At 33.1% G+C, this 72,089-nt stretch overlaps 1 protein-coding gene across 1 annotated transcript in view; it reads left to right on the top strand.

Moving 5' to 3' along the window:
* Window positions 1–70,408: 70,408 nt before the first annotated feature.
* The window catches only part of DMD (dystrophin), a gene marked incomplete at both ends in the record, with an annotated part of 2,101,015 nt that continues 2,099,334 nt past the window's right edge, over window positions 70,409–72,089 (top strand). The window contains one exon of the mRNA XM_080719244.1: window positions 70,409–70,439. Coding sequence (XP_080575370.1) covers window positions 70,409–70,439 — 31 coding nt within the window. The remainder of the gene's footprint in view (window positions 70,440–72,089) is intronic.

Raw genomic sequence — 72,089 nt, 5'->3', positions numbered from 1 at the left:
TATATATTAGAGATAAAATGCCCCAGGGTTTAGTACCTGGCACCAAAGTAAATTTCCAACCAATAATTCTCAAGTGAGTTTTGCATTAAGAGGAATACATTGCTTTGGGAATTATGTGTTTTACACACACACACACACACACACACACACACACACACACACACGTATATGTATATATATAAATGTGTTTTATATATTTAAAATTAATTATATACATTTTAAAATGTTAAATTACAATCTTTTATAGATCTATTTATAATTATTTTATGAAACACAATATTCAGAATAAATCTCTTCCAACATTTCAACATAAATTTTGTCTATAATACCATTTTATTTTCTTTTTCGGTGGTGGTGGTGGTACTGGGGTTCCTGGAAACCCTTCTACCTCTGGGATACACTCCCAGACCTACATTTTATATTTTTATTTGAAAACAGTGTCTCTTAAGCCAGTGTAGCTAGCTTTGAACCTGTGCGATCCTGTCTCTATCTCCCAAGCACGGGAATTACAAGCGTGCGCCACCATGCCCGGCTCTATACTACCATTTTAAAATACTCTTGAAATTCCAACAATTTGGAGGAATCTGCATCTTCTGTTAGTAGTGAATATACTTTAGTTAATTTTGAATCCTTTAAGAAAGAATTTCAAAATGATTCTGAAACTCACTTATTTCAAGGATGATATAGGTACAGAGTAGGAATTGACAACAATCCATAGGTTTGTTGATGAAGGAATTGAAAAAACACAGTGGTCATTATGTTTAAGAATTTCTGAAATAGAAAGTTCTGCACATTGTTAGTGAGAGAATATATAAATTCTTATAAATTTACTGGATACTATATGTGTAATATGGATTAATTTTAAAATATGCATAGGTCTTGAACTTGCATAGCTGTGAAAATAAATTACAACTAAATATGCTCTAATTAAAGTATAATTAATTAAATTATTGCTGATTGAGAAAATAGCAAATAATGTACCCATAGAGATATTGAGGTCAAAGCATTGAAATGTTTATATAAAAGTAAAAAAGCATTTTTGACTTACTAAAATATATAAAGTTAGTTGCAAAGCAATGTATGATATTTAGAGTAAAAGAGATTGATACAAGATTTAGGGAAAATGGAAATAGAGGTACTCACATGCCAGGTTGTCTTTTAAAAATTATCTTCAAATAACTTAGTTTTTGTCTCTGGATATTAACATTATTTTTCTTTTTATTTATACTTAACCTTTTCTAATAAATGATATTTATACTTAATACAAAGATATTTTAATTCAGAATGAAACTATGAATGAATTCACTAAAAGCATCAGTGTGTTTAGAAGGCAGTGTATATAGAAATTAATGGGAGCATAGTTCCTGAGAAAATGTATCAAAAACCTACATTTTTTGAAAAACATCATTTTTATATTTAAAGGAGGTATAATTTGTGCTTGTGAATATGGATTTTCATTTTTTACAGGTGAGGGAAACTTAGTTGTATTTCTAAGCCAAAAGGAAACAAAGTCAACTTTTTTGTAGCTTTATTTTGTAATCATATATACCAAGCAAACAAAAAGTTTTGAACATAGTAAAGTTTGTGATGTAAATGATTTCACCTGAAGATAAAAATTGACCATGAAGTAAAGATATTGGATGCATTTGTCTAGTTTATATTACTTGGGGTATTGTCAAGATGTTTTCTGGCTTATAAAGCATCCATGTATTATCAATCTAAGACATAAAACGGAAAGTATTCTTGAGGAACTAGAGGCAAACATGAATTATATTTGGAAAGATGAATGTATTGAAAGAAGGGGCAAAAGTAGGGACTACCTTACAGAGTATCCTATAGATTTTATTTAGCATTCTGGATACAATTGCATGAGAATCAAGAGGACACTGGTGAGTTTTAATCAAATGGAATGACATGATCATCTTTACTTTTTAAAGAGCCACTATGATTCTCATATAGAAAAAGCACATTGTTCTGGAAAAGAGGGTGCTTTTGTGGAAATTGGAGAATCAAAATGCTGAATACAGATGAAAGGAGACCAGTGTGGAAATCATAATAAATTGTGTCAAATCATGAAATTGTTTTGATTTTGATTTGAAATAAACATTAAAAAAAAACATTTTGGTTGTACAACATACATGTATTGAAGCATGATTACATGAGGATAAGGGAGCCAGAAAGCCTGTCTCCAAGGTTCTGACGAGAATTTTGGTAAATGATGGTTCTACTTACTGAGGTAAAATACACAAGCAGATGAGCAGGTGTGTGGTGGAATGTTTTATTTCTTTTTTAATTTCATCATATTAAGTTTTAGGTGGAATTGTATTGTATTAGAAAATAAATGGCTGGTTGCTATGGAGATCAGCGTGGAGATTCCTTAGAAAACTGGGAATGGGTCACCATACAATCTGGCTCTTCCATGCCTGGTTATCTTTCCAAAGGAGTTGAAATCAGAGAACTACAGTAACATATGCACACCCATGTTCATAGCAGCACAGTTTGCAATAGCCAAAATATAGAGCCAACCTAGGTCTCTATCAATAGATGAATAGATATCAAAATTATGGGAAATACACATGATGGAATTCTACTCAGCTATAAAAATCTAAATCATGTCATTCACAAGAGGATGGAAAAACTTGAAGAACATCATGTTAAGTGAGATCAGCCAAGCACAGAAAGAAAAAGGGACGTATGTTTTATCTAATATGCTTAAGCTAGGAAGTATTAGACATACTAGAAGGACTCCAGATAATGGAGAGGAAACTTCCGCAAAGCCAGAAAGGAAGGGTATGAGAGAAAGAAGGCTGAGGTTGATTATTGGAAAAGCTATATATATTCCAGTAAGTGAATATATGTAAATATAACATTGTTAACCTGGACACTCAGAATTGGGAGGGAGGGAAAAGGGGAAGCGGGGGGAGCACAAAGTAGAGTGTGAATATATGCCATTGTCAACATACTCCACATTGTGATGTGAGACTATGGTGCACCAATTAAATAAATAAATAAAAGAAATATATGGCTGGGGCTCAAAGAGCTCGATTACACATTGTATCCTCAAAAATCACTGTTCATTCTATAGAAAAATGGCACTAACTCTGAAATTTAGCTTTTTTTGTTGTTTTAAGAAATCATTTTTAATATCTTCCACATAGAAAGAAATTAATAAAAGAAATCATTCTTAAAATTATGAGCATTTAAACTACCTCATATCAGGAAACAATTATCTAATGTGAAATGATATTTTGTTAATAACTGTCACGGAGAATTCAGAGAATATCTTTTGACGATAAAAGATAATGCTATCTGGAATTCTATATATAGATACAGTACTTGAATGACTATACTTCAATGAAAAAATCTTTGTTGATATAAAAATATCTTTTGCTATTCATTTTATCATATTCTTATATTTAAATTATGGCCAGGCATGGTGGCACATGCCCATAATCTCAGTACTTGGAAGTCTGAAACAGAAGGATCACAGGTTCAAGGACACCCTCAGCAACTTAGTAAGATCCTGTTTCAAATTAAAATAAAAAATAAAAAGTGCTGTGAGTGTAGGTTGGTGGTAAAATGACCCTAATAGTACAACAAAAAAAAGAAAGATAAATTGTGTACTTCCTTAAAAGATACTTCAGAGAATTTGTCAACCAAATTAAACTATTATTTAAAAAATAAATTAGTATTAAATATGTTATAAAGCATGCATATATGCATCCATATATACATATGGTGGCATTCTTTGGGAGATTTAGAAAAAATGGGTACCTCAAAAATATATTTTTCTGAAATTTCGCTAGCTGGAAGATTACTCAAATCCAATAAAATCCACCCACATCTTTATTGTCACATGACTTATAACTCTTCTTTGAAAAATTATTTGCAAAATACTTTTAAATCATCATATGAAATAACTGTTTTCAAGAAAAAAGTCTAGAGTCGAGAAATATTTGTTTATACTTGTAATACAAAGTTGTTTCCTCCAGCAATTTCAATAATGAAGACTTTTTAATAAAGAATCATAAGTATGTTTTGTTGTTGCAAGATAAAAATAATAAATGTGCTGGTAAAAATTGAGAGAAACAGCCTAAAGCCTTCCTTCTTTGACCTTTGGTCTGCAAACAAGGAAACCTAACTTTCCCATCTTTCTCTCCAGTCTTAAGGTACAATTTTATTTGTAACTAAGGTCACATTTACTTGTGAATGTAATAACTGAGTCCTTACAGGCTTCCAGCATTATACAAGATAGTTGTCATATTCCATGAGAATGAAAGAAAAACCCCAACAAAGTACTGATGTATTTATAATCTTCAATGATCTGATGACCTTTGTGAAAAGCTGATGTTTATGCCTAGATGCTCTGAACTATCAAGGTTAGGGTGGTGATAAGGGCATTTACTGCATAGATATAACATCCACAAAGGCCCTCAGGCTTTAAAGAGTTAAGGTGCTTGGGTAATGAGTAAGGCCATTATCTTTGAAACTTAGCAGCTGATCCAAGTGTCATGGAATGAGGTAGGAGAATTTGACAGGAGATTTGTGAATCTAGAAAAAGTTTTAACTTTGTCCTTAAGATCAAGAGGAAGCTATTGAATTCTCCTACAAAAAATGTAATGATGGGAAGTTCCCTTTAAAGAAGGTCCCTCTAATGCAAGTGCAAAGATGTGATGTGAGACAATGGCATATATTTACACTGTACTTTGTGCCCCCCCTGCTTCCCCTTTTCCCTCCCTCCCAATTCTGAGAGTGCAAAGGCTGAGAAGGTACAAACTTTCAAGTCAGGTTGACTAGAAGAAATCATGGTCCTTATCTATGCAACCATGTAAAAGTTTCTGATTTATTTAAGGATTTTCAAAAGTTGAATGGTCCCATAGACAGGAACAGATAACATATTTAGCAAACTAGATTCCCCTGTCTCATTATATCACCAGTTGGCATGGCTATCCTTGACACCAAAAGTCCAAGATTTGTCTATTTAAAAGAAGTGCAATCCTAGTTATGTGTCTGTCTGTTAAATTTGATCTTACATCACAATTTCACAAGATTGTGAATTAATTATCTATGCACTTTAATGTAAAAATTTATATATGTATTTTCTATCTGGTTCTTAAACTAAACCTAATTACTAAAGCCACATTATAATCAATGGTTCACCCAGCTCTCCTAAAGACTGGAATTCCTACTTCCCTGTAGGAGGCTCTTAAAATTTTTCAGGTAGCTTAGAAAATGACAGTTATAGTTTTAGTAAAAGTATAGCCTCACATGAAGTATAATTTGTAGAAATCACAGGTTTGGCAGACGATTTAGACAGTAGAGATTTTATTGTTGGAAAAAGTAAGAATCATAAAGGATTTCCTGATGGTAGTTGATGGTACCATTTAGCTGATAATTCTATGTCAGAGCATCAATTAATAACTAAGAAGTAACTATGTCCTAAGCATAGAGTTCAGCTTCTGGTTGTAATTGATTGCTTAGTGATCTAAATTTTACTCCCTCCTTTTTTGAATTGTCCCTTACTGTTTCGATCTATATACTATAATGCTTTTCTTTTTATTAATATTGATAAAAATGATATATTTTATTTTAGCAAATATGAGTATTATATTTTAGCTAAAACTGGTTGCAATGATGCTCATTGCAGCAATGTTTCGAAAGTGAAAAATATCAGTACATTTAATTCACGTGTTATATATCTTTGAACAACTAAATGAAATTTAGTAAATCAGTGATTTTCAAGTAGGTATCATTTTAGCAACCTAGGGCATAGTTAGCATATTTTTATTGTAATGACTATGGGAAAATGACAATAATAGTAACTAGTGGGTAGAAGCCAGAGAAGCTGCTAAATATCCTACAATGCAAAGAACAGCCACTCTCCCAACAAAGGATTATCAAGTCCAAAATGTTAATACTGTCATCTTTGAAAACCTTTATTTTAGATCCCAATATAATAATAGTGATAAATAGCAAGTACATGATGTCGAGTGAATAAAAGAACATTGTAGCATGACAGTAAAGTATGTTAGTTATTTTTTGCTAGCTAATATAGCAAACTGAACTCAAAATTTCAGTAGCTTTCCACAGTAGATACTTATAGTTGCCTCATGTCGCAGTGTGTGGCAGTCTATGTTAGCATGTGGCTTCTTTGTATATGGTGATGAAAAGGCCCAAACTTCTGGAATCTTGTTGCTCTTCCATGTTTTTTATCTCAGAATTCTCTGCATTCTGCCATTGAGTGAGGAATAGAAAGTAGAAAATACATATTAGAAACTGGACATTGTGAAAATATATGTTTTCTCTAATATGCTCAAGGTAGGGAGTATTAGGGATGCCAGGGGTCTCCAGATGTTGGAGGGGAAACCTTTACAAAGCTAGAATGTAAGCGTAGGAGAGGAAAAAGGCTGAGATTGATTAATGGAGGAGCTACATCTGAATATATATAAAAGGATGAATATAGCATGTTTAACCTGGACATTTATTGTTGGGAGGAGGAAGGGGATGGAGAGGGGGGAGAGGGCACCAAGCACAGTCTAAAATAAGACTTTTGAACTGAATTGATGAACATCAAATCTATATATGGTGACCATAGGAGAAAAAACTTGGAGGTGAGAAAATCAGTGATGTCACTTGTATTTTCATTACTTTCTTTTATGAACACTAAAACAAGTAATAAGTTTTCATAATACCCTTAAGATGTACTCACAAATATATGTATAATTATTTGAAATTGTCAATTTTACTTTATCTTTTTCAAAAAATGAAGTTGAATAAATTGAATGTAATTTATGTCAACTAATTTATTTTTAAATTGATACCTAAATGAGAAATAACTTGCATATTATTTTCAAATTTCATGTAAAAACTCTATTCATATACAGGATGAGTTTTACAAAAGCTCCTGTTGGTATGAAAGAACATTTTAGAAGAACATTATACAGTGTTCCTTTTTATATGATTCTGTTCAAGGTTACATGCAAAACACAATACTGACATGCTCCCAATCTTCTTGAAATATATTATGTCTACAGTTTGATATGTGGTTGAATATAGTCATATTCCTTGTTTACTTTAGCATTTTGAGTTGTATCATTTTCCCTTTTGAAATATACCTGATTTTAGGCCATCTTGTGAATATTAATAATGTTTCTCTTTTTTAATAATAACATATCAACATTGGTTTATTGTGACAAATGTATCATAAGGAAGAACATTGGTAACAGGGAAAATTGGGGTGGATTATACAGAAGCTCTTTGTATAGTCTGTGCCTTTTTCTAGAAATATACTATTTTATTTTTTTTTTTTTTTTAATTTTATTTTATTGGTGCACTGTATTCATACATCATAGTGGGATACAAACTTTTGTAGACATACATGCACACATCGCCCAGTCAGCCCCCACCCGATCCCCACCCCATTCTCTCCCCATCCCTCCCTCCCATGCTTGGCTTAGTGGTTGACATCTAGTATTATAGCAATTTATCCAAAATTAAAAATTATAATCTCACATAACAGTTTCATTTGTCTGATACCAAGCTTTTGATGACTTAAAGATAACATTTCAATATTTCTTTTTGCTTTCTTTCTTACCAGAGAATATTTTTTTCTTTTTTTTAGGTGAAACTATCATATATTTATTTTTCAGAAAAAAATCTATCCTGATATGGAATATGGACTCTAGATACCCAAAACGATCTCGAAGCAAAAACAAAGCTAGAAGATGTATATTTTCTGATTTCAAACCATATAAAGCTACAATAATTGAAACAGTGTAGTACTGTTCTAAAGGCAGATATATAGACCATTGGAGTTAAATACAAGCCTAGAGCTAACTTCTTCCCTATATTGTCAAGTTATTTTTGACAAGGTTTCCACGAAGATTTGGTGGTGGAAATAATAATCTTTTAACTAAATATTGTTGAAAAATAATAATTACATGGAAAAGAATAAAATTGGACCCTTACCTAATCCCACATACAAGTATTAACTCAAACTAGATAAAAGACCTAAATATAAATCTTAAGACTATAAACTTTTAGGAGAAAATCTGGGTCATAAAACCTCACAACATTGAAATTGGCAGTGATTTCTTGGATATGATTTCAATGGCACAGGCAACAGAAGAATATACAAACTCCCTAAAAAATAAAAGAAAATATTGTATATCCAAAGACAATGTAAACAGAGTTAAAAGTTACTAATAGAATTGGATAAAATATTTCCAAATGCTATATCTGAAGGTATATTAATATTCCAACTAGAAATCCTAAAAATTAACAACAATAAAGGCAAACAATACAATTTAGAGATAGGTAAAAGACTAACATAAATAATGAATCTCCACAGATAACCAATCTTAGTTGTCTGTTGGATGGAAACTCTTGTTTCTCTGGTTCTGGTGAGTGTTACCTATTTCTTCTTTGTAGTTAATCTCTTTGAGTATTTTCTCTAGCGCTGGTTTTGAAGACATAAATTCCTTCAGTTTCTGTTTGTCATGGAAGCTTCTTATTTCTCCATCTAATTTGATAGAAAGTTTTGCTGGATAGGAAATTTTTGGCTGGAAGTTGTTTTCTTTCAGAGTTTGGAATATGTTACTCCAAGCCCTTCTGGCTCTCATGACTTGGTTTGGGAAGTCTGGAGTGATTCTAATTGGTTTGCCTCTGAATGTCACTTGGCCCTTTGTTTTTGTTGCCTTTAAGATTCTCTGCTTGGCTTCCACATTGGTCATTTTGACAATTATATGGCGTGGGGATCCTCTTCTCGGATCCTGTCTAAAGGGAGTTCTATAAGTTTCCTGGATCTGTGTATCAACCTCTTGCTCTATATTTGGAAAATTTTCTGCTATTACTTCCTTGAAGAGATTGTTGATCCCTTTGGTATCACTTTCTTTTCCCTCCTCTATTCCAATTATTCTTAGGTTAGCTCTCTTAAGATGGGCCCATATTTCTTCAATGTCAGATTCCTGTTGTTGGATATCTTTTTCTAGATTAGAAACTATGCATTCATTTTTGGATTGCTCATCTTCTAAGAGCGAGATTCTGTTCTCCATGTGGTCTAATCGGTTGTTTGTGCTTTGAATTGAGGCCTTTACTTCATTAATTGCATCCTTTATCTCTTTTTGGCTCTCTCTGAGTTCTTTTCGAAGCACCTCTATTATTTCTACAGTTATTTTCCTGATTTGATCTTCTAGAAATCTCTGATTTTCTGTTTTATCAGGTTCTGATGTTGTAGGGTTGTGCACATTCATTACTTCAGTGTTATTCCTCTTTCCCATGATTTCGGAGGTTTGTGCCTTCTCTGGGTTCTTCCCTTGGGTCACTATGGCTTCACTTAAGGTGCTCTGGATCTCGAGTCTGTATTATCTCAGACCCTACTACTCCTTTACTGGGTTGTATCACAGAGTCTCCGACCCAGGGAGTCAATAGAGGCTGCTTTAAACTATGGGGGGTGCCAGGTTGCACGCTCTCCTATGGTGTGATATCTCTGCCACCACCACTCCCTCACTGGGTCAGGTCCCAGGAGGTACAATACTGGGATTTCTCCTCTGTGGCCCGCAATTTGACTCACTGTTCTTGAGTACGTAGATGTAGCTGTACTGGACTCGGTGAATTCACTGCTGCTGCTGCCGCCGGTGGCAATATGGCGCCTCTGCCACGCCCTCGGCCATGAGGCTGGCGTATTTTTTCTTCTCTGGTTTTGATTTCCACTCTGAATCCCTGCAGCGTGTCCTGAGCTCAGCCACTGGGAGCTTTAAATGCTGTCTGCGCCGAAAGATCCCGCCTGGCTGTTCCGCAGTGGCTCACCTGGCTTGCTGTAGCCGTCCGCTGAGTTCGCCGCTGCCGCCGGCAGTATGGCGCTGCTGCCGCGTCCTCAGGCGCATGTGTCTCCTCTGTGGCCCTGAGTTCTGTTTTCAGTCCGCTTTCTCTCTGGAGCCTGGTGGTTTTTTTGTTTTTCTGGTGATGGTGTTTTCTGGCTATGAAAGGCGCTCTTTTTGTGGTAATGGAGATTGGTTGTTAGCGGGACTCTTAAGCCCCGCTTTTCTCGGTCGCCATCTTCCCGGAAGTCCTCGAAATATACTATTTTAAAAGAAAAAGTTTATTAGAAAAAAGAATCTAATACATGGCAGGTACCCTGTAGAGTGCTTTTCATTCATTAGCTCATTTAATTCTCACAACAACAAATAAGAATATTGAGTCTCAGTGAAATTAAAATCTTTGCCTAAAGTCACACAGCTAATCTATTGCAGAAGCAGGATACAAACCCAAGAGTACCTTCCTTCAGAATTTGTGCTCATGTGATGGCACTATATTCCAAGTGGAGGACAAGAAGGATTATCCCCGAGGAGGTCAAGGTTTTTCTTTGTTGCAAGACACAATAATCAAAACCAAATACGGTTCAAAATTCAAACTATGTGTGTGTATGTTCTATTTTATCTAATAGTAGAATTCAAAGAAAGTTGAACAAATATGCCATAGGAATGGTGGGACCATGGTTCTCCCCTATAGCTGCATTTGACAACAACTCACTCCATGTCTTTATTTTGGAGTGTATCCTTTGGTCCCAGTTTTACTCAGCACTCAATTTTGGTCCAATAAGCATTGGCCAGGAAACATTACCATACAGTACAAACATGAGACCAGAGACTGCATATGGTTTTGTTGGAGGGGAGGATGGCAGTTTTCAGATAAGGGAGAAAAGCAATGGCCTGGGTCCCAGATCTCTAATTTTTCATGTGCTCTATGTTCCACAGCATTTTGACAGAACAAATTCTGGGTATTATTTGATTCTCTGGTTTGTAATGTGTTTTTCAACAAAAACATGTTTTAATGGATTCACATGTATGTTTCTCCCTATTATGATGTAAATTTAAATTAGAAATGCATCAATATGCAGTGATAAAATGAAATTAATCATTTGTTCTCTTACTATATTATAACACATACAAATCAAGGAGTAATTTAAACTCTGTAAACTGTTATTTTAATAGGGAGATGAGAAAAAATGACTGCTTCATTATATTTTATCATTTAAGGTTTATAAATGGTTCCTTTTAAAAATGCTTCATAAATTTAAAAAAGGCAATTGGCAAAAATACCTATATACATTATAGACATAATACAATTCTATCAGCCTAATAAGAAAAGGCAATATATGTGAATAGCTTAGCCAAGTCTTCTGTTTGAGGTCTTATGCAAACTAAAATCCTCTTGTAATTTATCACTTATTAGAAAACAAAAAGAACCACAGATGTTGCTTTGAAGTGCAGGATGCTATGAAGTACTGTTTTAAAGACCTTATTAAACACTTCAGTAGAATAGGAAGTCATTTCTGTAGAGTTGTTAATACTTCTCACTGAATTTAAACTATGATTCTTGAAGGAAAAGGCAGCTACTATCTCATAATTTTATTGTTACTTTTTTCTTATCAAATACCAGTACATTTAATAGGAATTCATTCATTGGGTATATCTGTATGCTATGCTCTGAATTATGTATTAGGGCAAAAATAGATGATTAAGAAATTTTTTGCTCTTTATTTGTGAGTTGAGATAGAAAATCAAAGTTATAGACACATAAAAGGAACTATAATTGGGAAGAGATGGCTAAAAATCCTATTCCTAAATGGAAATAGGCATTGATAGTAAATAATATATTACACCAAGAATATGAAAGTTTGTCTTAGCTATAATAAAACTTTAAAATAAAATATTTAACATGATAAAAAGTAGAAGTGATTAAGCAAAAATTACTTTGTGCATTTCCAGATACTTTAAAAGTTGCTAAGCATATTTGTTCTATGTTTAATTGGAAGAAATTTGGAAGGTAAAGTAAAAATTCATTAATTATTTACTATGTATCACTATTTGATTTTAAAAATCTAATTGAAAGTAATGGATTACTCTAATGTCTTTATTGTGTGTGGTAATGGAGAATGAATTTAGGAATATTCTACCTCTGAGCTACACCCCCAGCCCTACCTGTAATGTCTTTCATTAGTCAAAGTAAATGTTATTGACACAAGGTTTTGGTTGCAATCCTTGACCTTAACTAACACACTTATATAAACTCTTAGGGAATATTTTAAGTATGTGTTGAACTACCTAACAATTCAAACTTAAGGTGGATATAATGATTGAACATTCATCATAAATATTATATATGTTTGATATATAATATATATGATATACTAGTGAATAATTTCAGGTTGTTGGATCTACATATTAAAGTTTCATACATTTTCACAAATTGAAGTATTGTATCAGCATTGTTATTTTAAGTTAGGTTGCTAAGATGTATACTAAATATATAATAGAAAAACATGCCTAGTAATTTTACTAGGTATGTTTTACTCCTGAGTCATTTTACTCATCAAATGTTATGCTTGGTGCTGTATCTGTCATTAACTTTGAGGGCTAACATCACATGTAATTTGAGCACTTGCCACATATCTTGCACATAGCATGTTATAATTCAGTATGGATTTGGTTCTTATAACATCTTTTTTATGTTGTGTGCATTTTAAAAACTACTGTAATCTGAATCACTGATTAGAAGTTATTAAAACAAGGTAGAGCCAGGCGTGGTGGCGCATGCTTGTAATCCCAGCATTCGGGAGGCTGAGACGGGAGGATCGCAGTTCGCGGATAGCCTCGGCTACTTAGTGAGGCCCTCTGCAACTCAGTGAGACCCAGTTTCAAAATAAAGAATAAAAAACAGGGCAGGGGGTGTAGCTCGGAGGTCGAATGCCCCTGGGTTCCATCTCTAGACCCACACAATATATATATATATATATATATATATATATATATATATATATGCGCAAGGTAGAGCCTTCTAGTTTGAAAAAGTTGGTATAGACTGATTTTTCCATATTCATCACAGCCCTAAGCCACAATAAAACCTGGAACTATACAAGAAGCAATCAAAAGATAACTGTGAATGGCAGACAAGAGATAGCAAACTGCTTTGAGACCCAAGAACTAGAGGAAAGCAAACATCATTGTGTTGTATTATATACCCGTACCCAATAGAGGAAGGTGACCCAGACTTAGTGTTTATCCATCTTCAAACATAGTAATAGAAGGCAGCCCAGGTAGATTTATTTCTCCCTGATTTTACCAGGAATCTTTCTATTTTTATCTTTTTCTTTCTTCTTTCTTTCTTTTTTTTTTGTGGTACTGGGGTTCCTGGATACTAAAGGAACCTAGTAAATCTAGCAAGGGCTGTTGTTGATTGGGACTGTTGTTAAAAATAAGTATCCAAGGAAAGTAGTTCTCTTTCTCCTGAGGACCAAGACTACACTGCTCTACTGAAACTTATGCAGACAACTAATAACTCTAGTTAAAGTCCTCTGCAACATCTTAATTGTGTCTGTAATTATATGAGTGAACATTTGTGGTGAAATTAAATATAGCTGTGTATACACAGGCATAAATAAGTGCATACAGAAATGTTAAAATTTAAATAATATCTATAAATCATTTGACCAGAAATTTAATATCATACTATAGCTTTAAAAATATAATATTGAGTAAGCCTTGTTAAAAGCTACATAGGACCTCTGAATATAATTTTGAAGCTTCTTGTAAACGTATAAGTATATCTGATTAAAATAAAAAATGGGCTTAGAGCCGGGCTTGTTGGCGTACACTTGGAAGGCTTAGACAGGAGGATCACAAGTTTGCAGCCAGCCTTAGCTACTTAATGAGGCCCTCTGCAACTTGGTGAGACTCTGCTTCAAAATAAAGAATACAAAATAGGAATAGGATTGTATCTGCTTGATTTTAAGGAAATTGAGTCATAATTTTATATCCTTTTAATAATATTAATGTTTTATTGTAAAATTACAAGATTGCTTCTCTAAGTACCCAAAGGAAAGTTATATCATTTATCGTGTGTGTGTGTGTGTGTGTGTGTGTGTGTGTGAATACATCACCTCTTATTCATCATCTGTACTGAGAAATAAACGCTATTGAGGAAAAACTCTCACCCCAAGATTGTGAGAAATGAATACTTCATGAACACAAAGTACTCATATATTAGACATTTTAGACAAAAGAAGAAATATAATACATTTCTACTTTCTATTACACTTATAACACTGGTATTTTGGGCTGAATTTCACTGAAGACATCAGTAAAAGATAATTTAGGAAATGTTAGTCTAGCTATCCTTAGTGGTTCAAATTAATGAAGCTTCATTTCATGACCTCTAAATATTGTGATTGAATTAAAAAATTAAAACTACAAACAGATCAGAGATCTACCTTGCATTGGTCTTGTATTAACTAAATAGGGACTCTTACTATTGTAATATAATAAAAATAATACCTTATTAAGCCAGGTGCAGTGGGACAGGACTGTAATCCTAATACTTGGAAGGCTGAAGCAGGAGGATCACAAGTTCAAGTCCAAACTTCTCAATTTAGTGAGACCGTGTTCCAAAATAAAAAATTAAAAGAGCTGGTAGTGTAATTCCGTGGTAGGACACTCCTGAATTCAATACATTATACCACAAAAAGATACCTCATCAGCACAAAGAGTTGGAAGGACTAATCACAAAATAAAAGTGGAATACATTTTTAAAATATCTCATTGTCTTCATGGGTTCTTACTTCACCATGGTGTGATATGAACATTATCATGCAGGAGATCCTGTTTATAAGTGCAGGACTGAGGATCCTTGAATGACCTTGACAAACTAGAAAAATTTAGAAGATATTTTACTAACAGTGGTATATTTGAATAAAATTATTATATTTAAAAGATGTGTTGAATAACAAGTCTGTCATGAATTTCCTCTCTGCTATAGGGAATATTATATATCTAATTTTAAAACACATGTGTACATTGACTTGAAATTTGCAAATAATATATGATTTCAATAAGCTTCAAAGAAAATAATTGTATACTTTAATAATCCCATCACATAAATATGATATGATATTATCAGTAGGGTTTTCTGACTGTGATATATGTTGATATGTCCAGACTTGTATGCATATATGGAAATATATTTATGCAAGTACATGTCATATGCTTTTTCATTAGCACATAAAGAATTCAATACTTTTAAAGTTTTCTAGATGCTACTACTTAGTCTGTCTTGCTCCTTCCTGTTTACTCTTTGTTTTAATTCCCATCAGAATGTTTTTCTTTTAGTTTATGTCTTATTTATCCAAGTTCTACAATCCAGCACAATCCTGCTTTTACTTTGAAACACTTCTTAAATACCAATGTGCCAGCATTAATCTCCTTTCTGGCTTTTCTAGCACTAATTGCATGTACCACAGGTGTTGACACTTAATTATGGTATATCTCAGCTTGTCCCAGAAAAGATTTTTGGTGGTACAAGAACATATACTAAACAGCATTTTCAATTGAGAAATAATTGCTGACATTTAAGAGTCAAATCTGGAATTTTGCCTAGTATTAATTTTGTTATTTGCAACAACTGCACACTTAGTCCATTTTCAGATCAGAAAAGCAAAAGTTCAAAGGACTTTATAGTACTTAAGTAACTCAGCTAGTCAAGAGCAGAGCTGGGTGCTTGGGGGGGCACTGGGGATTGAACCCAGGGAATTCTACCTCTGAGCTATACTCCCATATGTTTTATGTGTGTGTATGTGTGTGTGTGTGTGTATGTGTGTGTGAATATATATTATTTATTTTACTTCGAACCAGTCTCACTAGGTTGCTAAGACTCTTACTGCATTGATGAGGCACTCCTTATATCTGTGATCATCCTGTCTCATCCTTCCAAATATTAGAATTATAGGCATGCACCACCACTTCTGACTTAGTGCTGGAATTTAAACCAAGGCTGTCAGACAGGCATGGTAGTACATGTTTGTAATCCCAGTACTTAGGAGGCTGAGACTAGAGGATCACAGGTTCTCATGGCCAGCAACAGCAATTTAGGAGGCCCTCCACAACTTAGTGAGATCTTATTTCCAAACAAAGAATAAAATAGGGCTGGGGCTGTGGCATAGAGGTAGAATTTCCCTGGGTTATATTTCTAGTACCAGAAAAATAAAAATATAAATAAACCCAGTCTGCCTAATTCCCAAATTTGACTCATCAGTATATGTTTCTAATTGTTGGTATTTCACATGATTCAAGTTTTAAGAAGTGTTTATTGTTTATAATATATATATATATATATATATATATATATATATATATATATATATATAACACTAGGCTGTATTATTGATTGATTTAATATAACCAAGTAACTTGCACAAAGACTTAAGATCCATACAGCCTGGACTTTATATCCAGTACAGGATAGGAGACTACTCATAAAATAAAACACAACAAAAATGAACAACAAAATCTGTTCCAATGCCATCATGTAAGAAAGCATACATTTATGGTGAGTCAGTGCTATGTAGATTATATCCTGTGGCTGATCTAATTCATTGCCATGTCAGGAGCCAGGTCTTACTGTTCAGGTTTCAGGCCCAGTGCTGGCTTTCTTGATGGGAAGGTAATCATATTAAGAGACTTGTTGCTTAAGTTTGAAAATGTTTCCAAAGCCCTGTGATCTTCTTAGAAGAGGCACATGTATAGCATATACCAGGCTGGAAACTCAGTCATGGAATCCTCAATGGCAGATTCCATTAGTGGCATTTGAAACACACAACTTCTGTCTCATAAACCTCAAGTACTGATGCATGCCACTAAAAGATTTTTTAAAGGTTGATTTCACTAGTTGTATAATTATTGTGAAATAATTTATTTTGAAAACATCAATTCCCAGAACCTTATTTTAGCTAAGTTGAATTCATATGTGTTGTTCACTCATTTTGGTCTCCCTAGTGGAGCAGTTTTCTCTACTCTATCTTAGTCTATGAATTAATAACAAATTAATCTTACTAAAATCTATTTTATTACCTCTTCTTTTGCTTATAAATTTCCAATATATTTTACATGCATGTAATCTAGTTCAGATTCAGATTGTCTCAGTTTACAAGCCATGTTGCACTCCTCCTTTTTCAATATTCTCAAGATAAACTTTCTAAAACTTTTCAGTCTGATTCTTTTAAATCTATAAAGTTATTGCTGTTTTGGTGATAGTTAATATTAATATAATATATAAAGTATAATGAAAAGAATGTTTAGTTAAGAACTGTGAACCACAGAGTTTTCTAGGATTTACAACCAAATTATCTGTATGTCCTTGAGATAAATAGGAGAACTCAGAGCATTTAACATATGATTTGATTAATATCTTTGATAAAAAACTTGTTATATGATTGCTTATATGACTTGTGTTTGTTTTATATTCTCTTATGTACACTTGAAAATGTAAATCTATATGCAATCACTGAATTACCATAATAAGATTTATCTTCTGAATCTGTGTTAAGATTGAGAATTTTTGCTATTGATGGACAGAACTGTGGTATCGTGGTGTAATATTTCATATTATATTGCTTTTGCTGAAGTTAGTGAGTAGTGTAATCCTGAAAACAAAATAGAATGTAGAAACAAATTGCCTCTCATATTTACAGAGGGCAGGCACGCATATTACTTCACATTATGCATAACTGAAGTTGTAAAATACTGCTCTAGTGTTTTGATGATTCAACAGTTAGGGTGCATCATCAATCAAAGCACAAATGTTAACAGAGCATGTCACAATACAGCATATGCTAATTGCATGTGGTTTTATATGGCTCTTAAAATATGAAAGGCAAGACTTTTAGGATCTACTGACTCTCAGAAATTCAGAATTCTGGATGGAAAAAAGGGATATAATTTGATATTTGAACTCAAGAACTGGATTAGATTAGTTAGATTTGCAGCAATATTTGCAAGGTCTGCATGACCTTTACATAGTGTGATCTACTGAAACCTGTTTTTTCAAGTGTTTATAGGTATGTGCTTTGACATTTAAACTGAAAAAACAGGGGGTGTAAATTTTCTCATTAAGAAGGGTGTATCTAACTGATTACTATTCTTGAAGCAGTGTTGTCCTTCTTGCATAATAAATGTTTTTTCTTTAAAATCTATTGCTGATTATAAAATGCATCATTCAGAGATTATAACCAAGGTTAGAGATATGATATTTGAACTTTAATTTAGACAAGTTCAAGACATGTTAGAACAAGGTCATTGCCTGATCCTCTGTTACTGTTCAGACCTCTACTGTGTGTTGAGCCTGGACTGAGGAGATGATTCCAAAAGTTACCTTACTGGCTGTATTATATAGGTATTATTTCTGGGTAATGCATAGAGCCCAGAGATGCTAACATACTACAATGTGCAATACTACAGTCATTCAATGAATACTTAAAGTGTCAGATCCAATTCTATATGTTGAGAATATACAAATGAACATGAATATTTTAACCTCATTAAATTAGAAATATTTATTTTTAAAATTTTTCTGGTTTTGCCAATTTTCCAAGGCCCTCAAACAAACAATAGCAAGTCACTAAAATATGTCTTTCTTCTTCCTTTTTGCCTGTTTTTGTATTCCTTTAAGTACCTTTTTTAGTAATGTAAAACATTGACTTTGCCCTTACTATGATTCCTTTAGAATCCAGACCAACCTTAATTATTATCACATATTCCCAAGTATGTCCTAAGACATTTGCAAAACTTCAAATTTATAAATACCACTAAACCCTTAATTCCACTAAAAATACAGTAAAGTATAACTGAACAATTGCAGAGACCCCACTAGAACACTAACAATTGCATTAACTCAAGCCATTTACAATGCTATTAAAGTCTTACACTGGCAAAACACTACATTATATCATGTCTGTATGATTTTTAACCATGAACTCATCTGAAATGATAATAATTGCATTATGATTAACAATGGTAGTTTCTGTGTAATACATGCCTTCAATATCTTCTCTAAAGTAGAATACATTTTGTTTATGCTCATCAAGTTCCTCTTATCTCCTTTTTAGTTGGTATGATGTTTCTTTTAAAGTAAAAATTCTTAAGTGACAATCTAGCCATCTTTCTTGTTACAAAAATAAAAATGCTTCATAATGCTCTTTATTTAACTCATGCTCTGTTATGATTTGTCCCATTGCTGAACCAGCACCTTTCTTACCTGTCACTTGATTAAAATATATACTTAAAACCTTGTTTTTCTTCTAGACTGCAAACATTATGATTCATATTTTTGTTGTCTCTAATTATCTTGTATCAAGTTAAACACCTTTCAACTCTCACTAAACCTCTGACTCATACTTGATGAAGTATTGAACATTGTATTCAAAGAAACAGTTTCATAGCTTGTCTTTTTGGTATGTATTTAGTTTTTGTTTGTTTTTTAGTTTTACTGTAGAGAACGAAGTGGGATTGATTAGCTTTAAAAATTTAAGTCACTGCTGATTTCAATATCACATTTTTAATTAACTCAATCTTCCTTAATGATCCAAGAATCATCTCTCTTGTAGATTCCACTTTCTCTAATTTTTGTTGTTGTTGCCAGCATTATCATCTTTCTTTAGAGTAGCAGAGATTGGAGAGATGGCTCACAGGTGAGTTGTGGTATATTTTTCTCAAAGGATGAAAATTTGCTTTAAATCAGGGAGTTTCTTACCTATATAAGAATAAAGGACAGTCAAAACTGCTTTAAGAAAAATAAAGCTAGGAATCATTATGGTTTTCTCACTAGTATAAATTATTTATGTATGTATCTCAGTAAAAAAAATAACAATATTATTGGTGTAGTAGAGCTTTGATATTTCTCAGGAATAAACAGACACTACAGTATTAAATACATAATGTTATGAATCTTCTTTTTTGGAAAACAAAGCTGACTAACTGATTAAGCTGCTTAGAAAATATTAAGATTTGGTACTAAAATAAAACTTCCTCTATCATGTATATCTGTTTTATATAACTGAAAGCTATGTTCCTAATTAAGATTATACTGAGTTAAGAAATTTTAACTGGGAATTCTATTAATATGAAGTGTTAGGACTTGAAGTTTCAATCTTTCTATCATATTCTAGAAGATATGATAAAAATTCAGGATATATATCTTCACATATTTTGTCAAACCTATGTTGGTATGTTCAGCTAATTTTATATCATAAATGTACATTTGTCAAGAGTGAATCTTGGAATAAGATATTGGTATTTAATATAGCTCTGTTTATAAAGAATCATTTCTTTAACAACTTACTAGACCCTCTAGTGCTCTGGGTTTTTTACTAAGATAAAAAAATGAAGATAAAAGAGATCTTAATATAAGTTCTCAGCAGTTTTATTTATTTATATTTATTTATTTTTGCGATAGGAGGGATGGAACCCAGGTACACTCTACTTCCAAGCTATACCCTCAGCCCTATTTTTTTATTCTTTTATTTTGAAACAGGGTCTCACTGAGGCACAAAGGGCCTCACTAAGTAAATAAGGCTATCCACAACCTGGCTCCTCCTGTTTCAACTTCCCAAATGCTTGGATTACAAGCATGTGGCGATTACAAGCATGTGCCACCTTTAATCTCAGAAATTTTAGTCCTTTTTTGTTTTTGAAACAGGGTCTCACTGAGTTGTGAAGGGTCTTTCTAAGTAGCTGAGGCTGTCTGCGAACCACAATCATCAGGTCTAAGCCTCCCAATGCTGGGATTATAAGCGTGCACCACCAAGCCCACCTAGAAGTTTTATTTAAATGAATCCACAGGGAGCTTAGAGAAAAATTATATATATATATATATATATATATGTTATATTTTTATATTATATATATGTCCTACATATGTTATATATGTTCAATATATATTCTATATGTTCATATATATGTTTAATATATACATATTTTGGTACATTACATATTATATGTGTAATTATATATACATGTATATATTATTTTCAATTGTAACAAAAAGTAATAGCTTGCCAATCACTCTCCTAGAGTGAGATCTTTTGAGTCATGAAGCATTTTTAGAAATCCTCAAGGTTCCCATTAAAAGACCCAGGGAAGACTGAATTTATCGTACCTATGATAGTCAAGAATGAGAAAATATAAAAAAGCAACTGGCATACCAGATATAGACTTGCCTAATATTCTCTGAAAGAAACGGAAAACCCCTAAACTTAGCTAAGGGGTTTTCTAAGCTTCACAGTCAATGATACTTTAAGTGACTAAATAATGTTCACTAGGGTATACTATCCAGGTTATCACACCAAGAAAATGTGCTTACCAAGCATCAATTTACTTCCTATGTTCTTCATAATTTTTTTTATTTCATTATTTCCCTTCTGTCCTAGGACTGCATGGCCACACAAGTCCCTGTGTTTCCATAATTTAGCCATGAAAGTTAACTGAATGTATTATACAGATGGTGTTCATAGTAACCATAATTACTTTTCTGTACTAGAGTAATAAGCCCAGTACCTCTGGGTTTATAGTCTAACACTTCTCTCATGACCTACTAAAACCATACAGAAAATATTACTTGCTCCTCAGTTCCTTCCATGTCAAATTATTTGAAAACCTATAACTTTACAGATGTCCTCCAAACAATTAACAACACACAATGACATTTTCTTATTTTTACTAAAATTTTCATCTTCCTGCTTCACAATGAATGGGGGAATTCTATAGGAAGAGCAGTGGACACTAATCACCTTCTATTCTGATTCCCCTGAGTATATTTTTCTTAAAGATATTTACTCTTTGTTGATTCAACATGCAGAATAAACACGTGTCTGCCTTGTTCCTCAATAACATGTAAAGTTCCAGTTATGGCCTGATGATTTTAAGTAAGATTTTTACTATGGCGAGTAGAAAGTAAGAAAAATAAATAACAGTAAGCTAGATAGTTTTTTGTTGCTGAATTTCCATTTGTTCTTTAGTGACTAACATCCTACCCTGTCTATTTTGTGACCTACTACCCCGCATCTTGTACAACATTTAACACTTAGTCCTTTGAAAGGCATGTGATATTTTATTTCCTGTTAAAATTTTATTTATAATATTTGGTATTTTGTTTTTTGAAACATTCACTTGAAGTGATAGTATTTTATTCCTGAATTCAACAATGCATTTCTATCTAGGAAAGCTTGTGTATTTGGGGATTTATTCTAGAAGAATGAGATTTAAAATACATATTTTGAATCATACTATAATATGTTCATGCTTCCTTCGCATACTGTGGTAAGGATTATGTGGTATCATTCATGTAGTAGAGGACATTCATGTAGTAGAGGAAAAGCACTAGCATAAAAGAATGGCAAGTGTCTTCTGCTAGATTTTTATTTTTGAGATTACACATGAAAGAAAAAATTTAGGGTAAGATTATAAAATTTTCATCTGACATTTGTGTAATTTGTTGAACAAAGGAAAAGTTGGCTACTTTAAATAATTTTTAAAAATTTTTATTGGTATATTATAGTCATATATCTTAATGGGATAAAAGACTTGTGTGTATATGCACACATCATCCAATTAGCCCTTACCCGATCTCCACCCCATTCCCTCCCCATCTCTCTTTCTTATGCCTGGCTTAGTGATTGACTTTGATATGTTTGTTTAAGTACACCATGTGCTTTAGTCTCCTTCTTTCCTCCTCCCATCCCCTCAGTTAGGTCGCCTTATTTGCTCCTCTATAGGATCTCCTTCTTCATCTAGAGTTCCTCCTGTTACCCATTTCTCTCTCCCTTTCACATATTAGGGAAAGCATCTGACTTCTTAATTTTAATTACAAGTTAAGCGGCTTCTATCTGAAATGTTTCAGACCAGAAGGAATTTAGATTTTAGATTTTGGAATAATTGCCCATACATACTAAGATATTTTGGAAATTTAGACCCATGCCTAAATCCAAAATTTATTTCTTTTATAAATAACCATGTACAAAGCACATAGAGCCTGAAGGATATTATATGCAAATTTCTGGAGCATCTGAATTTAGACTGTGACCTGTCACATGAGATCAGGTGTGGAATTTTCCATTTGTGGCATTGTGTTATGGCTTAACAATTTTTTTTGTGTGTGTGTGATACTGGGAGTGGAACTCAGGGGCTTTTCTACCTCCGGGCTATACTCCCAGACCTACTTTATATTTTATTTGGAAACAGGGTCTCACTAGTTTGCTGAGAACCTTACTAAGTAGCTGAGGATGGCTTCAAACCTGCGCAACTTCCTGTCTCAGCCTCCCAAGAGCTGGGATTATATACATGTGCCACTACACCAGGCTGTGTTATGGCTTATGAAGTTTAGAATCGTGGGGTATTTTAGATTTAAGATTTTCAAATGTGGCATGGCTTAACCTGTATAAATGTTTTATGTGTTTTTTTTTTTTTTTTTGAGGTACTGCAGATAAACTCTAGGGACATTCTACCTCCAAGCTACACCCCTAGCCCTATTTTTTATTCTTTATTTTGAAACAGGGTCTCACTGAGTTGCAGAGGGCCTCACTAAGTAGCTGAGGTTGACCACAAACCTGCAATCCTCCTGTCTGAGCCTCCAAAGTACTAGGATTATAAGCATGCACCACCAGACCCAACTTGCTTTACAATTTAATTTCTATTATTTTTAATTTTGTTTCTCTGAAGTATGTAGTAATATAATTCTTATTGCTTTGGGACATAAATTTCACTTTAGTAAACAAATTCTTATCAGATTATATTACTATTTTCTTTATTTTTAGAGAGTTCATGACATTCTATCACTTGGTTTCATATTCATCTTTTTATAGATCTTTGAATAGTAATATGTAATAATAGTATGATGAATAGTCCCCTTAAGTCTGACCATTTCTTTAAAGAAATAAAGAAAAATATATGTGAAAATGTAATTGGCACCAAAGGAAAATAGTAAATTCATAGAAATCAAGGATTTATTAACTCAAAGCAAATTACCTCAAACTTCATAGCTTAGAAAATAAAAGGGAGCAGGTTATTTTTAAAATAAAACAACAATAACAATGACAAAATCACAGCTTTCAAACTCTGGTAAGGTCACATGTGAATCTGAGATGATGATGCATTTTGATAAGGCACTGTAATTGGACATATCTTCAGTGTTGCTTTTAACAAAGAAAATAAGAATATACTAAATACCCAGGAATGAATGTAAAGAATTTTTTAAATGAATGCTGTAAACACATAGTTTGTGTGTTTTTCTGTGTGTGTGTGTGTGTGTGTGTGTGTGTGTGTGTGTATGTATGTTGCTAGGGATTAAATCCAGAGGTATTCTACCTCTGTCTTATGTTAATATTAACATATGCATCTGTATTTCTAGGAATTTTTATCGGTTCTATATTTCATTTGCAAATTTCTGTACCAACAACATATCTCAATTATTGGTTTATAATCAGCCTTGATGCATATGGCAGAGTACCCAAGGGTTTTCTTCTTCAAAAGTTTTTAAGATAGTCCTTTGCCTATCTTCAGTTCTGTGAAATTATCAGCTATTATTTTTAAATTGTCGCTAATTCCATCTGTTTTCTTTAGGGATTCATAGTTGTGCCATATTGTCCAATTTCCAAATATTTTCATTTTTAAAATTTATTTACTTCTCTGTTGTGTTCCAAATGAGCTTATCCATAAGATGCTTGGATTCACTAATTTTATCTTTTTGTTCAGTCTACCTATTTAACTTGTTCATTTGGGGTTTTTTTCTTTTCTTTTCTTTTCTTTTTTTTTTTTTGGTACTAGGGATGGAACCCAGGGGTCTTCTACCTCAGAACTTCACACCCAGCCCTACTTCTTATTCTTTATTTTTAAACAGGCTCTCACTGAGTTCCAGAGGGCCTCACTAAGTAGCTGAGCCTGTCTGCAAACCATAATTCTCCTGTCTCAGCCTTCCAAATGCTGGGATTATTAGCATGCACCACTACACTGGGCTTAATTTTTTCATTTTAAAATTGATTTAAAGCATTTTTCATTTCTAATATTTATTGATTTTTTATTCTCAATATCTTTTTTAAATTTTCTTCTAATTTTATGTAACACCTTGTTCTTTTTTTAAATAGATTTTATCTTTTTACTGTTAGAATATTAAACATATTAAAGTTTTTTTCAGATACATCTGAGATTAATTTTATCTAGACTGAATTTATGGTTGACTCAATACCTGAATTGTTTACCTGTTATTGTTTTTATTATTTTTCTCTTCCTTTCCTTATTCTCCCCTATATACCACTCTACTGTAAATAAATACAGGCCTGAAAAGCAGAAAACCACCACTGGGGTTTGTACATAGGGACTTGATGAGGCTGGCTTCAAACATGAGATACTATTGTCTCAACCTTCCAAATACTAGAATTATAGATATGCTCCACCATGCCAGGCTAAAAATGCAGTCTTGTTCAATTTGGGGGTTTTAGGAGTAGATCAGTGTTTCTTAGAAAATAGGAAAAATATTTATTTAGTAAAGCAACATTATTAATACTTAAAAGCTTTTACCTATAGCACTCCTGTTACAACAACCAAAATTCCAACTGTATAAGAATCACATGTTAGCTGGGATATGGAGCGGAAGGAACTCAAATTCATTGCTGATAAGAATCCAGAAATGGAACATCCACTTTGGAAGAAAGTTTGGCAATTTCATTTCAACATACTACATTATTTATCTAAATGAGTTGAATTCATAGATATCAAAAAGTGCACATATTATTTGCCAATATATGCAAAAATATGGATCCAACCCAGTTGTGCTTCAGTAGGTATAGAGATAAACTAGTCCAACCACTCAGAGAATATTACACAGCACTAAAAAATGAGCTATCAATCCACAAGAAAAAACACACAAACTTAAATGATAATTATGAAATGAAAGAAGTTAATCTGAAAAGACTACATATGTTATTTTTCAACTACATGATATTTTAGAAAATGCAAAACTATGAAGACAGTAAAAGAATTAGTATTTTCAGTGATTGCCAAGCATGAGGGAGTAAAGAAAGATACATTGGCAGAACACAGAAGATTTTTATGTCTGTTAAACTAATCTCTCAGATAATATAATGGTGGATACCTGTCATTATATATTTGTCCAAGCTCAGAATGCACAGCACTAAGTATGAACCCTAAATAGAATCTATGTACTTCACATGATACCATTGTATCAGTGTAGGTAAATTAATTATAATAAACATACCACTGTATATTTTAGTGGTAGATAAAGTTGGGAGTATATGGGATCTGGGAGTTTATGAAAAATCTCTATCTCCCACTCAATTTTGCTGTGAATTTACAAATCTTACAAAAATTATATCTGTTATAAAAAAGTATGCACTTAGGACAGGAGCAGGAGATGTTTTTAAACACAATTTTCAACACATGTTCATGACTAAACAATAAATCTTTTGTTAAATGCTTCTCTGCAAGCATGCATATCTAAATAAGTTCTGGTTGTGTAATACTAAGTATGTCATCAGTCCCTTCTGCATGTATTTAACATAGTAATTAATTCAGTTTGACATTATTCTGACTGTTATCCCAAGCCTCATACATGTTTGTTAATTTGTCACTAGCTCCTTATGTGACATCTTGTTTATTTAATAAGTGGCTACAAAAGTCAAGAGACTCCTGCCCCAGCATGAGTCTTAATTGAATATGTACTACATAAAAGAATTAAATTCAGAACTAACCATGAATGCCGGATGATTTTTTATTTATAAGAAAAGCTCTGGTGTGACTGACAGTGAAAAGATGATAAAATGATGAGAGTAAAGGGCCTTGGAATATCATATAATTATAAAAGTGCTCTAAGGACATCTCAGGCCAAGGTGGAAAGCCATCTCTAGAGCCATATGGTATCATTTATTTGACAGTTATTTCACAATAAATACAATACTTTTAGATAAATGTTTCTCTCATCTTCCTTCAATTTTCAGGAAGTCTTTAAAATTCTGTCTCCAAGAAAAACTGGGAATATAGTAATTATGTTGAGAATTGATTCCAAAATATTGTATGGTTTTCATTTTGTGTGATCAAAACAATTAGTAGTAGTGACCTTTTGTTGGTGTTGTGATAATTAACAATTGCTTTTCCATGGAAGTATTTCTCAGGTGACTATGTGAAAACACTCTTAAACATTTACAGTCTACTTCCAAACTGGAACGCTTTGGTATAGTTATATCTGTGAAATAAATGACATTGTGTAAAACATTATAGCAGATCTTTTAAAGCGAGTTGACAGAATGACAGTACAGTTACTCATAGTTCAGACTACAACAATATAGAATGTAATGAGCCATAATGCTATTATTTTTCACTTTGGAATTTTAATGTTGTATTCTGTACAGTTCTTAAAATATCATGCATAAAACATTGTGCTGAAACAATAGTGAGTTGTATATTCATAATGCCATTAGGAGGCAACAGTTTAATAACTGTGGGCAACAATGGAAATTTTTCCTCTGAGTCTTTTGGAAAGTTGTAACAGAAAGAAATGCTGCATGAAGTATTTCACGTTTGCAAGGCATTCTGACTGCATCCAGAGGCAAAATGATTTGATCCTTTGCACATCTAGGCATCTCTATAAGTGCTACTTCAGTAAGGAGGGCATTTGAGGATATCACATTTTAAATAATGTGGTGATCATTGACTCATCCTCAGTGCCCACCAAAAAACAAATGCATTTCTCTCATAGTGAGTTGGCCCCTGACTAAACGAGAAGGAAAGCAAGAGGCTTGGAAGAATAACAACTGTGTAAAATAAGGTATTGAACTAACCATTTAATAGGAGAAGCTGAACATGGCTCTAATACCTTAGATTTGTTTCTAACATGTATTAAATGTCTTCATCATAAATACTAGCTGGCAAGATGACATATTTTCTTTCCAAATGTAAAAAATCAGTATAAAAATGAATGGGAAGAATGCTATATTGCATTTAATAGCATACATGGGGCACTGAATGAGTTAGGATAAATTAATCTCTAAGAATGAACCACCACTGAAAGAACAGTTGTATCAAGTAATGCCATTTACTCTCCCTATTAACATACAGAGCAATTCTGTTGGATCACTTAGCATGGTGAGCTTATTAGGAAAATCACATTGGTTTCAGCAAAGAACTCATCTGACCTTTCTAAATGAAAATAGCATGATGCTAAAAATAATTGGTGAAAGGGCCATTGCTCTACACAGAATGATCTTTTGCAATAAACAACCATATTAAGAAAAATTTATTTTTTATGTTTGAAATAAAAAGGGTTTTCTTTTTAAATTAAAGAGAACAAAAGTAGAATTTGCATTAAATTCATATAGCCCACTTTTTTATGCAGCGAGTGCTTCTCAGAAACAGATTCCTTTTCCCCTCTCTGTCTCCAGAAACTTCTTGAGCACACCAAAAGAATGAGTATACGTCTTTTAAATAGAATAAAACTAAACATAAGCTATATTTAAAATTTCTAAACTTTTTACATATTATAAAATGAAGACTAAAGATTGTTGAGGATGTGTTATTCATTTATGTATTTATAAAATACATTAAAAAATCTGGATGTGGCTTTTTTTTTTGTGGGTTTGGGGATGGAACCCAGGGACATTCGACCTCCAAGCTACACCCGTGCCCTACTTTTTTTATTTTTTATTGGTGCATTATATTCATACATCAAAAAACTCAATTACATCATTTTCAGGGATATGGATGGAACTGGAGGACATTATGCTAAGTGAGTTTAGTCAGTCACAAAAAAATAAGAAATCAGATGCTTTCCCTAATATGTGAAAGCTAAGGAGAAATGGGTCATAGGAGGAACTCTAGATGAAAAAGGAAATCCTATAGAGGAGAAAATAAGACAACCTAAAGGAAAAAAAGGAGGGGGGAGAAGAAAAATGCCCATTTTTATTCTTTATTTTGAAACCGAGTCTCGTTGAGTTGCAAAGGGCTTCACTAAGTAGCAGTAGCTGTCTGCAAACCGCAATCCTCTGGTCTCAGCCTCCCAAGTGCTGGGATTACAAGTGTGCACCACCACGCCCAGCTTGGATGTGGCATTTTATTAATACTAAAGAAGGAACTAGCTTGTAAGAAGGAACAAGAAAAATGAGGAATGGTCTACATAGTCATAGTATCATAATACTGTATCCTTTATTTTTAAAAATGAAACATTGAGCTTGATAATAAATGTCAAAAGAAATCTAAAATAAATTATTTTTAGTAAATTAAACAACTTTTTCACTCAAATGTATTATGCAGATCATGTGTTAGTAGTTCAAATGAAACAATAAATAAGAAAATTTAGTGATTTTTATACTTTCTGAGATGGCAGAAATACATTCTTGGTTGTTTCTGTTTAAATCAGGATTAATGCGTAGTTTATGGTTGATTTAAAAATAAATATCAAATCTCTTTTCATCCTTGAACAGAATGAAAAGATTTCAAAGGATTTCTGTTAATCAAATAAGCTAGAAGCCATGGTTTTACATGAAAAATGTTTAGAAAAATATAACCATTCTTGAAGTTTGAATAGTGTTATTATTAAACAAAATCATAATTTCCTATTTTTCTGTGGCTATGGAAAACTAACTTTTAAGCATTAGCTGTTTCCCATTATAATATATTATGACTACTCAACATTCTATTCTTAAATTGAATATATTTTTTTCATATTTTAAACTAGCCCAAAATTTGCTAGTGACAAATTTGTTACAAGATATATCATATTGGTTTATGTATGCTAAAAAACTAGACAAGGCTGGAAACATGGTATAATATTTAGTTTAATAATTTAAAGTACAAAAATGTATTTGGTTATAAATATAACTATTTTAAATTTTAAGTGAGCTTGTGAGACAGACATATCGATAAAACCAAAACTCTCACTCAAATATATAAATAAACTATCAATAGTAAATAGAAAAAGAATACAACTTAAGCAGGTTTTCTTTCCTAATAGGTATAATCATTAAAAAATTAGTCATTAGTTAACATTCATTTCTCATGAACAGACATAAGATAATATTCAATTTTATTCTTAATGGAATAGGAGAATATTAATCAGTGAGTGTGTGCTGGAGATTGTCAGAGTTTTTAAGTCTTTTGAGTGATAAGCATAAGTTGACTGAATAGGAAAAGAAAATATTAGAGTTTCTAATGCTGTTCATATTTTACAGAGCTTTTTGCCTCTAGAAACTTTGTACCATGACCCTGTAAGAAGGCAGGAATATATGGGCTAGTTGGTAGAATAAATACAACCGCTTTTGAAAAGCTCAGAAAAAAGGGACATCTTTGTTGTGTTCCTGTTTTTAGGGGGAATTCTTGCAGTTTTTCCCCATTCAACATGATGTTGGCTGTGGGCCTATTAAATACTGTCTTTATAATGCTGAGGTATGTTTCTTCTATTCTGATTCTCTATAGTGCATTTAGCATACATTTTGCTGAATAGCTTTTTCAGCTTTCTAATAAAATGATCATGTGATTTTTGTATTTGATTTTGCTTATGTGATGAATTACATGGATTGATTTTTGTATGTTGAATCAGCCTTGTATCCCTGAGATGAACCCTACTTGTTCATGGTGTATGATTTTCTTGATGTGGTTTTAAATGCATGTTGCTAATATTTTGTTTAGCAGTTTTTCATCTAAGTTAATCAACAATATAGGCCTTTAGTTTTCTTTCCTTGAGCTGTCTTTATTTGATTTTGGTATTAATGTGATGTTGGCTTTGGAGAATGTATTTGGAAGAGTCCTGTTTCTTTCTATTTCATAAAATAGATTAAGGAGTATTGGGATTAGCTCTTCTATAGAGATTTTATAAAATTCACTTGGTTAACCATCTGGTCCTGAGCTTTGGTTTTCTGGTAGGTTCTTTATTGCTATTTCAATCCCTTTGATTGCTAATGGTTGGTTTAAATTTTCTTTATCTTTACTCAGTTTAGTAAAGTTGTATTTATCTATAAAGTTATCATTTTCTTCCAGATTTTCCATTTTGTTGAAGCAATACTACTACTTCTGGGTATCTACCCAAAAAATGAAACCCAAAATGCCAAACTAATGCATGAGTATTTATATGTCCATAGCCTCACTATGGAATCAGACAAGATGTCCATTGACAGAAGAATGGATTGCAGAAATATGGAATATGGACACAATAGATTTTACTCAGCCATAAAGAAAAACAAAATTGCATCATTTGCAGTAAAATGGATGAAACTGGAGAACATTATGCTCAGTGAATTAGTCGGTCACAAAAGTTAGAAATAGGATGTTCTCCCTAATATGAAGATGCTTGAGAGAAAAGTGGTCATAGGAAGAACTCAAGGCAAAAGAGAAGAAACCATAGATGAGCAAATAGGAGGCTTAACTGGGGGTGATGTGTGGGGGGAAGAGGAAAATTCCCTAATGTACATGATGTACATTCACAAAAATATCAATCAGTAAGTCAAACATGAGAAAAAGGAAGGGGAAGAAAATAGGGTGGGAATTGTGAAAGGGCTAAATGTGTGTAAGTATGCCTCTACCATCTCGTATTTTATTAACATGCATGACTACAATGAACCAATAAAAAATTAAGAAAAAGAAAAAATGCTAATAGAGAATAGGATATTTTCTTAAACTGTTCTTTGTTTTATTTTTGTTGTAGCCTTACATAAACACAAGAAAATAAACCAATTGAATATTTAAATTAAATGAAGAAATCCTTAGGGTAAGCCACAGAAAAAAGAATTTTTTTTTAAGTCAGAATTGTTTTGAGAGAATCTAGTCTGGTTACAAATGAAAAAAATAGGGCCAGAAAGGTTAAGTGAAATTGCCTAAGGCTTTCAAGTTATTGGAGCATCAAAACCAGTCATATATCCTGTCTCCTAGATGTTCCTTTCAATGTCTTTGCCTTTTTGATTTTAAGATAATCAGATGATGCTTATTATGCAGTTAAAATTTTAAGAAAGTAATTATATCTTAACCAGTTCTATTATTATAGGAAGTATTTATGGATTATCTTTCCTGTAAAATAGGAGTGGTAATCTTCTTTCTCATAGTTATTCAAGGATAAAATATAATTTCCCATTTATTAGGAATTCAATAGATGTGTTCATTTAATTCAAATGAGATAATAATTCTGTATTGATTTTGTTCTTTATAGCAGTGATATTTATCTGAAATCTTCCCTGGGCATTTATTTAGTTTTGTTAAATATGAGATAATTTGAATTACTTTAGTAATGGTATTTGCCCACTGTTATGTTTTGGTTGACAGGTAGTAAATGCCTGCTCATTTTCAAATGTATCATACCAAGAAGTTGCTTTAAGTATAGTGCCAAAGATACCACTATACAGTCTTTTTGATTACGCATGAAGGCAAAACAGACGTACAAAAACAACAAACTTATCTACATCATGAAATAATTCATACTCACACAGAAAGATAATATGTAAAAATAACATTTTTCTAAGACATATACAAAACTTTGATAACTATCTTTGCATTTGTCTAATCTGTCCTAATTTTCAACATTTTCTCATGAACATTTAAGTATTTCACTTTTTCTTTCATAGCTTTCTAAATTGGTGCATTGTAATTATACATCTTAATGGGGTACAAGATGGTAGAGGCATACATGCACACATCATTCATTTAGCCCTTTCCCAGTTCCCTCCCCATTATCTCCCTCCCTCCTTCTCATGTTTGGCTTACTGATTGACTTTGATTTTTAATTTTCTTACTTTATAATATCTTAATCTTTCAAGATTGTAATTTTATTATAGTTTTAGAACAAATATTTAAAATTGATTTTGAAAGCATCTGAGCCAAAAAAAAATGCACTTCAAACACCTCTGATGAGAACTAATGCAAATACTCATGAAATTAAGTATTGTAAGTACTGCCCAGCTGGGCATGGGGGTACATGGCTGTAATCCCAGTACGTGGGAGGCTGAGACAGGAGAGAGGCACAGGTACAAGGCCAGCCTCAGAAATTTAGTGAAACCTTGTTTCAAACCAAATATAAAGCTTGAATTCAACTCAACAATAAAAAAGACAAATTTCTGTAACTTGCAGTAAAATGGATGGAACTGGAGAACATGGTTATATGTGAGTCATAGCAAGTGGAGGATCTTATGTTTTCTCTCATATGTGGAAGCTAGGGAGTAATTGAGATTTAAGAGGGACTTTAGTTAATGAAAGAGAAACTCTAGTGGAGCAAGGGAAGTAGTCTAGAAGAGAGTGGAGAGAGGAAGAATTAATGAAGGAAATGCTTCCATTGACATTATGTACATATGTGAAAACACTAATGCTAATCAATATCTTATTTTGCAAAGGGAGGAGTGGGGAGGGAGCTGAAGGAAAGCTCACCAAGTGTTGTATGCATATGTGTCCCGTATCACTACAAAATACCTTATGATGTGCAACTCTAACATATCTATAAAGCACATAAAAATATAAAAAGTGCTGGAATATAACTAAGAGGTAGAGGGCCCCGGGTTCAATCCCCAGTACTACACACACACACACACACACACACACACACACACACACTAGTATTATTGAAATCAGATTTATAATGTTGATAAGAATAAGGTACATATGCTGAAATATGCAAAAGCAAAAACTAAAATTATTTTATATTTGATGGTAATTTTTTCTGTTTACCAATTACAAAAGAATTGTACTTATTTGGAAAGGACTATAAGCTATTTTACTGATGGCTACTTTCTTATTAAAAGGAAAATGTTTTTAAAAAAGGAAAATGTTATTAGATCTATAAAGAACTTGGTTTGGATATACGTGGTGACATACACCTGTAATCACAATACTTGGGAGATTGAGAAAGGAGGATCACAGGTTCAAGGCCATCCTCAACAACTTAATAAGACACTCAGCAACCTAGTCAAACCCTGTTTCAAAACCAAAGTAAAAATAAAATAGGGTTGGGGTGTAGCATAGAGGTAGAATATCTCTGGGTTCAATCCCTAACACAACACACACAAAAAAAGAATTTGATCTGAAAATAAGTTTAAATGTTAATCAGAAATTATTGATAATTAATGATGAAATTTTCTGATATTCTTCACAAATAAATTAATATTAAATTAACCAAAAGTAATATGTAAGAATGAGAATTTAAATAGGGTTTAAAATGGCATTAGTATTTTATGGATATTTAGTCTCTCTCACTAGAGAATCACTGGAGATGCTGATACTTTTACTTGTGACCACTACCATAGTGTTTTGGCACATAGCTGACTTTATTTAAAATCCTTCTATTTTTTTCTTATTCTCCTTCTCCTTCTTCCCCTTCCCCATCTCCTTTTTATTCCTTCTCCTCCCTCACCCTTTCTCTTTCTCTATCCCTCTACTTTTCCCTCTCCTTCTTTTTCTTAGTTTGTGGTACTACAGATTGAAGCCAGGGACATTTTGCCTCTGAACTACCTCCCATCCCTATTTTATTTTGAAACAGGGTCTCACTAAGTGGCAGAGGATTTCACTAAGTTTCTGAGACTGGCCATGAAACTGTGATCCTCCTGTCTCAGTCTCCTAAACACAGGATTTACAGAAATGCACCACCATGCCTGGCTTTCTTCCAGCTATTCTTTTACAAAATATACTTGCTCAGTTTTATGGATCAGAAAAAGAGCTAAAGACACATTCTCCAGCTAAATATACAGCATCTCCCTAGTCCTTAATAGTTGGAAAGTCACTCATTGAAATTTTATTTGATTCTGAAATGCCAACTCTATATATTCCAGGTATTTATAATATAGGCAAAGTTTTCATTTATAGTGAATACTTCACTTTCTATATAGCTTGTGTTTAAGTGATTCTCAAAATTTTAAATTATCAGAAGTTGTTCATGTCTTCATTATTGAATAAATATTATCAAGACAATATGTCTAGATATTTTTGTAATGGAAACTTGAAGTTAAATTTTTTAGTCTTGGTTCATATCAGATCTTCCTAATTACTACTAGAAATATGTACTTGATATGTATATACTCAAAGGCATAAAAGTCTTAGTTCTCAATAAGGGATGGATCCTCTCTTTATTTTCAATATTTTTAGTTATAATTTGATTTTATTTTTATCTTGTCCTCATTTCAAACTGACTCATGATCCAGAATTATCCAACTCAATCATAATAAGAAAATTTATTATTGGTTAAATGAATCAGAAAAAAAATAGCATTTTTTCCCTCTAAACACAGATATGCAAGGTGTTTCTTCCACATTTTATACATGGATATAAGTGCTCAATAATAGGTTATATTTCTTATGATGGAATACCTAAATTAACTAAATTAAGTGTTTTTGTCTAATCCTTTTAAGTGGTTGTTTATGCTCGTGCTCATTAATGAAAATTTCAGATGCTTAATTCCCTTTTTTGTTCAGTAACTAAATTGTCGTGTTGAACTTGTGAATATCAAAGTACAATATGATATGGCAACACATATCTCATCTGTAACTCATTCTGAGTGAACTATTGCCTCTCATTCAACCCTAAATTCCCATAATTCTCAAGGAGGCCTTTTCTTCCAATGGCCAACAAGAATGGTCCGTGTTTTACAAGTAAAGATGTCAAACAGTACTTTTTCATGCTAGTCCATTAATGAGATTAGTGAAATGTGCCTTTACAAGAAACAGCTGAACAAGCTCCGGAGCGGGGCACAGAGGCAAAACCACTAGGTGATTTTTAATAAAGGGAGAGAAATAGGCAAATGTGATGGCTAGGGGAAGGCAACTGAAGCAAGAAAGGCAAGTGAGATCAGATCAGATCAAAAGAAGAAAGGAAATACTTGAGAAAAAACTGCCGATATCGCTCTCTAATAGCCACCTTAATTTTTTATTAATCTTGTTTATTTTTTGTCCTTTACTATAAATAATCACAAAATGACCAAATTTCCTCCTTTATTCATTTTATTTTATAAATTGTTTATCTCTACCAGGACTCTGGAATACTAGAAAATGCTGAATTTAGGATCATCATCAAGATAGTTATTATAATTTATAAAAAGAAAGCTGAAACATGTACAATCTACTTCAAAGAGTATATGAACCCGCATTTTAGTAACTCTTTACAAATGTATTAGTAGCTTAAGCACTGATGTTAAAGTATTTTCTATTATAGTTGTATTTACTTGAGTAACTAATACATTCAAACTTTTCTAACTCTAAGAGCAACCCCAGCTAGAAAGTTCATATTCTATACCTTGATGTTTTCTTCTTCACAAATTAAGTTAACTAAATTTTATTTATTTATTTCAGAAATTTCATTAAGCCATGCTTTTTAAAAATCTCTTTAAGTGTAGCCCACAAGTCACTTTTGCAGCCAAACCCAGATTTTCTCAAAATCTCTAGGGGAAAAATTATTTGATAATACTAAAATTATCTACTAATGTGCTGTACTATAAAAAATTGGATTGACCATATATCTAATGTGTATAATATCAATGCCTGGATAGCAAGTGGATGTAAAAAGTTATGTATAATTGGTATAATGCCTATTTAATTTGGTTTTATATTAATGTAATCATACAATGTGGTTACTTATATTTTGTTTAGAAAGTTACTCACTTTAATACAACTTCCTACATATTTACATTAACTAATGACAAGATTATGGAAGTATAAAGAGTAGTAAATGTAATCCTCAGAATTCTATTTTTTTTCCTCGGGTCTGGGGATGGAACCCAGGGGCATTAGACCTCCGAGCTACAGCCCCTGCCCTATTTTTAATTATTTATTTTGAGACAGGGTCTCACTGAGTCGCAGAGGGCCTCACTAAGTAGCTGAGGCTGTCCGTGAATCTCAATCCTCGGGTCTCAGCCTCCCGAATGCTGGGATTACAAGCGTGCACCACCACGCCCAGCTGTAATCCTCAGAATTCTATAATCTCTCCAATCCAAGATTATATTTTGACATTTTAAATTCAATTTATTAGTTGTATGTTTAGTATTGTTTTACCACCAAGTGTTTATCAAACATAAGATTCATTATAATATTGCTTTTTCTTAGGTTATTGGCAATTGTTTATTCTTCCCATGATTCAAGATCAAAATGTTGGTTTCCCAGTTACATTTCTGCAAAATGATTAAAGTATATATAATAAAATTATATATAATTATTCATATTTTTATCATATAATCGGGAATTACTGATGAGTCTTGTCTTTTCATTTTGTGGATATATTTAATTTATAGCAAATTTTTCTGTTCCTTTAATAATTATGCTAAAATTAAAAATGCCTCTAATATTTAGTCCTATAAATAAAGGAAAGGAATTTTCAACAACTACATTCATGTATGAAATTTTCCAATTCTTAAAGTATCTGCTTATAAAAATGTGACATTTTTTCTCATTAAAAATAAAATATGAGGAGCCAGGTGCAGTGGTGGAAACCTACCAGAATTTGGGAGGATGAGACAGAAAGATAACAGGTAGATCCAACCTTAGCAATTTAGCAAGACCCTCAGCAACTTAGTGAGACTTTTAAAATAAAAAATAAAAATGACTGGGGATATATAGCTCAGACTTAGAATGCCCCTGTGTTTAATCCTCAGTACCACACACAAAAATGTGGGAATAAAATATTTGGATAAATACAATAGAGCATACAACATACATTCATAATTTAAATATGTTTTAAACTCAACAGGTGATGAAAATTTTAATATAACTTGTCATATTTGTTCATGTAAATTATTTAGGAATCTATCAAATATATGCAAGTTTTATCAAACTCGTGTTTTATTTATGTTGTGGTACTGGGGATTTGCCCCAAGGGCATTCTACCTTTGAGCTAAAACCTCAGCCCTATTTTATTTTTTATTTTGAAAAAGAGTCTCACTAAGTAGCAGAATACCTCACTAAGTTGTTGAGGCTGGCCACAAACCTGTGATCCTCTTGTCTCAAGACTCCCAAGTACTGGGATTATAAGCTTGCTTCACTATACCTGGCTAAAACCAATCGTAACCAATATAAAAATGTTTTTAGTATTTGCCAGTTTATAAGTACGTTCCATGTGTGTCTAAGCTGTTTTAAAATGACTATTCAGGATGAATCACAAATAGCTTTAAACAAAAGTTTTTAGAATTAAAATCTACAATAAATTTTAACCACACTAAATAGGCTACTTTGGAGTAAATAATAACAATAATAATTTGTTATTTAAATGTTTATAACTGATTTTATAGTAGGAAAATATAAAGATAATTTTAGTATATCGTTCCTCTGAAAATACATGGAAAAGGGGTTCAATATATTTCAAGGATCATACTAATAGAGTATTTCAAGTTTCATCTCAAAAAGGCAAAACTTTTTTTTTTTGGTGGTACTGGGGGAGGAACCCAGGGGCTTTTCTACCTCCTACCTATACTCCCAGACCTATTTTATATTTTATTTGGAAATGGGGTCTCACTAAGTTGCTGAGAGCCTCACTAAGTAGCTGAGGCTGGCTTCAAACCTGTGTGATCCTCCTGTCTCAGCTTCCCAAGCACGGGGATTACAAGTGTGCGCCACCACACCTGGTTGAAAAACGACTTTTTAAAAGCTGAATATAATATACATTTAATAGGCAAGTATAATATGACCAAATATTTTCTACCAAATTCCAAAAATGTAAGAAAATTAACTTACTGTTACCATATAGTACATACATATTTTAAGAGAAAAAGTTTTATGTACTACTACCATACTCAGAATTTTGATTTTTGTGACTCATTGTTTAGTAAATTATTTGGTAGCTTGTGAATCTCTGGTTGTCTTACTTTGTTGGCTTATTCTGAACATAGAAATTTAACTAGATGTAATATAAATCAAATATTGTTCCCAAACTACATTTAATGGGCTAGAGAGAAAACATTTCAAATGAAAATTGATAAAAAAATTCATTATGTATGTGGCATTACTTGATTATTATTCATTGTAAGCAGAGTAGTTTAAGTCATTGTTTATGCATTATGCCATGTTTTAAGATTGGCATAATTTCTCTTTAGTGTCTAAGAGACTATTCTTATGTCTGATTCTTTTAAAGTTCTTTTATTTTTATTGGTGCATTGTAGTCATCCATCTTAATGGAGTACAAAATGGTAGAGGCATACATGCACACATCACTCATTGTGACTGACACTATGATGTTCCATTTAGAACCTACTGCCTGCTTGTTGGGATTTAATGGCCCACAGATATCGTTGCTGCTCTGATGTTTGCAAACCTGTGAAACAGTGTAGAACACTAACCTCTGGCCTCTGTGATCACTGGTTCAAAGTTCAGCAAGGCCAGAAATTGCTATATTCCAAACTTGTTGCCTGGCTGGCTGAGTTTTGGGGGCTCAAGGACACCCATGATCTGCTGGTTGTATCATCACTGGCATGCTTGATTGCTGGGAAATCAAGCAGAGAAAGTGTTGTTTCTGGCAGAGAAAGTGTTGCTTCTCTGCCTTATAGCTGCAATAACATGAACCCCTGCTAGCTCCTGGCCTCTCTTCCTATATGGCCCAAGCTCTTGCAGGAGAGATCATACCATTCTGAGCCTAGGGCTTGTGTAGCTCAGTTATTTGGCCCCAGGACCACCACGACTTCTCTGGGCAGCTGCTATGACATGAGACCTAGTTGGCCTCAGGCCTTGGCACTTGTGGGGCTGCTGAGCATTAGTTTATATCCTTCTGAGCCTTCAGCATGCTTAGGTGAATTATAGCACCACCGCTGCTAGCAGTCCTGTGGTGATTGCTGAAGACCCTGAAGGGACACAGTAAACTGTTAATACTAAATTCTGCCCACCAACTATCCCTAGGTACTGTCTGCTGATTCATGCTTCTTCTGTTGTCCAACTGTAGCCCCTACCCCTAATGCTGGAGAGATAATTTGTAAATTCATACACCCTACAGGTCTTCATCACCATGGAAGTCCCTATAGTGTTGCAGGCTCCTGCTGTGAGATTTTAAAAATTTACTGTCTTGAGGTGAGGAGTGTAGCTCAAGTGGTTGCAAGAAAGGATGAGTTCGAATACAGCCCCAAGAGTTTTCTGGATGGTTTAGCTGATTCGTCTGTAGAGTCACAATGGTCTTGACAAGCTGGATGGCATCCACTGGGGTTCATGCAGTAATGTCTTGTCATTTTTCTGTCCAAGTTCAGCTCTAGTCGTAAGAGTACACTAGGACAATTTGTCTGGGTGGTCTGGTGTGTCGAGTCTTGAAGTAGATGAGCATAAAAAGAAGAATGTAATTGCTTTTCATGGATTTTTACAATCATTGGCTCAACAAGATTCTGTTTCTTTGCTGGAGTTTGTCTTTGAGAGCTGTCGGTTCCAAAGCCACCAGCCACAGCATAGGCTCACCAAGATGTTGCTGCCTCTGCTCTCTGCTCCCCAGATAAGATGCATGTAGCTCTTTTCAGTAGTGATGGGTCCAATTCTACCACATTTCAACTGTATTTGTATTGTTAGATTCTGACTTCTTTCCTTCTCTTGCTAGGAAATAGTGTTCCAGCTGATTGAGTTCCGAGTCTAGAAGCAGATGAAAGGCAGTTTTCCCCTATTCTACCACTTTTAATTCCTAAATATCTATATTTAAACAACGCCACTCCAAAAATATATATTGCAATAAAAGTAAAGTTAGTTTCCTTTTTAAATTTTTTTATGTTAAATCATTACTGGGTAGAAAGGTAACATATCTGAAAAGAGACATAAATAATGTGTTTTTATATGTGGTGTCAGGAAGAATTGGACCAAAATTTGTGTAGCAACATCCATATCTTTTAATTCATGTGAAAAAGTGATTTGACTGATAAGAACACGTGTATATGTTTTTAAAGCATATTTTGCATTGCTTGAAGACACTAGGGCTTGTCAATATAGCTTAATTATGAAGCAAGTTATAAAATGAAGATTCATTTGGATTCTGTCAGGTCATATTAAAGTATACTCAAATGTGATCTATCCTTTCATTTCATTTTATCTCTACAGAATTTGCTAAACTCAGCTGTACTCTAGAAACTGAGCTTCTATAAACAAAATGGATACTAATGTCTTCCCTATTTTAGTTCAGGAAAGAAGTACATTTTGAGATCTGACCTACTCACTAACAGAAAATTTTAACCAAATCAATTTGTGCGGACAATTGTCACAATTAACTCTTTAAGGGAAGAAAACAAGCCAAACTAAAGTATCATTTTAAATCAAATGGACAAAGTTGCAAACTCAAAATAGAACTAGTTTGAACTCAACTCAAAGTCTTAACAAATATTTCCCCTTTTTTTGCTGTAATTACTTTGTGTTTGACCAAACTCACCTGATTCCATGCTTATGTGGTTCTGAGCAAATTGTCATCTATGTCCAAGCACTAATTTCAGATTTTATGATGATAAAATTGCTTTTCATATGCTTAAAATTATACTAGAAGCAGTAAAAATATTTATTTTGCTGAATTTCTTACTCATTCATAAGAAACACCTCATTAATCAGAAGTCAACTATCCATATCAGGTGCTACCATAAGAATAGCAGTTTTCTTAAAACTCAACATTATTTTCAGATAAATACCTTGATTTCAACTCTTGATTTTCTTCTTTCTACTTAGACACTTAGATATTAATCTCATCAGGTATAAGTTATCAGATTATTATAAAGTATTTTCTCAAGCAATAAAGAAATAAATATGAGAGCATTTTCTTTCTTGTTTTCTCTCTCTCTGTGTGTGTGTGTGTGTGTGTGTGTGTGTGTGTGTGTGTTACTAGGTATGAAACTCAGGAACATTCTTTCTCTGAGCTACACCCCCAGCCCTATTTTTTTATTCTTCCTTTTGAAACAGGGCTTCACTGAGTTGCAAAGGGCCTCATTAAGTAGCTGAGGCTGTCCATAAACCATGATTCTCCTGTCTAAGCCTCCCAAATGCTGGGATTACAAGAGCCACCCTGCCAGGCAATGAGGGCATTTTCATACTTTTCATTTCCTTTTGAAAGTGTGAGATTGGATCTCAATTCTCTGTCTCCTTCTACAGCTGAGAATAGTTGTTACACAAGTATTTCTTAAACTTTAACATGAATTCAAATTACATTGTGCCTTTTTATAAATTTCAGATTCCCATGTAGTTGTTATGCCTGAGATTTGCTATCCTTAAAAGATTCCCAGTGATGGTGAAGCTGGTATTCAGCAAGTAGCAATGATGTTTAAAGTTTTCTCAGTATTGAAGGGAGCCTTCATATAACCTAAATAGCATTTAATATTTTGGGTCATTGTTGCCCAACTCTTAGCTTATCTGATTCTTTAAATGTCACATGGTAAACTTCATGAAGCTTATGATAGTAAAATGCATAGTAATTATAGTTGAATATAATAGGATTCCAAAATCTCGATTCTAACTTTGGGGAGGTTACTTATCACATTGAATCTCAGTTTTTTTTAACTAAAAATTGTGAATGAAAGTACAAATATGATATAAGAATAGTAATAATAATTTAGTTAACTACAAGAAGTATGTAAAATACCCTCAAAGTATACCAATGAAAAATCTTTAAAAATAAAATGTCACAAACTACCATGCAAATTTTATTTATTTTTTTCTTATTTTTGCTGATACTCAGAATTGAACCCAGGGACACTCTATCCACAAGATACACCCCCAGCCCTACTTTATTTGTTATTTTGAAACAGGGTTTCACTAAGTTGCTGAGGGTCTTGTTAAGTCATTGAGGCTATCCTTAAACCTACAATCCTTCTGTCTCAGCCTCAGAAGTACTGAGATTACAGGTATGCACCACTGTGCCTGGCCATGAAAATTTTAAAACACCAGATTCCATCTACACATCTTATGATTTGTTTCTCTTTTCACCCATGTATATATGTACATTTACATGTGTGGTAAACTTACACATACTTTATACATATTTGTATGTGGCACACCTACACATAGTTTATACATGTGTGTTGTTTACCTATATTTACTTATAGACATATATGTGTGTGGCATATCTACACATACTTTTATTCTGATCTGGTGCATTATCAATGCTAGAACATGCATATAAACTTTAAAATAGTAAAATATATGGAATAAAATGAGTACAAGTTTTGAAGCAAATTTAGGACCTTTTTATCTTTTTATTTTTTTTTTTTTTTGTGGTACTGGAGATGGAACCCAAGGGCATTCTATCTTCAAGCTATACCTCCAGCCCTGTTTTCTTTCTTTCTTTCTTTCTTTCTTTCTTTCTTTCTTTCTTTCTTTCTTTCTTTCTTTCTTTCTTTGTCTATACTCCCAGACCTATTTCTATTTTATTTGGAAACAAGGTCTCACTAAGTTGCTGAGAGCCTCACTAAGTAGCTGAGGCTGGCTTCAAACCTGTGCGATCCTTCTGTCTCAGCCTCCCGGGCGCAGGGATTACAAGCGTGCACCACCATGTCCAGCTTCCAGCCCTATTTTCTATTCTTTATTTTGAAACAGGGTCTCACTGATTTGCAAAGGGCCTCACTAAGTAGTAGCTGAGGCTGTCCGCGAGCCGCGATCCTCCTGTCTTAGCCTCCCTAATGCTGGTGTCACCACACTCAACTTCAGTACCCCTTTAAATGCTGTATTTTACGTACCTGAGTAGTGCTTTAGAGAAAAATTCTAACTTAGATCCCTTCCAAGTAAAATATCATAGTGCCTTGAAATTTATATACTCAAGAAGATAGGAATTTAGATCAATTCAAGAACTACAACTCCCTTTTGGTTACTATTATATTTAGGTTAAAAGAACTCTGTAGGCTAATTATAGATACCATTATATGCTTGCGTGTGTGTTTGTGTGGTTGTGTTTGTGTGTGTATGCATGTGTTTTTGAGAGATGTACAGAGAGAGAAGTTCATATGTTGTTGGCCTTTTTACTAATTTCTAAGTAGATAAATTAAATCATTTTAATTGAAAATAAAAAGGAGAAAATGTATCAAATAATTTGCATTTTCATTTCATAAAACTCATGACCCATGTCACAAGACACTTGAAAATAAGAACAGTGGAGCTGGGGATGTAGCTCAGTGGTAGAGCACTTGCCTTACATTCTCAATTACCTGGGTTTCATCACCAGCTCCACAAAATAAACTCATACGGTTTTCTTGTTTTGAATGCCTACTTAATATGCCTACTTTATCAAAAACAAAATAGTGCAATCTTTATGTCAATGCAGTACTAAGTTTATTCCTACATTTGGTTCTTATTGACCAGAAATGTAAAAATTCTATTTCAAAAGATCTGTGTAGCAAAAGGAAGAAAACCAATGGCACATTTTATAATATCTGAAAATCATATATTTCACTGTTTCAAAATGCACAAACTCTTTCATGATGTATAACTGTTTCTTTCACAATGCATAACTATTTCTTGTTTAAAAGAATTTTAACAAACTTTATATGGTGTATCCTCACTTTGAAATAGTCTATTATTCTTGTTTGTGTTCACCTGATGCATGAACAAGTTAATTTACATTTGATCACTGCTTCTTGTGTCAGACTTTAGTTTTTCTGTCACGAATTAATGGGAAATGTGTTGACAAAATTTATATATTCATGATGTAATATATACTGAATTGTATCCAAAAAAGTACATTGTTGGAATAGCAACAGCTCCCTTAATCCTATCTTTCCTCTCAGCTTTATTATTCCAGTTTTTTAAAGACAGTAAATTGTACAGAAAGTCTCCTTTCTCAGAAATTACAAGCAATTCTGCCCCAGTATTTGATCATTCTTCCCAAATCAAGAAACCTAAAAAGAGTTCCAGCAGCTCTGTATGCAAAGAGTGATCACTTATGTGTTATGCCCTGAATTTATACCTACTTTTATGCCCTGAATTCTTCACCTGTATACTTCTAGGCAATATCTCAAACAGCAAGAAGAAGCAAAATAGTGGCAATTCATTTTGTTTAAAAGTGCAAGTTGGCCAGCTGGGTAGGTTTTGAAAACTTTGGAAATATTTTTCATCCTCATTACGAGTAAAATTAGATAGTTCTTAGCTGATAAATTGGTGTGCACATGTAATCCAGATTCTTTGGAGGCTGAGACAAGGTGGGTCACAGGTTAAAGGTCAGCATGTGATAATTTAGTAAGACTGTTTAAAAATAAAGTAGATTGGATTATGTGTTTTCTTAGTGGTGAGTTTCTTGAGTTCTCTGTATATTTTAGCTATTAATCCTTGATTGGATGAATAGTTGGCAAAATTTTTTTCCCATTCTGTCAGCTCTCTGTTGAGTTCTTGATAGTTTCTTTTGCTATACAGAAGCTCTTCAGTTTAACACAACTCCACATATTGATTCTCCTTTTAATTTCTTGTGCCTTTGGGGTATTGTTGAGAACATTTTTACCTGTGCCTATGTGTTCAGATGTTGGACCTATACCCTCTTCAAGGAGATGGAACTGGAGAACATTATGTTAAGTGAAATTAGTCCATCTCCCTAATATTTGGAAGCTATGGACAAAAAGGGTCATAGTGAAAACTCTAGATGAAGAAAGAGAAACCATACATGAGCAAATAAGACTACCTAATTTAGAGGGATGGGAGGGGGAAGAGGGCAATTCCATAATATACATGATGTATATCCGTAAACATATCAAAATCAATCACTTAGCCAAACATGAGAAGAAAGCCTGGAAAAGAAATGGGGTGGGAACTGGGGAAGGGCTGTATGAGTGATGTGTGCATGTATGTCTCCCATTTTGTACTCCATTAAGGTGTATAACTATAATGTGCCAATAAAATTTTTAAAAAGGCTGGGCATGGTGGTGCACATTTGTAATCCCAGCATTCGGAAGGCTGAGACTGGAGGATCGCGGTTCGCAGACAGCTTCATCTACTTAGTGAAGCCCTTTGAACATCAGTGAGACCCTGTTTCAAAATGCAGAATAAACATGATTGAAGCCAGTGGTACTCTACCATTGAGCTACATCCTCCTCCCTTATTGTTATTTTTATTTTGAGACAGTCTCACTAAATTGACAAGGCTAAACTCTGACTTACAATCCTCCTGCCTCTACCTCAGTTCTCCTCAGGGGGCAGATGACTAGGGGGGAAACTAATATTAGTAATAAATGACTTCCTATATCTTCTATAAAATATGCAACACAATGGGTGAATCTCAAAAATGGAAACGATAGACGAGGGGGTATAGCCGGATGATGGAGTATATGCCCAGCTTGGGTTCAATCGTCACCTTCACCACACATACAAAAAAAAGTCAAACGCAAAAGAGTATGTACTGTATGACTCTATTTACAAGAAATCCTAGAAATAGCAAAAGGATAATAACATAAATGAGACGGTTGGCTGATGCTGGGGCCCTGGGGTAGAAATGAACTACAAGGGGGCCCAAGTGAAGTGTCTGGAATGCTGGAGATATTTTTAATCTTACACGTGTAGGTGGTCACATGGTTGTATTCAATTGCCAAGACTCATTAAATTGTACACTTATAATGAGTGAGATTTGTCGTGTGAAAATTATGCCTCAGCAAATCATATAAATTATGAATACATATTTTATATGTATTCATGTGTCATATAGATGTATATATATAATTCTGAAGATCTCCCAAAATAAAAAGATTCCATTTAAATTTTAAAAAATGCAGAATAAAAAATAGGGCAGGGGCTGTAGCTCAGAAGTCGAATGCCACTGGGTTCCATTCCCAGACCTGCAAAATATAAATTAATTAAATAAAATAAAATTTAAAAAAGAAAAGAAGAGAAAATGGAGCTGAAGGTATGACTACAAAAAGAATATTACTGGTGATTGAAAAATAATATTCAGTATTATTCTTTAATATTCTTTTGGCTGTCTTTGATAATTAATGGGGACTCAGAAACCATATACTAACCCATGGGAACAAATCATATTCCTAAGGGCAACATTCCCAGGTCAGGTGGTTTAGGTATAAATAGTTCACTTGCTAACAGTGTGACCTTGAGGAACCTTAAGGATACTAACTATAATAACATTTTTTAACTTTATGTCATCTGTAAAATGTTTATAAAAATAAATCTCTGGTGTTCTTTTGCACATTAGGATGACTATAGGTAACAATAACATATGTTTCAAACAAGCTAGATTAGAGGATTTTGAATGTTTCACTATTAAAAAAATGATAAATGTTTGAGGAGATAGCTACTTTTCCCTTATTTGAACATTATTTGATGTATGCATCTATCCAAACTTCACTTGGTACCCATAAATATGCAAAATTTTATGTCAAAAAATAAATAAGTCCCTATGTTATGGTGTTGCTATGAGCATTGAATTGCCAGATTTCATTGACTGTAAAAAATGATCCCTTGTAAAACAAAACATTGCTTTGTATACCACTAAAAAATATGTTTCCTTTAAAACTCTATATACAGCTAGGTGTGGTGGCGCACACTTGCAATCCTAGCATTCGGGAGGCTGAGACCGGAGGATAGCGAACTGAGGACAGCCTCAGCTATTCAATGAGGCCCTCTGTAACTAAGTGAGACCCTGTTTCAAAATAAAGAATAAAAAGTAGGGCAGGGGTGTAGCTCAGAGGTCGAATGCCCTTGGGTTCCATCCCCAGACCCGTAAAACAAACAAACAAAAAGCAAACAAACAAAAAACTCTATATACTAATTGTGTGTCTGTGTTTGTTTGTGTGTGTGTGTGTGTGTGTGTGTGTATGTGTGCGTGTGTGTGATCCTGAAGATTGAACTCAGAGGCACTCTATCTCTGAAATATGCTCTCAGACTTCCTTTTATTATTTTATTTTGGAATAGTCTCACTAAGTTACCACACACTGGCCTCAAATCTATGATCCTCCTGTATTAGCCTTCTAATTACTGTTATTATTCACTACTGGCCTCTTATACACTAATAATTTTAAGACACAACCTGATTTTAAATGTGTTACAATATAAAACACCAGAATTGATTAAATATAATAGTTAAGACCAGTGATTTGCTAGGATAAATACTTATCATACTAAGTGCTTGGTGTTTCCTCTGGACACTTTTTAGAAGGGAAGACCATAGCTTTTTCTAGATAACAGCAAGGGTAGGACTGGAGAGTTTCCACAAGGGACAATAATAGTGCTTTTTATTTTTCCTGCCTTTTGGTTGCACAATAAAAAGGCAACAGACATTTTTAAAGTACATTGTTTTGTTCTCTCCCTTCCCTCATAATTATTTCCCCAAGCTCTTCAATAAAGGTCAATATGGCTACAGAACTTTGTGTGATGGAGGTGTGGGGATTACAAAGGTGAACAATAAGGGGAGCAGGACCTTCTCTGCATTTATCTTGGGATTGAGGTCTTGCTAGTAAAACAGCAGCACACAAGAATGTCCTTGTCCAGGATCTCCACGTGGTGCCAATTCTGTCAGTGAGCAGTGGCTTTCAGGGAGGATTCACCACAAGAGGCCAGAAACAATCTAAACCCAGTAGTGATTTCCCATTGTATTGCATTAGGAGTAAATATGAGGGATAAATACTCTTTACCCAGGATTTTAGAGAAAGGTAACTTGCCAGGAACAGTGATGCACATCTGTAATTTCAGCAATTTGGGAGGCTGAGGCAGGAGGATTACATGTCCAAGGCTAGCCTTGGCAACTTAGCTAGAACTTGTTTCAAAATAAAAAAGGACTGGGGGTGTAGCTCAGAGGTAGAATCCCCTGGGTTTAATCTTTATTACCAAAAAGGAAAAAAATAGAAAAAGAAACTATTGGGGTGGAAGACGTGAAAAATACTTAGGTCACATGGATGATAAAATTATTACAACATATACAGCGTAGACTAATGTTCCAGAATCATGTCAACGCACTTGCCTTGTTTTTTCACCTCTAAAAAAGCACATTTTTGTATGTTTTAACATTCCTCAAATTAGCATACACATTAATAATGAAAGCTAATGCACAGGACTTACTATGTTATATGTGCTATTCTTTTTTTTTTTTTTTTTGGTGGTACTGGGCTTCCTGGAAGCCCTTCTACCTCCGGGCTATGCTCCCAGACCTATTTTTACATTTTTATTTGGTAACAGGGTCTAACAGGGTCTCCCAAGCCAGCGCGCACGGCTGGCTTCGAAACTGCGCAGTCCTCCTGTCTCTGCCTCCCAAGCGTGGGGATTACAAGCGTGCGCCACCATGCCCGGCTTACATGTGCTATTCTAAGTATTACAATATTAACTCATTTGCAAGTCTATGATTTATGGATAGTTACTATCCTTCATTTAACATTTAAAGAAACTGAGGCAAGGAAAAGTCACTTTTCTAAGTGTTAACGTGTTCACAAACACATAAATAAACATACTGCCTGGAACAGTGGTACACACTTATAATTCTAGCAATTAGAAGCTGAAACAAGAAGATTGCAGGTTCAAGGTCAACCATGGCAACGTAAGTGACTGAGGTGGGCAGCAAGGTCATAACAGTTATATTCTCATACGATTTAATAAGGGAATGTAATCTGTTTCTTCACCAAATCCATTTTTACAATAATGCTGCCTTTAAAAACACACAATAGCTTAGAATGTAGGATATCCAAATAGAGGTTAAATTTAACCTATAGTCAAATTCTAATTGACCTTCCTGCATCCAATGTCTTTTTTGTGTGTATGTGGATGTGGTATTGCAGATAGACCCCAGGGACATTCTACCTCTGAGCTACACTCCCAGCCCTGTTTTTTATTCTTTATTTTGAAATAGGGTCTCACTGACTTGCAAAGGGCCTCACTAAGTAGTATCCGAGGCTGTCCCTGAACTGTGATCCTCCTGTCTCAGCCTTTCAAATGCTGTGATTACAAGTGTTTGCCACCATGCCAGGCTTTCTCAGACTTCTTATAAATGGAAACATAGGTACTTGCAATCATATACCATTTAATGCATGCAATTGGCTTTTACAATCAGCATAATTCCCTTGAGATTCATCAAAGTTGTCCTGGGCAGCAGTAGGTCATAACATTTTAATGTAAATATTTTATTTTTCCGGATATTCCAGTTTCTTTAATCATTTTCTGGTTGAGAGTCATTTTGGTTTATTATAATTTGGAACTATTACCAACTAAACTGCTATGAACAATAATGTACAGGTTTTATGTGGACATAAGTTTTCATTTTTCTGGGATGTGTCCAGAATTACAAATTCTGGATTATATGTTAGTTGTATATTTAATTTTGCTGTTTTTAATCTCTTATTTTTAAGAAACTTCCAAACTATTTTCTAGAATGACTGTAGCATTTTTTAATTTTCTCCAGGAGTGTATCAGTAATCCCCTTTCTCCACCCCCCTGCCAGTATTTGCCATTGTTGCTATTTTAGCCATTCTGATAATTATGTGTTTTTTTTCTCATTGTAATTTTAATTTTTATTACAATAAAGACTAGTGATATTTTCTCTTTGTGGAAAATATCAAAGTGTTTTTCATAACTTTTGTCCATTTTCTATTGATTTTTTTTTACTTTGGATTTTAAGGGTTCTTAATATAATCTCTATAGTACTCTATACAAGTCACATAGTGATATGCTCTTGTTTAATTAGGCATATTCTTGTGGGTCCTCTATTCTGTTGCATTGAAATATAAATCTATTTTTATCAATTCCATAGTATCTTATTTACTGAAAACTTAATACAAAGTACAGTGATTCTTTACACTATTTTTCTTTGTCAAAATTACTTTAGCTATTATAGGTATTGTGCCTTTTTATATGCACTACAATAAGAATATGCGTACAAAAAAGATTTTGCTTGAACTTAATAGGAATTGCATTAAATATAGTGAACAATTTTAGAATTACCATCTTTACCATGTTGAGTGTTCCAACCCATTAATACACTATATCTCTCTATAAGATATTATCTTTATTTATTTCATCATCCTTTGTTTTTCACAGTGATTTACCTTGGGATTAAATCATGTTTTTATATTCCCAAAATACCTATAATAGTGTTATAAACTATTATATGCATTTGTTTATAAAGAGAAACAAAATAAAAAGGGAACAAACTTCAGTTTTGAAAGAAAAGTACATTTAAAAAACTAAATGACTGTAGCTAAATATACACCATATGTGTATGGTGAAATAATTTTAAATGATGCAGTTATAATTGTTTATAGAGGGATTGATAGAGACTTATAATTTTTCATGAATGCTAAACATATTTTTAATTACATTAAAGTCACGCGTCAGTGTGCTTTTTAATTATTCTTCTTTAGCCTACAGTTTTATGATACATGTTTTAAAATGAAGACTAGTCCTGGCTTATATTCCAATATTAACCAGTAATCCTTATATCATAGGGGATGACAAATTAATTAAAAAGGACTGAGTGTGCAAATTTTATAAGTAAACAAGAAATGAATTCTTAAGTAATTGCAAACCCTAAATGTACCATTTTAGATAAATTGGAAAGGATTTTAGCAACTTCCCCCACTAAATAAATTATTTAACATAATTTCAAATACTGAGGTTAATACAACTTTATAAGTAATAAGCTTGGAGCAAAAGACTTGACATAGAAACCAAAATTGCATAGTTTGCAGAAAAATGGATGGCGATAGAGAATATTATACTGAGATTAGCCAGACTCGTAAAATCAGGGATCCTGGTATTTTCTATCATATATGGAAGCTAAATAGAAGGAAAGAAAAAGAGGCCTCATGAAAATAGAAGAGAGATCAGTAAACTAGAGGAAAGAAATCAAAAGAGGGAAAGGGGATCTGGGATAATGAAACAGATCAAATTATTTGTTGTGTATGTATGAATGTATCACAGTACATCCTATTACTATATATAACACATCAATACAAATTTAAAATATTTTAAATGTTTGTAGCATTGATGTAAATATATGTTGAAATGGAAAATAAAGACATTTACCAATTTAAATAATTTTTTAAATAGGCTTCATAGCTAAGATAATTATATAAAAGTATTCAACTTCATTGAGATGAGAAAAAAGGGTTATGGCCATCTCTGTCTCTCCTCCCCACAGATATCTTAATTGTTGAAATGCTGCTCTATAAAGGTATATTTCTTAAGATTTTCTAAAATAATCGATTTACCTAAATACAATGGTAAATGTGCAAATTTGTGGACTATCACAGGGGCATATTAGCCAGAAAAAAAGAGACTCATAATCAAGTAATTTGGTTCATTATGCATACATATTTTACAGTGTCCTAGTATGATCTTTCCCTAGACATGTGCTTTCATAAAATGGCATGACAGTTTAACAATTTTAATCAATTACTAATAACCAAATTTAGTTTAGTTGTGTGAACCCAGAATTTGAGACTGGAATGTGTATGTGTGGGGAGTGATTTATGTTTGCATACACAAGAACCCATATGCATGTTGTTAGGGCTTTGATCATTAAGTAGAGCACATTGTCACCAACTGAATAATAAGTGATTGCTGATTTGAATGATAAAACTTTCTACACTGCTTCAGCTCTTATTTCTTGAGTGGAAATTCCACACGAAATAAGTGTGAAGGTGTCAAACTTTAATCTCAAGTTCTTATAAGAATACTCAGATCACCATGTTGACTCATGAAAAATTTTTGTTTATATGTACAAAAGACCCATTAAAGTAACTTTGAATCTCATTCATTTTCATTTTACACTTTATGACTTTAATGGAAGAAGTTATTAAATTTTTTATCTTCTTGTATTAGCCATGATCCTGCCAAGAAATTGAATCCAACACACATGGTTCAGTAAAACACAATAACAAGACTCCTTTCAGAGCTATGGGTGAGTTTAAGAGAAACAAAGAGGCTATTGTGACATCTCCTCTCTTACCAAGCCTGAAGGGTCAGATGAAGAAAATAGAATTTTCTAAATCAAGTTAGAAATGGAGCATAGAGAATAGGTAGGAATGTAAGATGTCACTCTGAAAAATAAAGAAGTGGGGAGGGTTCAGGAGAAAAATGCTTCAGACTTTCTCTTTTCTGATCTTTCTGTCTTGTCTTTGCCTTCCATTGGCCAAAGCCAAAAGGAGACTAGTTGACACAGGAGCTAAGAAGATGCACTTTGTAGAAGCCAGCCTCACAGCCACAGAACAGAACAAAAGACAAAATAATGGATTGAGCTATGCCAGCAAAAAGAAAATGCAGTGAAATATTTAGAGGTTTGACAGAAAAAAACACCAACAACCTAGAATCCTGTATCAGTGAAATTATCTTTCAAAAGTGAAGAAGAAATAAATACTTTATCAGACAAACTAACACTGAGGGGATTTGTCAGTAAACCTCCCTTGCAAGAAATGTCAAAAGTAATTCAGAGAGAAAGAAAATGATACAAGTCACAAACTTGGATCTATATAAAAAAGGGAAGTACATTAAAGGAATAAAAAGTAAGATAAAATCATTTATTTTTCTATTCCTAGGTGATCTAAAAGATAACTATATGTTTATATATTATCAACAACAAATATTGAATCATTAGAACTTATGGTTATGAGAAATAAATGACAATAATGTTGCAATGTTCAAGATAGAAAATTGGGAAAACTGTATTACAAGACACACATACTACCTGTGAGATAGAAAAAAATTGGGAGGCCAGCCTTATCAACTTAGTGACACTGTTTCAAATTAAAAACTTAAAAGGACTGGGGTATGGATGAGAGGTACAGCCTCTCAATGCTGAAGGGAATTTTAAAAGAAATGGGGGTGTAGATGAAAGTGAGAGCGTAATGCAGTTTATCTTTCCTAATGGACTTAAATGCTGCTCTTAACCCTGTCTCAAACCAAAGATTTATTGTTTTCTACAAAACACCCTTTCAGGAATGATTATAAGACATCCTTGTTTTCAAACTGATTATTTATAGAAGTAGCCCTTCCACAAAGCCTCCCTTTTTTTCTTTAGAAAATGCAAGCTTATTTATATCACTGATTTTATTCGTTCTCCAGGAGTACCTCAGAATAGTAAATTCTCCAAAAGTGCCTCATTTGGTAATATGTAGAGAGATAAGTAGCTTTAAGAAAAAATAAACTAAAAATTAAGAATGTACATAAATATACATTAATCTGAAATTCAACTACACTTATCAGATTCACTAGATTTTTCAATATTCCAAATATAGTTTAAAATTAAAGCTAATACTGAAAATGTACCATGAAATTTTCAGTCCTCTAAAAACTTTTAAGAAATTTTGAATGCTTTAGTTTTTTGGACATCAGTTGAATCTAACATATTTTTTAGGATTTTAGAAAATAAAGTTTAAACCAAGCATAGTGGTAAACACCTGCCTTGGTGTATACTAGGGAGGCTGAGACAGGAGGGTGGTAAGTTCAGGACCAGTCTAGCAACTTAGGACCTTTACAAAATTTAAAAATAAAAGTAAATGGGGATGTAGTTCAGAGGTGGAATGCTCATGGGTTCAGTCTTCAGTACCAAAAATAAAAAGAGGAAGACTGGGGGTTGGGGAAGAAGAAAGGAAGGAAGGAAGGAAATAAGATTTAATGTAGGTTAAAGTCCATTTTTCAAGTAACCAGAAGGATTCATAATTTTTAATGGAACTTTGGAATGTAAACCCATATGAATTATCTTTATCTTCTTCTAAATTCAGTCTATTTCTGAAATCTTATTGAAAGTCAAATATAATACTTTCTGTGGTCTCCATTCCAAGCTCCTACTTTCAGGCTTCAGTAAATAAGTATATTGCTTATGGGGCTCAGGAAAAATTTTGAACCAAATTATAAATGGCCATTATTTGTGCACTTTTATTTATTTTTTAAGTTTTCTGTGGTAAAATATTCAAAACGGAATGTCACACAATTAAAGACTCTTAATCTTTCTCTCTCTCTCTCTCTCTCTCTCTCTAAACGTATTAGAGAAATAACACACATGAGTTCATCTGTTCACAAATCCTCTCACACCTCTCCATCCCAGATACAAATTTATCAAGGGAAAGGAATAAAGCTTAAGCTTTAGAATTTTTCAAAAACACTTGTCAAGCTTTCGCACAATCATATGCTTGATAAATATGCAAAGTAAGAACGTCCTCAAATTTTAGGAAGCATAATCTTTGTGTCTTCTACATTTAACATTTGTGATTTTTTTGGACAACTCAATCTTCTCAAAAATTTTATCACAGTAAGCCAAACATGAGAAGGCAGGAGGGAGGAGGGAATAAAGTAGGAATTGGGGAAGGGCTAAATGAGTGATGTGTACACACATACTGCTACCGTCTTGTACCCCATGAAAATATATGACTACAATGCATCAGTAAATCGACAGATGAATGAGTTACAAAACTATGGGATATATACACAATGGAATTTTACTCAGCCATAAAGAAGAACAAAATTGCATCATTCATGAGGAAATAAATGGAACTGAGAGTATTATACTAAGTGAGATTGATTAGTCAGTCACAAAAAGGAAAAAAATTGGATATTCTCTCTAATATTTGGAAGCGAGGGAGAAAAAGGATCATAGGAGAAATTCTAGACAAAGAAGAAGAAATCATAGATGAGCAAATAAGGTGACCTAACTGAGGAGGCTGGGAGGGGGAAACAGGAATTTCCTAATGTACATGATATACATTCATAAACATATCAAAGTTAATCAGTAAGCCAAATATGGGAAGAAGGAGGGGGAAGAGAATAGGGTGGAAATTGGGAAAGGGCCAAATGAGTGGTATTTTAATGTATTTCTCTACCATCTTGTAACCCATTAAGATATATGACTATAATGCACCAATAAGATATTTTTAAAAATTTAAAAACTGGTTAAAAAAGCTTAAAAAGTTATCAAGATAAAATCCTGGCCTTGTAATTGGAAAAAAAAACACTGGTAGTATTAAGAAGAGAATAAATAAATTTATTTTTTCTGTTTTTTGTTTTATACTTTTATTAGTACATTTTAGTCTCATATTATAATACAGTTCAAAGTGATAGTGACATACACATACAGTATTTTTATCTTTTTTTAAAGGAAGTAACTAGGAAAGAATTTCAATTTGAGCCCACTAGTTTGCTGATGTTGCAATCTAAATGTCATCTACATAGATTTAAATTGTTTCCTTACTTTTACTTGCATAGTAACAACTTGGTTCTGGCTTTTGATAAATATACTTGATGAGCCAGGTGAGGTGGCTCATACTTGTAATACCAGTCCTTGCAAAGCAGAGACAGGAGGATCATAGGTTCATAGCCAGCCTTAGCTACTTAGTGAGGCCCTCCACAACTTAGTGAGACCCTGTTTCAAAACAAAGACTAAAAAACTGGGCTGGGGGTCTAGCTCAGAGGTAGAATGTCCCTAGGTTCAGTCCCTATCAACACAAAAAATATTCTTAAAAAATATTTTTATAATATTTTATTGGTACATTGTAATTATATATCATAGTAAGATTCAACAATTATATATCATAGTGAGTCACAGCAATGTCGCATTTAGAACATCTTTTCCTTATATTCTAAATATATTTTTTAAAAGATACACAAAATTCTTATGTGAATTGCAAATCTTCCTATACTAAAGAAAAATCTTAACTCATATGCAATTTCATCATGATAGCCTTTTAACAAAAAGGAACAAAGACAATTTAAATATGACATCTATGCCACTTAATTTCCAGTGGATTTTACAGTGTGATTTTACTCATATTTCTTGGTATGTGTATACACTAGTGTCTCAAATCTGAAAGCTGGAAATTTTTATAAATTTTATAAATTTTTATAAACCCAGCATAGTGTCTTTTTTGAAAAGTAAGTATTTTATTTTTATACCAGAGACCTTAAGGCTCCTTGAAGAGGGAATAGGTCCAACACTGCAACACATAGGCACAGATAAAAACTTTCTGAACAAGACCCCAAAGGCACAAGAAACTAAAAGGTGAATCAATATGTGGGATTGCATGAAACTGAAGATCTCTGTACAGCAAAGAAAACTGTAAAGAACCTCAATCGACAGCCAACAGAATTGGAGAAGATTTTGGCCACCTATTCCTCTGATAGAGGACTAATATCTAGAATATACAGAGAACTCAAGAAACTCAGCACTAAGAAAACAAAAAACCCAATAAAAAAAAATGGGCAAGTGAATTGAATAGACACTTCATAAAAGAAGAAATTCAAATGGCCAATAAATGCATAAAAATGTTCACTTGCCCATTTTTGATTAAATAGAATATACAGAGAGCTCAAGAAACTCAATACCAAAAAACAAATAATCCAATCAAAAAATGGACAAATAAACTTAATAGACACTTCACAAAAGAAGAAATCCAAATGGCCAATAAATGTATAAAAAATGTTCAACATCATTGGCAATCAGAGAGATGCAAATCAAAACTACCCTGAGATTTCACCTGACACCAACTGGAATGGTAACCATTCAAAACACAAACAGCAACAGGTATTGGTGAGGATGTGGAGAAGTGGGAACTCTAAAATATTGTTGGTGGGATTACAAATTAGTACAACTACTTTGGAAACAGTATGGAGGATCCTCAGAAGAATGGGAGCAAATTTATCATTTGATCCAGCAATACCATTTCTGGGTATCTACCCAAAAGAAAGGAAACCAAACTACCGAACTAATGCATGCATATCTATGTTCATAGTTGCACAATTCACCATAGCCAAACTATGGAACCAGCCAAGATGTCCATCAGCAGATGAATGGATTACAAAACTGTGGGATATGTACATGATGGAATTTTCCTCAGCCATGAAGAAAAACACAATTACATCATTTACAGGGAAATGGATGGGTCTGGAGGACGTTATGCTAAGTGAGATTAATCAGTCACTAAAGAAGAAGAAATCAGATTGCTTTCCCTCATATGTGAAAGCTAGGGAGAAATGGGTAACAGGAGGAACTCTAGCTAAAGAATGAGATCCTATAGAGGAGCAAATTAGGCGACCGAACTGGGGGAATGGGGGGAGCTCTCTAAAGCAAACGATGAACTTAAACATGTCAAAGTCAATCACTAAGCCAAGCCTGGGTAGGTGGAAGGGGGAGGAAATGGGGTGGGGATCTGGTAAGGCCTAATTGGATGATGTGTGCATGTATGTCTCCACCAGTCTTTTATCCCATTAAGATGTATGACTACAATACACCAATAAAAAAATTTTTTTAAATAACTAGAGATTTACCCACAGTTGTAAGAAATACTACAAAAAGATCATATGTGCCACTTTTCTAAGTCCCTTCCTTCAGATTCATATTATGAAAGCACAATACAGTATCACATCTATCAAGGACACGGACAATTGTATGGGTAATATACAGGACATTTTCATCACCACCAGCTGATGTAACCCTTTTATAGCCAGATCCAATTCTTTCTTACCCTTACCTAAACTCCTTAATTCTTAGCAACCAATAATCTAATTTTTATTGTTTAGTTTTGTCATTTCAGAAATTTTGCATAAATGAAATCCTTTATTATATAACAATTTAAGATTGGCTTTCATATTTAGCATAATTTCTGAAGAATCTTCCCAGTTTATATATGCATAAATAGTATATAGGAACACTGCTATATAGTATGCCATGGTACAAATATGCCATACTTTATTCACCTGTTGAAAGATATCTGGATTACCTTATTTTCTTACCTGTTACAAATATAGCTCTAGTGAATACTCATGTACAAATTTTTTTGTGTGACTAGTTTTTTATTTTTCTAAAATTAATGCCCCAGAATGAAACTTCTGATTTCTATAGGTTAATCATGTTGGTTTTTTTTTGCAGAGCTATCAAACATTTTTCAAAAGTAGATGTACTATTTGACATTCCCACCAATAATGTATAAGTGATCCAGTGAGTTTCTCTTCATTCTTGCCAGCATATGATATTTTTGTGGTACTAGAGATGGAACCCAGGGGCATTATACCTCTGAGCTACACCCCCAGATCTATTTTTTTAATTTCATTTTGAAACAGGGTCTCACTGAGTTACATAGGGCCTTACTAAATAGCTTATTTGGTCTGAGAACCATGATCCTCCTGATTCAGCCTCCCAAATGCTGGCTGGGATTACAAACATCTACTACTGCCTGCCTTGTTATCATTTTTAATTTAGCATCTGATATGTGCACAAGCTATCATATTGTAGTTTAAGTTGCATTTTCCTAATGGCAGTACTGATGAATACTTTTCATGAATTTATTTGGCATCTATATAGTCATTGGTTAAATGTCTCTTTCTGTCTGTTATTTGTATTCTAATGCAATTTTTATATATTCACTTTGTTTTACTTTTGAGTACATAGTGTATTATATATTCTAGATACCATACCTGTATCAGAGGCCGGTGTTTTTCCAATGTATAGCTTATTTTTTAACACCTTTTCAAGGTCTTCTTCAGATCAAATATTAAAATTTTGTTAAATTCCAGTTTATCAATGTTTTCTTTTTTGTGATACTGTGGGTGGAACCCAGGGGCTTTTCTACCTCCGAGCTATACTCCCAGACCTATTTTGTACTTTGTTTGGAAACAGGATCTAAGTTGCTGAGAGCCTCACTAAGTAGCTGAAGCTGGCTTTGAACCTGTGTGATCCTCCTGTCTCAGCCTCTCAATCATGGGGATTATAAGTGTGTGCCACCACACCTGGCTTTCGGTGTTTCCTTTCTAAAAACTTGTTTTGGGTACTGGGGATTGGACCCAGGGGCATTCTATTTCCAAGATACATCTCCAGCACATTTTTTTAAAAAGTTTTTATTTTTAGAAAGAGTCTCACTGGGTTACTAAGAGTTTCTCTATATTGCTGAGGCTGTCCTTGAACCTGTGTTCCTCTTGACTCAGCCTCCTAAGAACTGGGATTATAACCATGCACCACACTGCATGGCTTAAAAACATGCTTTTAATATCATTATAAGAACTCTGCCTAGTGCTGTGTCCTGAAGATTTTACACTACTCTCTTCTAAAATATTTAGAGTATTCTGTTTTACATTAGAATTTATCATCCGTCTTTAGTCAATTTGGTATAAGATATGAGACTTATATCAAGGGTATTTTTCCTTCCCTTTTTTCTTTTTCTTTTGATTGATTGATTGCCTATTCCTTTTATCACTATGTGTTGAAAAGGCAATTGTGCTCCACTGATTTGTTTTTACAGTTTTGTCTTAATCCATGGGGCATATTTGAGTGCATTTGTGTCTGGGTTTTCTATTTTTTTTATATTGATCTGTATGTTTATCTCAACACTAGTAGCACACTATCTTGATTACTAGAGCTACATAATAAGTCTTGAGTCTTCTTTACAAATATTGTTTATATAATCTAGTTCTATTGAATTTCCATGAAAATTTAAAGTAATCTTGTCTATACCTACAAAATGTTGCTAGGATCTAGATAGGAATTTTGTTAAACTGTATATTAATTTAGGAAACTCTGTTGAATCTCTCAATCTAGAACACAGTGTATTTCTCCAGTTAGATGATCTTTTCTCTTTAATTTATATCCTATGACATTTTATTCTTTTCACCATGCAAATATGGTACACATTTTGCCAAATTTATACCTACTTCCTTTTTAGTGAGATAGTAAAGAACAATATTTTTATCAATTTTAGAGTATATATTTTATTGCTAGTAGAAATATATATATATATATATGTGATTTTAACATTTTATCTTTAGAGTAGTTTTAGGTTTATAGCAAAATTGATAAGGTACACAGATTTTCCATATAACCCATTCTCTCACATATTCATAGTCTCCTTCCATTATCAGCATCACTCACCAAGTGGTACATTTGTTACAACTGATAGTCTTATATTAATACAGCTCTATAGCTTAAATTCGTTTTTAGTTTTGTAAATTCTGTGGATTTGAACAAATTTTAATAATATATATCTACCATTATAGTTTCATAGTTTCACAGCCTTGAAATTCCTCTGTGCTCTTCCTATTCATCCTTTCCTCCCCCCAATCCCTAGTTATCACTGATCTTTTTACTAGCTATATAGTTCTATGTTATCACATAGTAGATAGGAATCCATAGTATGTAGCATTATTAGATTGGCTTTTTTCACCTGGTAACATGCATTTATCAATCATTCTTTCCTTTATAAGACTTGGTACCTTATCTAATTTTAGCATTAATCCAGGTGTGGTGGCACATGATTGTAATCCCACTTCTTGGGAGGCTGAAACAGAAGTATCAAAAGTTTGAGGCCAACCTAATCTACTTAGTGAGGCTCTCTGGAACTTAGTGAGTCCCTGTTTCAAAATGTGAAATAAAAATATGGCTGGGTCTGTAACTTGGAGGTGGAATGGCCCTGGGTTCAATCCCCAGCACTGAAAAAATTAGCATAAATTATCAGAATGACATAGTTCATCCATTCAGCTATTAAAGAACACCATAGTTACTTCCAAGACTTTATTTCCATTTATTTATTTATTTATTACTTGATCATATGGTCATATGATATCTTTAGTCTTATAAGAAACCAACAAACTGTCTTCTAAAATGTCTATACAATTTTGTTGTTTTTATTTTTATTTTAGACTTTTAATGGTGAATTGTAATTACACATCATAGTAAGGTTGGTTCAAAGTCATAAATTCCAGTGTATGTTTTTGGGTAACAGGAGGAACTCTAGATGAAGAAGGAGATTCTATAGATGAGTGAATATGGGGGGATGGAAGGAGGATGAGGGAAACTCTCTAAAGCACAAGATGTACCTAAACAAACATATCAAAGTCAATCACTAAGCCAATCATGGGAAAGAGGGTTGGGGAGGGAAGGGGAAGGAATAGAACATGAATTGGGTAAGGGCTAATTGGGTGATGTGCACATGTATGTCTCCACCATTTTTTTTTATCCCATTAAGATGTATGAATACCATGCACCAATAAAAATTTTTAAAACAAAGTGATAAATTCATACATGCACATCTCTCTCCACCTCCCACCAAGCTCTTCACATGTCCCCACATCTCCTCCTACTTCTACCCCATACATGTTAGCCAGATTGGTAGTGATACCTTCATACATGGGAATAACATTATTTGGTGTGCTTCCTTCCTCAATATCCCCCCCCCACCAATCTATTTGCCCCACTCCTCTTTTATTACTTAATTGGTCTGTCTTGCATTTGTTTGAAGTCTTTTTTGTCTTATTTTCTTTCTAGCACAACATGTGAGAGAAAACATGACACTTGACTTTTTGAGACTAGCTGATCTCACTTAGCATAATAATCTCTAGTTGCATCCATTTTCCTGCATATGACATAATTTGTTTTTATTTATGGCTGAGTAAAATTGTATTGTGTTATGAACTTTTAAAATAACCTTAAATATAATGTTAGGAAAGTATATGATGTAACTTCAGAGAAGTTCAAAATGGTGTAGGCTTAGAAATGAAGGGAAAGTCTAGAACTGTAAAAGGTCTTACTCATTTCTAATCATTTTTCACTAAGTATCAGTGCAGATTAGTTGAGAACCAGGGCTTCTACCCCCTGCTATTAGTAACCAAACAACACCCCTGCCTCCAACATTCTCTACGAGAAGAGTTGCAGACAATCCCAGTTATAATTTATTAAATAATATATTCATAATATAATAACATAATGCTAAATAGTAAAATCTCAACTTGAATGAGATAAACTAATCAGAAGCCATCTGTACCACCATGACACAGAACATTATATCTGACAAAGATATTAAAGCAACCATCATAAAAATGAATAGTTCAATGAGCGATTACTAACTTCTTTACAAAAATAAAATGAAAAAACTCAGAAAGAGAATCTATATAGAATAAGAAAATTTAAAACTGAAAATTTTAAATATAATTTAATACATGAGCTTAGCAGAAAATGAAGGGGGTGGGGGAAATATGTGCACAGGAAGATATAAAAATAGAAATTACCTATTATGAATAGAAAATAAAATAAAACAAAAAAATGAACAGATCTTCATTTACCTGTGAGTTTATAATAAAAGATCTATGATACCTAACATCAGAGGCTTTAAAGGAAAGAAAAAAATATACAATGTTGCTGAACAATTACAGAAAGAAATAATAGCTGAAAAAAGTTTGGTAAAATATAAAATTCTGCAGAATAAAAAAACTTCATGAACATAATAAACTCAAAGAATCCCATGCTTATAGTCAAATTATTAGAAGATAAATAACCTTAAAAGTAGTGAAAGAGAAAAGGCACTTCATAAGCAAAATGCTTAAATAACAGAGAATTTTTTATGTGAAACTAAGCCAGAAAAAAGTGCCATGACATTTTTCTTGTGATAAAAGAAAGGAACTGTCAACTTCCAGAATATAGAAGAAAAAGAAATTTCCAAATATACTTTAGAAGGCAAGAAGTACTGATACCAAAATCAAACAAGCACAGTACAAAAGCTAACAAACAAATTGCTAACAAATTTTCCTCATGGGCATAGAGTCAAAAATCCTTAACAAAATGTGACAAATCATATTAAGAATCAAAATGAGAATAATCACTTCATCATATCAATTTATGAAGGAAAATATGTTTCACAAAATTTGACACTCATTCCTAAAAATACCAAACTCTAGGAAAACTAGAAATCAAGGAGGATTTCCTCAACTTGATAAAGGACATCTATAGTAACCCTATAGCTAACATCATAATAATAGCTAAATATTTTAAAGCTTTTCTCCTAATTTTATGAACAAGGCAAAGACATCTCATTTCAAAATTTTGTCAATGCTTTTCCTTAATTGGTACATTTTATTCATACATCTTGAAGTTCAAGGTGATAGAGGCATATATGCACACAGCACTCATTGATCCCACTTCATGTCTTGCTCTATTTCTTCCCCCTCCCCTCCTTCTGCTATGATGGTCTATGTAAAAATCCAAGGTGTTTTAAAAGATTACTCAAAAAATAATGAATTCAATAAGGTCCCAGAATTAAGATCAAGCTATAAAAAATAATGGCTAGGCAATGGGCATAAAGTTTATGCATGATGAATAAGTTCTAGACATCTACTGCACAAGACTTTATAGATAATACTGTGCACATACAAATCTGCTAAAAGTATAGGTCTTGTCAACTTTTCTTACAAAAATAAATTAAAAGCTAATTGTGGGAGCTAGGGATGTAGTTTACTGGTAGAGTAATTTCCTAGAATACACAAAGCCATGGGTTCAATCATCAGCACTGCAATAATAAGTGAATTTTTTAAAAAAAATTATAACCAAGTGTAGTGGCATTCACCTGTATTTCCAGTACTTGGGAGGCTGAAACAGGAGGAATAATGGTTTGAGACCAACCTCAGCAACTCAGCAAGACCCAGTTTCAGTATAAAACACAAAAAGGATTTGAGTGTAGCTTGGAGAGAGAATGCCCCTGGGCTCAATCACCAGTACCAAAAAACAACGTTTTAATTGTAGTACATCATATTTGCTCCAAGATAAAAACAAAATACTTGCCGGGCGTGGTGGCCCACGCTTGCAATCCCCACGCTTGGGAAGAGGAGACAGGAGGATCGCTCAGGTTTGAAGCCATCCTTGCTGGCTTAAGAGACCCTGTTACCAAATAAAACTATAAAAAAAATAAGTGTCTGGGAGTGTAGCCCAGAGGTAGAAGGGTTTCCAGGAACCCCGGTACCACCAAAAAATAAAAAATAAAATAAATAAATACTTGCCAGTCTATCAGAATATCTACTGAATATATATTCAAACTCTAGGAAAATAATTAAAAATAGTATGAAATAAAGATGTTAGTAAATAAAAATACATACTGTATTCATGGAGCTGGAGACAAAGTGAGTAGTTCAATTTCCCCAAATTAATCTACAGTTTTAATTCTATTTCTATCAAAACATCAGCAAAGTTTTTTATTTATATAGGAAACCACCACATTGCCTAAAATTTACTTATCTTATTTTTTCTAGATTCAATTCCTATAAACTAGCATCTAAACTATTATATTTTCTCAATGTCTCTATCTAAAGAGCGATCATTTTCCTGTACACGATAGTAAGATTCAGAACAACATCCATATGTGCAAATAACCTTGTTCTGTCAGCTTTCTTCCCATAGTTGCCCTTTCCCTTCCCACCTCCTCATCCCCCAAGAATCTTCTACTATTTCAGTGTCCTCTAAAGAGAGATTTATTTGAAAATGTTTAAGAAATATATGTTTTTATAGAGCACGTATCATTTCTACCAATATGAATAACTGAAAAATGAAGTAAAAATGGCTCAGAATCATTTTCTCATCAATAAATTTATGAACTCTATTTAGACATCTGAGTTATCAAGCTTTTTCTTTATAGAAAAAAGCTTGATAATCTACTATCAAGCTTTTTTATTCTACTAAGTTTTTTATTCTACTAAGTTATAATAATCATAATTTTTGAATTTATATTAAAATATGTTAGAAATATGATCTTACCTTTTCAAATTAACAAATGATACCCGTAGGGTTTTCAGGTATTTAAGAATTCACTCCTTGTTCACTTTTAAGTTTATAATCTTTAGTTCTTTCTAATTAATATGCCATTCATTTTATGATACAAGGATTACTGTTTAATATTGGGATACAAACAAGGATCAGTTTTTTATGAATCATAAAATTATAGACTAAAAGATTAATTTTAAACATGCTTGTATAAGTAACTTCAGCTTAGTAAAAATATTTTTTCTTGAAAAAGTATGTCTATATAATTCATGTATAAACAATTATAGCTTAAAATTATTTTAATAATATATACATATGTATGGCATATATTTTACATGCTTTTCAAATATGTGGTTTTAGAACCTCTCCTGTATTGTTTATTTTTGTGCAAACACATACATAAGAAAGTGAAGATTGAAACCTCTCATCTAAAGATTTGAAATGCTCCAGAATCCAAAGCTTTCTGAGTACCAACATAGCATGACAAATGGAAAATTTCACACTTGACCTCATGTGATATGTCATGGTCAAATATCTAGTGTACTAAAAATATTGTAAAAAATTACCTTCAAACTATGTGTGAGGTGTATTTGAAACATAAATCAGATTTGTCTTTATACTTGAATATCATCTCCAACTCTATATGTGTGTATACCTACACATATACATATAAACATTTTGAATTTCCCGTAAAAGAGCTCATGTATTGATGATCAGGGAGTTGTAATCTTATCACTGGGTAAATCAACTCCAATGGGTTCATTGGGGAATAACTTAGGTATGTAGGGTGTGGCTGGAGGAGTTTGGTCCCAGGAGGTGACTGTGTTTGTGTCTTCAAATACCCTTGCTTCCTCTCTTGCTTTTGACCTCCATTATGTGAAAACAGAAACTCGTTATTGCCCTCCCTCTGCTTCCTACCACCTTTCACTTAATTCTACAGATCTGGCCTGACATGAACTATACCTCTGAAATCTCCAGAACTGGGAGCAGATAAATCTTCCTTTATCTAAGTTGTGTGATAAGTTATTTTAGATTATAACAGTGAAGAGTTCTGATTGATGCACTACTTTATTTCAGAAAGGGAGTACTCAACCTGTAATACATTTTAGGTATGTATGTGTGTATATATATATATGATTAGAAGACCTAGTGTTGCTGAAATGTCGATTCTCCGGAAAATTTTCTGTAGGCTTAATGAAATTCCTGACAAAATATGAGAAATAGATTTTGTAAATGATCTGTAGATTTATGTATAGGTAAACTTATCTTTAACTTTATATTGTAAGACAAAAGACTTAGATTTTCAGAAACAATTTTGAAAAAGAACATCTAGGCTTTCTGGATATTTTAAAAGTGCGTGGCACATGGTAAAAATAGTGGGCTAAAGTTATGCTCTTTATTTTTGCTTATTGTCACTTCATAGGAGTGGTTGCATTTGGGGAATGGAAATATTAAACTTGATATCTTGGAGAGTATGCTGTTTGACTCTGGGTGATGTGTGGGTAGGTAGTACACAGAAGCTTTCTGTGCCCCATAGATTAGTTCATATTGTTTAGCCATTTTTATATATGTACATTTTAGTTACAATTGCTAAGTATTAAAGGATAAATTGTAATGCCCAAAGTATGTTAAATAATTTCTATATAATTGTCCTTTTGATAAAGTTTTTAGGAAGAGCTCTCTTCTGGGATGACCTTTGTTAACCCATGTCTTGAAGCTAGGGGAGGTCCTGTACTTACTACTTGTTACTGGAATGAAGAAGAGGGAGAGGAAGGATGGTATGGGGAAAGCCTTAGCAATTTAGTGAGGCTTTCACCAACTTAACAATATCATTTTTCAAAGTAAATACAATAAAATGGGCCTTTAGATGTAGCTCAGAAATAGAACACCTCTGGGTTCAGTCCCCACTACTACAAAATATTAAAAAGAATACATTCATGTGGCAAATAAGCACATGCCAATGACCATTAGAAAAAATAAAATTATGAGTGCTGTGATATGGCCCTACATGCTTAAGAATAAAAAATAAATAAATTTGAGAATACAAAATGTTGGTGAGAATTTGGATAAATTATATCATCTGTGCATTGCTGTTGAGTATGTAAAATGATAAAGTGCCTATGGGAAATGTTTTAGTAATACCTTTAAGAAACTAAACACATATTTTCTCTAAGGCCCATCATTATACTATTCTGGTGGTACTAGCGAGTGAACCCAGAGATACTTTATCTCTAATCTACATCCCCAGCCCTTCTTCATTTTTGAAACAGGGTCTCACTAAGTTGCCCAGAATAGCCTCAAATTTATCATTCTCCTGCCTCAACCTCCCTTATAGCTGGGATTACTGGCTTGAGCCACTGAGCCTAGCACCAATTATTACACACTTGAAAATTAATCTAGAGACATCAATATGTACCATATATGATCATTTTACAACTATATTTTTACTAGCCAAACTCTGAAAATAGCTCCAGTATCCATTAGTACATGAACAGTTATTATTCATAGGCCATCCACAAATAATATACTGCTCAGCTATAAAAGAAACAAGCTACTGATAACAACTTGAGTGGAACATGAGGTACAATGCTGAGTGAAAAAAAATCCCCTCTAAAAGTTCTCAAACTGAATGATTCCATTTGTGTAATATCTCAAAATAACCAAAGTTAGAGTGATGGAGAAGTTAATGGATGGCAGGATTTAGGAATGATTTGGGAGGGTGGTTGCTGTGACTGTTGAGGATTCGAACAAAGAAGTCTTTGTAATGAAGCAACAGTTCTTTATCTTGATTGAGGTTTGATTACACAAATCTATATTTTGATAAAAATGACATAAAACTATACACATATATTACAGCAATGTCAGTGTCCTGATCTGAGATTATATTAGAATTCTGTATAATTACAGTTCTTTCCTTTGAGAGAAACTGGTGGAAGATTATATGAGATACCTGTATACTATTTTTGCAACTTCCTGGGAATCTGTAATTATTTCAAAATAAAAGGTTAATAATTTTTTAAACCCTACTTTGCCATTTATTAACATTGGAATGCTGACCAGTCACTTTTATATTGGGGCTCCTAAGGCCTACCATTTGTAGTTACTATGATAACTAAATGAGAGATATAATTAATGGCTACAGGAAAATATTGACATGGACTGAATTGGGATTCACTGTATTTGGTCTAAATGTTATTTTATGTATCTTTGACCTCTTTCAATTATTTTAAGCATGTCTTCCCACTTAGATTATAAAGCCTTAGGGAAAGTATGTGCATTCTACACAATGTAGAAATCATGGATACTTAAATTCTGAAAACTGACTAAGGCCGAGAGATAATTAAAATGTATCCAAAGATATTCAAATCTATTAGTGTTTAATACTTTATATATTACCAAGAACATTTTATAGGTATGAATGGAACTTTAGTTGTTTCCAGAACATGTACTTCAGGATTCTGTAGAGCTGCCTATGCATTCCAACCACCTGTGAAACAGTGTTAGGTCCTACTTTCAGAGTTTCTGACTTTCCAAGACTTACATATACCTGTGTTTCTAAGAAGTTCCCACATGATGCTAGTGCTGCTGGCTGGTAGATATATAAAATGTGAGTTTAAATATGCAGAAAGCTCACAGAAGATGTAAAGGAACTTATAATACAGGAAGATATTGGTGATAACATGCAGAGTTGGACATAAATCAGTCCTAAAATATGTGTTTTTATATAAGGATATGCATATATCTAAAGTAAGCGGAGAAAATGAGATGAACTATGGAAAAGGATTTTCAATCTATTTTCCATAATAATAATTTAAATACAATTATCTAAAATTAAAATTAGGCTCCATGTCTTATTTCATATAGGATTTATAGGGGAAATGATAATAAATATATAATTATCTATGAAGGTAAATATAGTAAGAATCAATATGTTACTTTTTTCTATTCTTACCTATTTTTTATTTCTGTGCCAAGGAAGTGATGATTGAGATGAAAAATGTATCTGTCACTTTAAGAAATGGTACTCAAATAATTTCAAGTAAAGATTATACTTGCAAAATGAATTCTTTCTTAAAAGTGTCACTGATGTTTTCTATAAATACTAAGCTTACCTTGTTGGATAAAACCTAATAGGGAAGAAAACAAAGAAAGCATCTCTATTGGCAAAGAATGATTGACTAAGCTGCTGAATGACATATCGCAACTATGTTCACTTGATGCAGAAAAATCTTTTTTAAGAACCATTAAAAAGCCATTAACTCGACGTCTAAGAAATGATTTTCATATTTGGCACCAAACAAATTGAAGAATCATTTGTTAGTATAGGAGTTTTCTCCTAACCCACAACTGAAATTTAGCATTTTAAGAGGATTTCTGCACTCCATTCTGAGTGTTCTTTATTTTAGCAGACAACTTATCCCATGAGAACGACTCACATACTGCTTTTAGAACTCAGCTGCTACATTCTGCTGCTGCTCCTCTTATCAGAGTGTTGGCATCTTCAATACATGATTTGTGATTGGATCCCAAGGGCAAAAATTAACTGGAGTAGATAGCAGATGCATAACAAATGCATAAATTATTCTAAGGATTTATTTTTTGTTATGTAGAGTAACAATTTGTGTGTTCTTGAGATGGGAGAGGAAAGACAAGGCATTTAAAAGTTAGCTCTGGATCAAGATTCTCTGCTTTGTTATTTTAGAAATTTATATAAAAGTCGCAGAAAACTGTGTTAAAGTTTTGTACTGAAGAAGTTTTGTGTTTAAAGAACCTTAACAGTGAGTGCTATGTCCACTGTGCTATTCTGGTTTGGATGTTAATCAGAACACAGTTGAGCATTATTTGAACTTGCAGGGCTTGCCATGCTGGAAGCACAACCTTATATGTAGTGTCCATGGGCAGTCCTATTATGGGAAACCAACTTGAGAGAAAAGGCGGGTCACTTGCTCGTGCGCAGGTCCTGGAATTTGAAATATCCAGAGGCCTGTACAGAATTCTGGCATCAGTTACTATGTTGACTCACTCAGTGTTAGGATCACTCACTTTCTCCCTACAGGACTCAGATCTTGGAGGCAATTGCCTTCAGAGCAAAACGAATAGGAAAAACTGAAGTGTTACTTTTTTTCAAGGCTGCTGAAGTGTGTTGGTTTCTCATCGTTCCTACTACAGCAATAAAGTTGGAAAATTTTTACCAAGATTTTATCGCTGCCTTGATACATACTGTTTTTCCAAATGCTTTGGTGGGAAGAAGTAGAGGACTGTTGTAAGTACAAAATAACTAAAGATATATTTAACTGTGGCATAACTTTGAGTTTGTGACAAGTCCACTGATTGGGCAGATTGCAGTAGTTTAGGTATAAAGATAAATGTTATCTTCCAGATTCTTTATAACATATAGGCATATATTCACAGGTATTTGTTTCTTGCTGAAAAATGTCAGTAAAAATGGGGTAGAGTTGAATTATATTCTTGAAGTAAACACACCTTTCTCATTTAAGAAAGCATTAAAGTAATAGAAAATGCATAGCTAGCTTTGAGTATATGTAACACGTTATTGAATTGCTATAAAAGAGTTTATGTATATGAATTTTTTTATTGAACTTTGTTATTTAGTAACAGTTACATGTAGGGTAATGGTCTAGTAAATATTACTGGTAAACTCATTGCTATGTAGCAATGACATGGAAGCCTAAAGGTTAGAAAAAAATTTATCTGGCATATCATGGGGAAAATAAAGGAAGTAAGTTGTGTTGGATAAATGTCAAGTCCAAAGTGCATTGGTAAAAATTTAATTTTTAAGTTGTTTTTCATAAACAATATTTTGAATGATCTTTACTTTATGTCATAATAAATTTTAAATAGTGCTCTAATCTGTGTTAGTCAGTTACCAGTCTCTTATTTAGATTACCATATAAAAACTTGAGCGACTTCTAATCATTTTTGTACAATGTTGTTTTACATCTATCATGACCTTATATTTCAGTAAAGCTTCATAAAACTTTTATATAAAAATGCAACTACTTTTAGGAAAGCCATAATGACTAATGAAGAATTTAAAAATTGTCTTTAATACAAAAGGAATAATAGTATTTAAAAATAATATATAATGAATATAGTGTGGCCCAAGACATAGGTGAATAATCATATGTTTTTTTCCGCTATTTTTGACTTGTGGATTATAGTCATTCTGAAATAGACATGAGGGCAGTACCTAAAATTAAGAATGAAAACAATAAATCTCTCTAAATAAGTAATGCTTCACAACTTCTAGAAAAAAAAGTCCAAAATTTTTGTAAAAATAAATTAGCATTTTCCATTTATTGATTCTCAATAGATGATACTAAATTTTATATTGTAATATTTATTTATATCATTTCCTCCATGTCTTAGGTGAGCATCAGTATTATTTTCTAATTGAAAAATTCTTCTAATACTAATCTTAAAAATTCACAGCATGTATATGTTCTGTGTAGTATACACACATATATAGCTTAGCCTATGACATTTGTTTCATAGGATTAACGTATAAATACTATTGAAATCATTTACGTGTGATGATTAGTTCTATAAAATCAAACTCCCCCCTCAGTGTATAGAGCAATTTTTGAAAAATATCAAAGATGTAATTATGGAATGAAGCAAGGCAAACTTACACTCTGCTTTGTCAAAAATACTCAAGTAAAATATTAAGTTCTTAGAATATGAAGAAAGTTGACTTTTTTGGAACATGCCCCATAGGATTTTACTATATTGTGTTTAAAAAACATCAAGTAATGTTTATGAAGCATAACAAAATGTTTAAGAAAACATGAAGATATTCTCAAAGTTATAGTGTATATTAACTTTTGCTGTTTAACATATTACTAGTTAGATATTTTAACATTTAAATACAGTACATTTTATTTGTGGTATT

The sequence above is a fragment of the Muscardinus avellanarius genome (assembly GCF_963383645.1).
Source record: "Muscardinus avellanarius genome assembly, chromosome: X".
Lineage (NCBI taxonomy): Eukaryota > Metazoa > Chordata > Mammalia > Rodentia > Gliridae > Muscardinus > Muscardinus avellanarius.
This window is presented reverse-complemented; position numbering and strand designations above follow the sequence as displayed.